General features: G+C 37.7%; 5 protein-coding genes across 8 annotated transcripts; 3 read left to right on the top strand and 2 right to left on the bottom strand.

Moving 5' to 3' along the window:
* Window positions 1–3,778: 3,778 nt before the first annotated feature.
* Window positions 3,779–5,793, top strand: LOC131316813 (uncharacterized). Of its 2 annotated transcripts, none has more exons than XM_058346263.1 (2): window positions 3,779–4,024; window positions 5,367–5,793. In XM_058346263.1, exons 1-2 carry the CDS (start codon window positions 3,896–3,898, stop codon window positions 5,466–5,468), a joined length of 231 nt encoding a protein of 76 aa, XP_058202246.1. In that variant the 5' UTR covers window positions 3,779–3,895; the 3' UTR covers window positions 5,469–5,793. The 2 variants fall into 2 exon arrangements, with proteins under 2 accessions (XP_058202246.1, XP_058202245.1); XM_058346262.1 differs by having other exon boundaries at window positions 3,797–4,024; window positions 4,890–5,448.
* A 2,112-nt stretch (window positions 5,794–7,905) lies between these two features.
* Window positions 7,906–14,961, top strand: LOC131316812 (U-box domain-containing protein 44-like). 2 transcript variants are annotated; one of them, XM_058346261.1, is made up of 5 exons: window positions 7,950–8,149; window positions 8,771–8,942; window positions 9,726–11,052; window positions 11,699–12,017; window positions 12,925–14,961. In XM_058346261.1, exons 3-5 carry the CDS (start codon window positions 9,826–9,828, stop codon window positions 14,418–14,420), a joined length of 3,042 nt encoding a protein of 1,013 aa, XP_058202244.1. In that variant the 5' UTR covers window positions 7,950–8,149; window positions 8,771–8,942; window positions 9,726–9,825; the 3' UTR covers window positions 14,421–14,961. The 2 variants fall into 2 exon arrangements, with proteins under 2 accessions (XP_058202243.1, XP_058202244.1); XM_058346260.1 differs by lacking the exon at window positions 8,771–8,942 and having other exon boundaries at window positions 7,906–8,149.
* Window positions 14,962–19,380: 4,419 nt separating this feature from the next.
* LOC131316811 (armadillo repeat-containing protein LFR-like) lies at window positions 19,381–24,245 on the bottom strand. The gene is made up of 8 exons (XM_058346259.1): window positions 24,029–24,245; window positions 22,273–22,442; window positions 22,033–22,172; window positions 21,666–21,922; window positions 20,960–21,065; window positions 20,681–20,819; window positions 20,461–20,588; window positions 19,381–19,799 (listed from the first exon to the last, which is right to left on the bottom strand). The coding sequence occupies exons 1-8, from the start codon at window positions 24,195–24,197 to the stop codon at window positions 19,544–19,546; spliced, it is 1,365 nt and encodes a 454-aa protein (XP_058202242.1). The 5' UTR covers window positions 24,198–24,245; the 3' UTR covers window positions 19,381–19,543.
* A 4,834-nt stretch (window positions 24,246–29,079) lies between these two features.
* LOC131316810 (GDP-mannose 3,5-epimerase 2-like) lies at window positions 29,080–33,723 on the top strand. Of its 2 annotated transcripts, none has more exons than XM_058346258.1 (7): window positions 29,080–29,348; window positions 30,627–31,037; window positions 31,674–31,770; window positions 31,871–32,000; window positions 32,096–32,228; window positions 32,871–33,078; window positions 33,312–33,723. In XM_058346258.1, the coding sequence occupies exons 2-7, from the start codon at window positions 30,628–30,630 to the stop codon at window positions 33,465–33,467; spliced, it is 1,134 nt and encodes a 377-aa protein (XP_058202241.1). In that variant the 5' UTR covers window positions 29,080–29,348; window position 30,627; the 3' UTR covers window positions 33,468–33,723. The 2 variants fall into 2 exon arrangements, with proteins under 2 accessions (XP_058202241.1, XP_058202240.1); XM_058346257.1 differs by having other exon boundaries at window positions 29,195–29,348; window positions 30,619–31,037.
* Window positions 33,724–46,454: 12,731 nt separating this feature from the next.
* LOC131316808 (uncharacterized) lies at window positions 46,455–48,209 on the bottom strand. Its single transcript, XM_058346256.1, has 3 exons — window positions 47,768–48,209; window positions 47,461–47,653; window positions 46,455–47,252 (listed from the first exon to the last, which is right to left on the bottom strand). Exons 1-3 carry the CDS (start codon window positions 48,146–48,148, stop codon window positions 46,687–46,689), a joined length of 1,140 nt encoding a protein of 379 aa, XP_058202239.1. The 5' UTR covers window positions 48,149–48,209; the 3' UTR covers window positions 46,455–46,686.
* Window positions 48,210–60,948: the final 12,739 nt, after the last annotated feature.

The raw sequence follows: 60,948 nt of genomic DNA, 5'->3' as shown, positions 1-60,948 counted from the left end.
ACCTCGAAGACTTCGAGGTCAACCTCCCAGGTCAACCCTATTAATTGAAAATGCAGCCAGCTTGTTTTGTTTTTTTTCTTTTTTGTTTAGTGGTAGAGACAGATGTGAATGCAAGAAACATGCGTGGTCCGAACCGATGGAAAGTGAACCAATGGGTTTGTAATCCAGCGGTTGTCTCATTGTTTTCTCGCAAGAGAGATTAGGATTCGAGCCTCGACAAAGATGTTTGAGTTCAGGATAATGAACAGCTTTTATGCCTTCTATAAACTAATTTACTAACTCTCCCGCTAATTTCCCTAATGTATACAAAGAAAAAAAAGGAAAAAACTGATGGAAAGCGAGATCAGAGCCCGAAAGGTACGTTCTTGACCTCCGATGTTTTGTTTGTTTCTTTACTCACACAAAACAACCAGACTAACGGCACAACAATTGTGCACGGTAATCGTACATAGATTACGGTATGAGGCTCACTCTGTATTTCACACAAATAATTTGAACCGTTCAATAAATATAGAAAAAAAAAATTGACGGTCATCACGAAAAATGAACTTAATCTAATACCTATACGTTCTCAATTCAATCATCCAACTTTTCATTTAAATGATATCAAGCATCTATAGGTATCGGATTGAGTTGATTTTTCTCTCAAATGACATCGAAAAATTGTTTTACATTTAATGAATGGTTCGGATCATTTGTGTAGGATCCGAAACAGGCTCCACACCGTGATCTGTGTACAATTCTGTGTAGTTAGACTTGCTGAACAAAAAAGTAAGCTCCTGTAATTAAGTTTTAAAATTTTCGATTAAAAAACTAATATTACAACTTTTAATTGGTGCAAAAAAATTTAAAACATTTACGAAGATCAGTATTTATTTTTGCTAAAAAGTACGGGGTAAAACTCATTCCAGAAAATGAGTAATGTGTGGGAGGGCATAGAAAAGTCTCCACTGGAATATATATATTTTTTACCAATATTGTATATGCATTAAAGGGGGTTAGCGGGGTATTAGAGTGTTCATAAGTTATCCATAGCCCTGGCCTCCAAAACCTGTCCCTCGCGGGGCTCGAACCCAAGCCTCCACTTGGGGGAAAAAAGAGACAACCAACTGCACTAGCAATGGTTTCTGAGAATTTTCCAACCCAGTAGAGAAGTCTGGTTAAATATCTGGTTGTGAGTCTTGTGACCTTTTTTTTTTTTTTTGGCGGAAGCGATAGAAATGCATTAATATGAGTCTTGTGACTTGTGAGTTGGATCTAGAATTTTTTTTTTTTTTTTTTTTTTGGGATCTAGAAACCAAAGACTATGGCAAAGACTTTTTTGGCACTGATAAGGTTGAATTGGAGTCCACTGAGGCCCAGTCGCAATAGAAATGTCATCACTCATCAGCGAGGGCGACGATTTTGGGGACCATAACGTTCAGTAGCATTCATCCTTATCGTCTTGAAGATTTTTTTTTTTAAATATGAATTATTAGTTGCCGAAATTGATGGTGAAATTGGACACTGTTGAATGCTTTTTGTCCCGACAACAGCCCCCAAGTCCCAAGGACGAGAGTTGTCACCTCTCTTTTTTGAAAAATAGGAACGGAACTAAGGATGTGTTCGGTTAAATGGGAGGAAATGTGAATTGGAATGGAATGAAATTGAGATTGGAATAATCATTCTCATTCTCATATTTGGTTGTGGCTAGGAATCAATTGTAAACTTTTGAGTGACAATAATGAATTTTGGATGGCGATAGTAAATTTTGGAATGGTAATGGCAAATTTTAGAATGGTATAATAATAAAATTTGGAGTGCCAATAGTAATTTTGGGAGTGGCATTTTGTAAAATTTGAAGCGGCAATGGCAAATTTTGGAATGGCGATAGCAAATTTTGGAGTGGCATTAGTAATTATATGAGTGACATTTGTAATTTTGAGAGTGAAATTAACAATCTAAATAAGGGATGGTGGAATGAAATTGTAATTCTTTACTTTTCAAATGGAAATAGCTATTTTTTTATTTGGTTGAATAATAATTCCATGTGGAATGATTATTTCTTCAAATTTTGGTGAACCAAATACCGTTTCGTTCTCTAGGTCACACACGTTTTTTGAGAAGTTAGAGGGTTGTGAGAGAGAAAAAATAATCACATAGGGTTTCCACGAAAAGGGAACACGGCAGAAAATTGTAGGGTACGGTCGAACAGCATTCGTGGCTTATAGCAAGACAAGCTATAACAAGTTCAACCAGCGTTCGTGTCGCAGGAGTTGAGGTGAAACCTTAGTTCTGCCTTGTAGGGTTTTTGCAATTTTTTTGTTGTCTAATCTGTATGGATCATTACTGGGTTTTGTGTTGCACTTTCCCAACACAAAAAAGCGGATCGATGTTAAAAAAAAAGTTCATATAAGACAACATTTTAGTAGACAAAAAAGACAGTTGTTTGGTATTTTTTTTTTTTTGTCTTTAGTGAGTTCTTTTCTTCTTTTTTTTGGGCTTTTGCTCATAATTTCGTACTCCATTTTTTAGACTCATTTGATCGAGATGGATAATTAATCCAAAAATATGACGCAAATAAAAAATAATAATCGGTAAAAGACGAACAAAACACACAAAATGAAATGGACAAAAAAAGTTCAACAAAATGGAGCCATAGTAATCAGAAGATTTGATTTTTAGGCAAAACAAACACGAGATCTTGAATATGCATTGATATCAAGTGAACATTATTTGCAAAAGCTTCTAACGACTTTTGATCTGTTAAAAGATTGTAGAACTATTTGGAACAATTGTTTAATATACACGAATGAATTAGTAACATTATTGGATCCTTCGTTCAATTATTGAAAACGTTTTTTCACAATCTTCATTTTAGATAGAACGCTTGAGGTAATTTTAACTTTAAGACCTATGCGTAGTTTTTGGGGCAATAATGCAAATTTAGTGGGGTCAAATTTGACAATTGTGGAGATATTTAGAAAATTGAGTGGGGTCACTTATATTTACTCCCCTCCGCATGAACCTAGGGTTCTCAACTTGTCATCCTCTTATAAACTAAGCCACATGATTCGTGTGTGAGTATGAAAACGAGAGTGCGAGTGTGAAAGCGTGTTTGAAAAACATCATAAACTGCTGAAATCCGTGAGAAATGAGGATTAAGAGCGCGAGCACAATTTGAAGATTGAAAACGAGAACATAAGCATTTGAAGGATCACATGACTAAGCTCAGGACAGATGCAACAACTTCTTTCTCCTTTTCTTACTGTTTCTTCAACAAAAATATAGTTCAATTTTGAAAATGAATCATAAGCCAGGCGAATTATAAGCAAAAATCAAAAAAGACCTTCATCTTCTCAAGAAGAAAAAAACAAGGAAATAGCGTTGTTACCAATTGAAAACCAATAATGATCAAGATCAAAGCTCACGGTGTAGTTTCTGGATCAACCCTATAAAAGTTAGAATCATTCGATGCTCTTGAACGATGTAAAATGCATTTATAATGAAACTTAGACGGGCACGTGATAGGTTTAAAAAGAAAACATTAGACGGGTGATTCTTTATAGATTTAAAACTCTTACGAAAAAATTACTACTACACTTATGTAGCAGAAATGAATTTTAAAACTTGGGTAAGGTGATTGTCTGGGCTCATTCGTCCCTCGGTCCGGGCTTGTGAAAATATCCTGCATATTACCTACTTAAATTCTGTACTTCTGGGCTGGGCCCAATGAAAAACCCAAGCTTCATGAGTTATCGTTTCTTCTACGGCCCAACCAATGTCAAGCTCCATTCCACAAGTCCCACCCACCCGCCCCGCATCCTTTATCCAGATTCTCTCTCTCTCTCTCTCTCTCTCTCTCTAGGGTTATCTCTTCAACAGTTGGGTGTTCGTTCATTTTTCCAAGAAAAAGATGTCTTCACTGGGAACTTCAAAGGGTGTTTTGGAGATTGCGAAATTCGCAGTGTACGTGACAGTTCCGATCGGTATGATGTATTTCTTCGCCAACAACACCGACAATCTCAAGAAGTTCATGGGCAATGTAATTCTCTCTCTCTCTCTCTCTCAGCTTCTTTTTCCACCCAATGCGTAGATTATGTTTCATACCCACATGTATGAAACTATATGCCTTTGTTATATGGGCATGATAGATGTGATTTCCTGCTAAATTTTTCCTTCAGAATAACGTCAAATGGTTATTTTGGTATTTTTGGCTCTTCCACTTAGACAATTTGGACAAGATGTCGTCTTCACAGTGTAGACAAGAAGTTAAAAATACCATTTAGACAATTTAGGCAATACAGTGGATTCACTAAAGTATATGGGGTGTTGCGCTTGCGGAAAGACTGGAAGATGTTTTGTAGAATCATTTCCCGGTACTCTTATTGCTACCGGACTAATTTATCAACGGCAAGACACCGTGAAGTTCTAATGATTAATTGGGCTCGTTCGACTTGTGATTTTTAAAAATTTAAGCTACTTGACTCAATTAAAGCTCATTTAATATTGTTCCGTTTCATAAACAAACCAAGCTTGAACATACTTTTAAGGTTCGCTAAGTTTCAAACCAAGCTCGAATAATCAACTGTTCAGCTCGTTTGGTTTATTTATCAGCCCTAATAACTACTTACAAAAAGGTCGAGCGTTACTAATACCAACTGAACAACACCTTTAGGATTCTTCAGGAAATCACTGATCATTGATCTGAATGGGAAATAGTATTATGTTCTATCTTAAGTAGCTTGTTATGTCTTTTTGAAGTTTTGCTAAAGATCCATATAGACAGAAAAAATATCCTCTCTTGCTAAGTAGGTACTGGAAATTTTGTTTCTTTCATTAAATTGTTTTTCTTCATTCTTTTTACGGTTTGCTTTCACTAAACCAAAGCAAAGCTTACAACATCGTAGGGACGAGAAGCTAACATCCAACAAGCACATGGGTTAACACTAGCAAATAAACTAAGCTACAACAACCGCCTCCAAATATTAGAACTGGGAGAAATATCTGACCAAAATGCTCTCAAAATACCAAAGGAATACCATTCTTTATCTCTTAATATCATTTTGTTTGATCACCCCTCAAGAGCTACCAGGAGCTCTAATACCACTTTCAGTTTCAAAGTCACACTGTTCAGGTCCAATGGTCTGGGTTGAACTAGCAAAGCAACTTGTGTTTCTTCTTTACGCACATGGGATCTTACATACAGGAGGGAGCACTTTAAGTTCTTCTTATATCCATTACCATTTGACTAGCCTGCTCTTTGGATAAGGGATATGAATCTTTAATTCTGAAGTCATGGAATTATTGATTTTGAGTGATGAGGACGATGCTTGATCCTGGATCTCATACTTTTCTGAAACGTATATGCCGTTTTGTTTGTGAAGCATTCTTACGTTGTCTACCCACCGGAGGGACCGAGACCTCCATCGCCAGAGGAAATGAGGGAGATGGCCCGAGAAATAGCTCGCAAGAACAACATGCGTTGATGGCTCCCTCATGTTGCAGCTATGCATTTTGGTTTCTGTATCAGTTTAAGATGGTAATGTTAATGTTGTTACCTCAACCTAGTGAATAACGTGTCTGATATCAGTATGTTTTGTATCTAACTATTGTGTCTGAGAGGCTGAAATAAATGTAATGGTAAATTCTTTTTGTTCTTTTGCTGAAAACGTGAGTTTATATCTTTAGTCGGTGTAACATTTGGAAATATGTAGTTGCACCCTGGTGGAAAGTCTCTTATGTGGCAATTTATGTTGTAAAAGTCACTTTGTTGTTGAACTTTGCAGTATAAAAAGTGCATTTTGTGCTGTATTAGCCTTCTTCCTTTATCGGTTCTCGACCATTGATATCTTGTTATGTGGTTTTGACCTGAAAATTGATATACTGTAAATATGGAGAATTTGGACATGTTCTGAAAATTTGGCAAAATGATATGCCATACTTTCTTATTGCTCCATGTCCATGGTGAAGAGGTGAAGAAGTGAAGAAGAGTAGTAAAAGGGGCTTTGCCTGGGCAACCCCTGTGAGGATTTTTTGTTTGCCTAGGGCTCAAAAGGTAAGGTTCTTATCCAGAAAATAATGTCAATTTGGATCTGGGTATTTGTTGATTGTGGAAGAAAAGAGAGTGAATAATACTTGTTATCTCTTTGTTTTTTCTTTCCTTTTTTCTGGTCTTATTGATGAAAAGACGAATATGTGGGAGTAATTTCATGTCCTATCAATTCTATTTTCCTTGAAAATCCAAGTTTCGAACACACGGGTTTGCTGTTTCAATATTACCTCGGTCCGGTCCCGGTTCAAAACATCCTTTTGGTCCGGTCCCCAGTTCAAGACATCCTTCCAATATTTCACTAGAAGTAGACTGCATTTCCGACTGATTTGCTTACTTCAATGGAAGTTGTTTCAAATTCTAACTGGCAAACCTGAGATAGTGCTTGGCTCTTGAATTAGTAATAGAGAAAAACTAGTGAGAGGAAAATAAAACACAAGGGGAAGATACATCCACAGGAAAAGAAGCCTTAATTCTCTCTGTCGAACAAAAACTGGCCTTAGTCATTTTTATACATGCAAGTCAGAGAGTCTATTTTATCGTACGAGGAGAAGGGACCGAGCCGGAAGCCGAATTATCGATCTCATGAGCTAGAGTGCAAGAGGCGAACTACCATCTTTGCTTTAAGTCAGGGCTTGAATGAGTTGCTAGTTTTGCTGGACATCCGATTTTGCTCACCATTTTTCTAGTAGTATATTTGAAGTAGTAGTCCCCAACGCTACAACTATGAACAGTCACAGACAAGAATAAAGTGAGTGAGCAAATTTTAGGGGGGGGGTGTTGTGGTTTCCTCGTTCAACTAGTGCAGATATTTCGCTTGTGTGGTCTCCTCTCGTGTATTTTCTTGGTTACCGTGGATTTTCCACGGCCGCCAATAGTGGAAGCAAGTTAAATGTTTCTATAAATTCCGTTTGATAACAGTGATAAATTCCGTTTGATAACAGTGATAGATGGATGAGATTTGTAAGGAGATGGGATTAGGATTGGAATTGGTAATGAAAAGGGATTGGTAATGAGAAGGGACTGATAATGAGTATGTTTGTTTGGGATGAGATTAGATGATGGAATTATTAATATCATGTTTGTTTGAGATGGAATTTGATGATAGGATTGGATTGATAGAAGAAATTGGTAATGAGAAGGGATTGGTATTGAGAAGGGGTTGGGATTGGGCTATGAATACCAAGTCCCACAGGATATTGCTAATACCCATAAAGTCCGGCTTCCTCATCCCATGGGATTCACAATCTGGAGCCAATTGTGTTACCAAAAAAGAAATTAATAGTCCGACGGGACTATTTGTCCAATCCCATGGCCGAATCATGTTATCAAACGGGGTTTAACACTTGACGGAGTGACTTGTAAACGGGTAATATCCTTGGGGTTTTAATGTAATTTCTCCATAACTAGAGGTGCTGACTAGCTCAACTAGCGAGTAGGTAGTTGTTCAAATTTGGTTTCAAAACTTAACAAGTTTTAATTGATTTGGACATGAACCGATCTCAAGTATCTTGAATTTTTTATATATCGAAAGCCGAACAAAATCAACGAGCCGAGTAGTAGTTTGTTCGAACTTGATTTGAAAGCTAAATGAGCTTTACAAAAATATTCAACCGCGGTTTGTCTTTGTAAAAATAGATATTGAATGAGCTTTTGAAGAATGAAAACGTGTTCAAACTCGAGTTGCTTGGCTCGTTTAGGAGTTACAATATCAAAAGAAATATTTTTGAAAAAAAAGGAAGACAAATTCACCGAAGAGGAAAATTTTGCCCCGAAAGATATCCCCAAACCCTCCCAACACTCGTCAAAATTAACGGTCAATTTCAACTGTCAGAAAAAGAACCGACAAACCAATTTTCCCGGAAAAACACGGAAACATACCCAGAAACCCAGCCCTGAGTAGAAATATCAAGGAAATCTTGACCACTCCTTGTTTTTTCCCGAGGAAACCAAAAGGAAAATCAACCCATTGCATTTTCTTCCACATTTTCCCGGGAAAAAAAACGATATAAAGGCTCATTGACTTGAAGAAAAGCATGTCTTCTTCTTCCTCTGTGAACAACTGACAACCCTTTGTGGTTACCAGCCCTTTTTGATGGATTTTTGAGCTGTTTTGAGGTAATTTTCACAATCTAGCTTATTTGTTCGAAATGGGTTTGGAAAAAGTTACTACTATGCTCTTTGGGTGCATGATTCCCGGGAAATTTACAAGGGTTGGGATTCTCTCGGTCCAAGTTTTGGAATGGATGAGACGGTGCAAATCTGAACCATATATTAGTAAAATCAATGGTTCAGATTTGCTCACTATTACCGATAGTAGTCTTTGAGCGTATCCAGGTAAGAGTGAGCAAATCAAAATCATTAAAAATGAAGCAATGCACAGTACAGATTTCGACTGTTTCATCCTATCCAAAATAAGGACCGTCTAAATAAAGGGCCGGAAAGGGTCCACGTCCAATTCCATTTAATAAATACAAAAGGTCTTTTTCTTCTATCTTCCGTATTTTGTTTGTCAAGGTATGGGTTTTTCTCAGTGAGAATTAGAATTGAGCTGTTTCTTTTCTTTGTTCTCTTAAATGCTACAAACTAATACAATCAAAATTCCAAAGGGGCAGTATTCCCTAGCAAACTAGCAGAAATGCGCCAAAGATCACATAATCTTTGCATCTTTGGTTCTCTACAGTTTTAGGGATGTTTCTCCATGTACAAATTCTAAGTCTCATATTTCTTGCTATACAGGCTTACTGAGTCTGCTGTTTGGATTCTGAAATATCTCTGCTGTTGTTCTTTAGAAATTTTGATTTTGATTTTTGAGCCGCTGATCCAGAGACTTGCAAGAGAACCGAATGAGGGTTGAATGAGGGTTGCTTGTTCTCTCAGTTTTGTTTGAAGGTTGCTTGGCTGTTCATTGGTATGGTTTGTGTTGTGCCCTCTAGCTGCTTTTGCCTTAGGCTGTTATATTGCTAATGGTGTGTCAGCTAGGATACATAGAGCTCTTTAGATGAATCAACTCCAAGCCTAAGAGCTTAGAGCTCTTTTGAACTGTATAAAGAGCTAAACTCTTAGGCTTAGTAGTTTATTATTAATGTTCACCTTTTTTGCATGATTATTTTTTATTTGACTTTTGGGTATTTTTTTTACTATCTTTCGGTCTGGATTTTGAATAATAAAGCAGAAAAACACCACATTAAAGCTAGGAAGCAGACAACAAATTTTAAAACGAAAAAATGCGTAGAACTGGTAAAAGCCAATTGGAAAACTAAAAGATTATCTGTACAATGGCCGTATAAATGTTAATTTCAATTCCTCACTCTCCTCGAGGTTGCTACCCCTACCTGGCTTAGCTCCGGTAATTACCCGGTATATGTGAGACAGGGGATGACATGTACCAAAGGGATTAGTTGGCACGTAGCCTTAGACACCCTCGCACCTGTGGCTCGGGTTGCTTTTTCTTATTGTCTTCGTTATGCCTCTTGCAATTATGTTTTCCCCCTTTCTTTTCACAATTACCTAACCCAAATAACAAAAAAGCAAGGACAAGAACATGAGGTCTGAAGTTCCTTGAATGCTATCCAAGTTTAATCCTGTGGACGTTTTCTGATTCTTACTCAGTATAAGCTTCTGCATTTGATATTTTGTCATTGTTGGAAGTTTCTTTCATGTGTAAAGCATTCTAATGGTGTGCATCAATTAGGTGTCTGGAGAGTAGAGAAATTGAGTCAAAGGATAAAGAGCTACACGAACCTCCCTCTTTGGTTTGAATAAGAAGATTTGGCATAGGAATAGCTATAACAATGGAGTTCATACCAATAGGAACCATCTTAACCGTGCTCCTGAGCCAGGTCAACAAAACAGCTCAAGCTGCAAAGGATATTGTTTTCGAAAAGGAGAGTTTCAAGGCTCTCTCAGAGCACCTTTCTGACATCAAGCCAGTCTTAGAGGAATTACAACACCAAAAACTCAACGATTCACAAGCAGCAAGGCAGGCTTTGGAATTCCTCGAAGCCGATGTGAGAAAAGCCAACAACTTGGTTGAAAACTACAAAAACCGTGCCCGTTTCTACTTACTTGTCAAATGCCGGAACATAGTCAAAGAAGTGCAAGATGTCACAAGGGATATCGGAAGGTCTTTGGCTGCTTTATCTCTTGTAAACATTGAAGTCCTTTCGGGGATATCTGAACAAGTGAATAGGTTACAAAATGAAATGCAAAGGGCGGAATTTGAAGCTTCTCATTCTCGTCTTGAAATTGTCGACAAGTTGAATCAGGGTCTTACTGATAATAAACTTGACCAGGATTTTGCAAACGACATGCTGAAAGAAATAGCAAAGGCAGTTGGGGTGGCGGTGGAGCCCTCAGAGATAAGCAAAGAGCTGGAAAGCTTTAGAAGGGAAAAGGAAGAAGCTGCCAATAGGAAAGAAAGAGCTGAAGTCTTCTTTTTGAATCAGGTTATTGAGTTGCTCTCGCGCGCTGATGCTGCAAGAGATTTCGAGCAAATCAGGAAACAATACTTTCAACGACTTAAGGTGATAGAGAGTTATGATCCAAAAGATGAATGTATTCGGCCATTTAAAGCGTTCTTATGTTGCATCAACAGAACAGTGATGGATGATCCTGTTAGCCTTTGTACTGGAACTGCTTGTGAGAGGACAGCACTTGAAGCTTGGTTTAAGCGCGGAGAGAAAACTGATCCAGAAACTGGTGATCCACTTGAGGATTTTTCTTATAGGTCTAACATTCAACTCAGACAGTCGATTCAAGAGTGGAAAGAACTTAATTACTGTGTTAAAATCAGATCATGCAAGGTAAAACTGCTGTCAGAAATTGACTCGTCTGTGGAGGCGGCCCTGGACCAGATGCAGGAGCTTATGAAGGAGAATTCAGTTAACAGAGACTGGATTTCAATTGGGGGTCTTACTGATACTGTTGTCGCTATGATCGGAAGCTCACGCAACAGAGATGTGAAAGAAAAGATATTGGTTACCTTGAAAGATCTTGTAGAAGGGAATCTGAGAAATAAGGTAAGAAGTTCCTTAAACCAATGATGGAAAATAAGTTGCATGTAGTCTCTTCCTTTCTAGCTTTGCTTGCATTCATAAATGTGGTTAAGGTTTAGGTGTTTATAGCAGTTCAAAGCCTATATCGTTGGAATTTGCATCAGAAATTTCGTGCATTAGCTACAGGTAGACTCCACAAAAAAGTTCATGGTTATTAACTGACAATGTTAATGACATTTCTTGCGTTTGAAGTGGTACTTCATATCAATTTTAAAAAACCAAACTGAGCCTTGTGTCCCAATCAATTGGGGTCGGCTACATGAATCCTGTTTTTCCACACGTGCCGTGGCTAATCTTTTTTTACAGCCGGTCCTAAGCCCAGAAATAAAGGAGGAGGGTTGTGTGTTAGGTAGTTGACAGCCGTAAAAGCCCCGTTAAATCTCTATGAATGTATCAATTTAAAAAACAAAAAAACAAAAGAGTGGTACTTCATATATGACTATTGGCATTCTGATACATTTCATTATGATTGATTTTGACATGTGATTTACTGTTGCAGTCAAATTCCATAATCACATATCTGGGTTTTCGATTTTGTTTCATGAGAAAAGAAAAAGAAAATATGCTTCACAATTTTCTAAAATCCTATGTTTGAAACCAAATTCTACAGAATAAAGTGGTTGAGTCCGAGGGGTTTGATCACATCATTCCATGCTTAGGGATTGACTCAAGCCTATCAGATGCTGCAGTTGAGTTGCTATATGTGTTACTGCAAGATAGATCCAGATGGGATGCATCTGTTTCCCGGAAACTTTCTTACCACCGATGTGCAATCCATTTCCTTGTTACCTTCCTCAACAGTCCAGACAGAAGGTCAACAGAAAAAGCTGAAGAAATCTTGATGAAGCTCTGTGATGAAGATGAGGAGAACATTGTCCGTGCCGCTGAGGCAGACTGGTTCCAACCACTTATTGGCTGTATAATTCGAGGTTATAGAATCTTTCCCTATGTGTTTCTCAGATAATCTATTGTATGCATGTATAGACAGCTGATTGACCAATGACCATGTTCAAGGTTTGGAACCCTTTACCTCTAAATCTTGTGAGAAGACAAATCTATGTAACTATAGTTGTCTACACGTTGCTTGTGATGGATTATTGTATACCCCCTAGACCTAGTGTACCTGTGCAGTGGTGTCCAGCGGAATACCTGTGTGATGGTGTCCACCGGATATGGCCACTGTAAAAGTGTGGCTTGTCTCTGAACCTCATACCCAGATTGGACACTTGGATGCTCTCTATCCAATAAAGTTAGATAGTAAATAAAAATTTGTAGCCTCCGTGTCTGAAAGATAAAAAATTATTTTTCCCACTCTAGCCGATTAATGAAAGGATTGGAGCATATTGTTTGCTATGTAACCAGTTAAACATTTAGGACATGTGTATCCAACTTTTTGATACATTTTTCTATCTCTCAAAAAGGGGTTAGCTAGGTTAGAAGCCTAAATAATCACCACACCGAATAGCAATTCTCATACCAATGGAGTCCATGTAACATAACTTGTGATAAAGAATATTCTGAAACTTTTCTTCCCAATTTGCCTTCACCATAGAGATAGAGCTACCAAATGTTAAGAGGGGAAAAAATCTGAAAAGATAAGAAACGTTGAAAAAGAATCTTACTAAAAGAAGGCATCATGGCATATTGTTTTCTAGAGGACTTTTAAAAGCAATGGCATGTCTGTTGAGGAAATTCAAATTCGTATAAAAAGAACTGTGGAATGCTTAATAATTATTGGTTGTGGACTCAACTTGATGCTTAGCCCTAACTATGTCGAGTCTGATTCTCACCTTTGTTTGAATTGCATTACATTAACATCATTCTTGTTCTCTTCAGGGTCAGAATCCTCAAGGATATCAATTGTGAGAGCACTTGTTAGCATGGAACTTGATGAACAAAACATAATGCTACTCGGTGAGGCGGGAGTGATCCCTCCTTTGCTTGAAATGGCATCTGGAAATATTGAGTCGAAAGAGCTGTCTTTATCTGCATTGGTTAAGCTATCAGGTTGTCATGAAAACAAGAAGCGTGTTGCTGCTGCTGGTGGGGTTCCTCTTCTTCTCGAGCTAACCTTCTCTTTCCATTTACGCACGATTATAATAGCAAAATGCTCTGAGGTCCTTGAAAAACTTGCTTCCAATGGTGATGGGACTAAATTCTTTGTCGATGAAAGAGGGAACCAACTTGAGGTGGAGCCAATCATCACCAATTTGTTAGCTTTTCAGCAGAATCCCAACACATCATATATGGTGAGGCGACCTGCCCTTCGCACGCTTCTTAAAATTTGTCAATCTGAATCTGGACTTGTTAAGATGGCTATTCTCTCTTCAAGTGGTGTTTCATTAATCCTTCTTCTTCTTGATGACTCTGATCTTGAAATCCGTGCAACTGCGATACATCTTCTCTTCCTCTTCTCACAGCATGAGCCAGAAGGAGTGGTGGAATACCTTCTCAAGCCAAGAAGGCTTGAGGCTTTAGTGGGTTTTCTAGAAAATAACAAAAATAGTGACGTACAAATGGCTGCAGCTGGTTTACTGGCCAATCTTCCAAAGTCAGAAGAATCACTCACCAAGAAACTGATAGAATTGGATGGTCTGAGTTCAATTATAAGCATATTAAGATCGGGGTCAATGGAAGCACAAGAAAACGCTTTGAGCGCTCTTTTCAGGTTTACAGACCCCACAAATATGGAGTCACAGCGGATTGTGGTCGAACTAGGTGTATACCCTTTGCTTGTGAAATTTCTGGAGTCAAGTTCAGTGACAGCAAAGGCAAGAGCAGCTGCTTTAATTGGAAACCTTTCTTTAAGCAGTCCCAAACTAACTGTTCTGACCAAAACAGTTGGTTTCTGGTGTTTTCGTCCACCACGCGGCCCTTTATGCCCGGCCCATGGGGGTACTTGTAGTGTCAATACCACATTTTGCATGTTGGAAGCAAATGTGGTTCTTAAAATGGTCAATATGTTGCACGAAAGGGTTCACGCGACGACCTATGAAGTAATTCAGGCGCTTTCAACTCTCGTTCGCGCAGAGTCTCCTCAAAAAGGGGCCAATGTTTTGCATCAATTTGAAGCAATTCAGCCGATATTGGAGGTTTTGAGCTGGGGAAGTGAGTCATTAAAGGAAGAGGCATTGAGGCTATTGGAAAAGGTTTTTACATCGAGGGAAGTGGTGGAGGTTTATAGAGCGGCAGCTAGGCTAATGCTTGTTAGATTGACTGGTTCCAGCATAAACGAAGGGGGGAAGCTTCAAAGGAAGGCGGCTACAGTTTTGGCGATGGTTGAACGTTATTCGAGGTCGTCGAGACCTCTGGTTTCTGGGTTAAGCAGATGAAAAAATCCTGGTGATTTCAATGGAATAGAGAACTCAACCGTTTTAGGTGTAGTTGGCTTTCCAAATGGATCAGGTACAATTTTTTTGATACTAGCAGTGGAGCAGGGGGCTCTCGGGGTTCGAACCCAGGTACATGACCGGGTCCGGGATAGCACTTAAGTGCTCAGTTTGCACCACTGCCTTATCACCCCATTGCTCAAATTGATTAGTTACATTCAGAACAATTAGAATGAGATCCAAGTGTTTGGGAATTTTTAGCCATTATATATACCTGTAAGTATATGAGAAAATTTTCAATGTAATGGTTATTTGTAGCGCATCTCTCATATTGGGGTGGGACCCACACATACATGGGGCCCACATCATGTGAGAGGGCGTTACATATAACCGTTGCATTGAAACATTTTTCTTAATCTAGGCATATATAAAAGAGTGCCAGGTAGTTTCGAAAAGAGGGGAACACCTGACTGTTGCCTTTCCTGTGTACATGAGTACTAATATCCTTCCCTCCAGTTGCACTCTATAGATTTAGTTTACCTAATTATCGTCTTCTCTTTTCCTTTACCCCTCTGCATTTTGTTTCATTTTTTTATCAGCAAATGAAATATTCCATCGATAAGAAAGAGTTGTACGCAGCAAAATGGCTTCGTCACAAAGAAAAGAGGAACACATCTGCTATCCAACTATGTTGGCACCCATTCACATTCCTTATAGAATGACCAAGACCGAAAGAAACAAAGTTGGCAAGGAGCCAACCTAGCTCAGTAGAATAAAGACAATACAACATCACAGGATCAAGCCGATGCTACTATAAATAAGCAGACAATCAGCATAACACCCATTGATTTCCATGTAAAATTGCAGCAACAAATAGGATCAGGAAGCAGCATCAAACAGCAGCAGAAATCATCAAACTTGATAATAATAAAAAAATACTATAAAAAAGAAGAAGAAACAGCAGCAACACACACATGCAGCATGCATCAAATCGGCAACCAAGGACGTGCACTTATCACCTCAGACCAGCCAAACCTCCACAACACATCCTATGACCCTTGAATTTGATTATTCCTTGGAAATAACTTCTGAACTTTACTTCTGAGCATTGTTGTTAGCAGGGCCGACTTTGAAATTCTTGGGGCCTAAGTCGACCTGTAAAACAGGGCCCTATGTTTTCTTTTTAAAAAAAAAAAAACCTAATGAAAAAAGGTAACAAGCTGTTTGGGCTGAGAATCGAACCGTGCTTCTGTTGTGTAGCAGAACTTAGACTTACCACTTTGCCAACTACCTCCTTTAGTAGCTAAAAGCACTAATTAAATATATATTACATACATAGGTATACCTATTTGGGGCCCTAATTTTTGACCAAATTTCGGGGGCTTAAGTCCGCCGCCTTGTCCGCCTTAGCTCAGGGCCGGCCCTGGTTGTTAGAAACCTACGATACATGATACGTATCCTACAATTTGTATTGTCTCTTCGGAGAACGATACGTATCCCACCCTGTATCCTTTTTGTATTAAAATCTTACAATATGATCATCGATCGCGTATCCTACAATTTATACGCGTATCCTAATTCGGTACGTATCGTATGATTACTTATTGAGAAAAAGTCGGACCTTATTTCAAGAAGCGGAACCCCAAATGCATTAATCTTAGCCGTTTGATCTAATTATGACATCTTTCAAACCATTTGATAGAAATTCAACCTCAATGTAGGGCTTGTATAGAAGAAAGAACCATACTTTGATTGTGTTTTGCTTGACTTTTCTTTCCCTAACAAAGGTAACAGATAGCCTTAATGTAATAGGCCCCAGTTGAGGGACTTGAAATTTTGTATCTTAAAAACTTATTTTTCAAAATGTAAGTATAGTTTGTTGGTGTTATTAGATGAATCTACCTTTTAACTGTATATTAATTTGATTTGGGCTCTTACGCTTTGCATGTGCTGAATCTGTTACGATCTAGTTTTAGACCAACAAAGGGTGTTTGGACTTCGGCCCTTGTAGATGGGCTTGTCCCATATGGATGCCCTTCGATTGGTTTCTTTCCAATCATAGGTTTTGGGTTTCGGATTGGACTGACGTGTTGTTTGAACATGGATGTTGTTTCCTTGCTTCTATTAGTCTTGTAACAAATTCAAGATTAATGAAATTTTTCTGCATTTCAAAAAAAAAATTTATGATTAACATTGTTGAAGTATAAACTAAAATTAGTATTTTGGCACAAGAAAATTAAGTCCAAATAAGTTCAATTGAGAAAACTCAAAGATGAAAGATATTATTGTAGAAGATATAAATATCTAGTTTTAAGAAACTCTAATGTAGCTCTAGAAGCTCTAAAATATGCTTAGTCACATGTGTAATTCTAGAATTACCTCAAAGTTTATCTTGTATGAAAATATGTTCATACTAGAGTCTTTCATGGAGTAGTATAGATAGGGATGGGTTCTATCCATTATGCTTGAGTTCAAGTGTAATCCAAATACTCTCATTCCCCACTCGTCTAATTAGTATTCTCCCCCTTCCAAAAGTCGTCTTGTCTAACATCCGTAGAGGCTGCATCAAACCAAATACACATGTAGGGAGCAAAAATGGGTAAAAAAAAAAATGGTCAATATACTTCACAAAAAAGTTCATGTATTGGGTTTGGTTCGACTCCTCCCCAGTGTTGGTACTGCGATTTACATGGCGGTTCGGGCAGTGGTTTGCTTAAGGTCATTCGGAGGTTTACGCTCTATGTGTGGGTCCAATTGGTGGCCTTTCCTATGGGGTCATAGAAAGAATAAAACTCATGCAATGGCATATGAGGTAATTCAAGTGCTTTCAACTTTTGATTGTAAGGTTTTGGTGTCTTTTGTGAACGAGAATGAGAGTGCAGCACTAAAGGAGAGAAAGAAATGGAGAACAAAGAACCTCCTCAAGCAGATAGAGGATCTACAAAGAGGAAATGAAACTGCAATTTCCAAAATTGCAGAACTTGGAAAGCACATTGACAGCTTGAAATCTGAGGTGGAGTGCAACATTGAAATGGCAAAGTGATGAACAAAGAGCTGCCAAAGAGAAAGAAGTTGAGGAATTGAAAGCCGAGATTGAAAAGGAAAAATAAGAGATGAAAAAATCAAAAGAACACAGAGATGTGATGGAGAACGAGAATGCAACCCTGCTCAAGCAAAGAGAGGACTTTGAAACAGAAAGAAATCAAGGAATTGAAATCAATGATCGAAATGAAAAAAAAGAGGTAGCAGATTGTAGATATGAGATCCATACAAATGATACAACAGAGCAAAAATAGCTGTTAAATTGTTAACTAATAAACCAAGATCATGGAGTCTAGAAGACAATAAAGAACTGGGATCATGATGTAGAAACACTTCCCCAAGGACAGCTTTGAAAGCTCACTCTCTTGATTTAAAGCATTCATGATGTATATTTTTAGGTTGTTTTGGTGGTTAAGATTTTGATATTTGAGTTGTTTTGGTTATGGTTGGAGTACCACGTTGGTATTTAGGTCTAGTCTTGTTAGTTGCTTCAATGTTGAGAATCTCCTCTCTTGGATATTTCTTCTGCTACTTAAATTGTTGGGAATCCTATGTGGTCTTGAATCTTGAGCAGAATACAACTGATATAGGTAATTATTTTGAGGTCTTCTTACTCTGAAGTTATGTGTTACGTGTTACCATAGTTTTTTGGAGGGGTTGTGCCAATGTGCATCTGATTTAAAAGATGCACCTTCTTCTTTTTGTCAAACAAAAACCAGATAGGTGATGCAGGTTGCCTTTATCTGGTTAGGTGAATTTGCCCTGCCAATTAATTTTGTGTATGATCAATGAGGCGATAGAACAGTTTTATTTATTTTTAACTGCATGGACTCATCCATTGCCGATCAAGCACCCAACAAATTGAAGTCCAAGTACTTGGAGTCATGTGCATGAGTTCTTTTGGGTCATTAGCTCTATGTTGGGACATTTGCTTCGTCGATAAACAGGCTTTGTGTTTTTTCACACTACCTAGGCCTGTAATTTTTTTGGCCCATGTCTTGCAGTTTATTCATATCCCAACCAGCCCTCCTTTGTGGTATTTTAATTAACAATGACTGAAGCATCTTAGATAATATGCTTAAAGTCCGTAAATTTCTCATTTGATCTGTATTTCCTTTTCTTTCTTTCTTTTGATAAGTACGAGTCCATTTCCCAAGCCCCAACCAAAACAAACCATGTCAAGGAGACTCTCCAACTATACGGCTATACTCCTTTCATAGGAGAATTACGAAGTATGAGAAGAAGAAAGGAAAGTAGAAAATCTGTACAGTAGTAAACCTATCAGTAGCACTCAACATAGAAAAGCTACAATCAAAGAGCAGCAAAGAGTACCCAACAACACACCATCACAACCTACTGCTTAGGGATGAAATGTTCAGCAAGCCCCCAGGTAAAACGTAATCCTTTATTCTCCGGAGATGCCTTAACCCTTCTCATGGAGCTAAGGAGGTCCCTTATGGAGTTCTAGGATAATCAGAACTTGATACACAATTGAAACCTTGATATCAGAAGAGATCTTGTAAATAGTTCTGTAAGGGCATATTTCGGTCCAATGATATAACTGGAGGTACATTTCTTATCGTTCAGAGAAACATTATTTGATTGGACGTTTTTCTTTCAACGAAAGGTAGGAAGAAAATGGGGAAAGAAAAATTTGGAGCCCACAGCAAAGAGATTTTGAACCCAAATGCTACGTTATTTGGCACACCTCGTCTAGTTGTCTATTTGGAAGTTCTGCTTCAGGTGTTGAAGATTACATATACACCCTCTGAATTCTCATAATTGGCTATTGATTGACACGGTCATATATGAGTACTAGCCGTGTAAGCAATGTTGTTCAAATCTCATGATACTGTATAGCCACTTGAAAAGTTTGCCTGTCTTTCCTCTCACAGGTTAAGAACAAAACTCCAAACATTCATGACCGGAAATAAAACCACCATGTATATATACATCCTTAAATAGTCGATTACTTCAGAAGAATACATGCTAGTTAACCTTTGCAGTGCAATGTCAATTGAATCCCGTGACTCAAAGTTCCACTAAGCTAGAAAGAGAAAGATGCAGATGAGACAGGGTTTCAATTACATTCCCCATACACCACGGGCAGTCACCACTTTGTTGCCCTGTCGAGAGGTCAATTCATACAATATCCTGCCAAATGTGTCGGAATACCTTCCATCGGAGAAGAGTATCTCTGCAAATGCATTCTCATAAGCTAGAAGCAGGGCCTTGTTCTGTGGTTCCGAGACGAGGCTCTCCAATATTATTGCTGCTTTCCTGCACACTTCTGGCACTGGATGTGGTGCCTTGATCACTTTCAGCAGTCGATCAACTGCCCTGTAGTTAATTCATCGTAGTGTAACTGGTTCAGCTAATGGGGGTGCAACTTATAGCAAGCTAAAAGCATGATTTCAAAAGCATCTCCAGCCCGGGTTCCCAATACCCTCTTTTCTTTTCTTTTTCAGTTTATATATTAAGCTCATAGGTTGCAAGTAGTAAAAAGCCATAAGACCATCTATTGTGGTATAGTAAATTTTGTGCTATTTGGCACAACGAAAGTGCATTTTATACAGATTTGGTACAACCTGTTCCAGCAATGTAGTATTTGGTAATTGGTATAAAACATGTGAAACCAAACTAAGCAGTGTGTTCAATAAATGGGAGTCGGCTACATCACCAAATTTTCTCATTCTCATCCTTCAAGCAGTATATGATCGATGAAACTAACACTGTGCAGTATAAAATAGCATTCTGTGCTAATTACCATTTCTAGGTTTACTGGTGCTATTTCATATGCCAAATTCGGCACATAAAGCAGAATTGGGCTTTTTTAGCACAACAAACACTGCGCTGCTGGACTTAGTTCTCTTGCTTCATTGTGCTATTTTAGCACGGCTACACCTAAATATTACAACAGTAGAGATGCTCTAATCCTATATTTCCCAATAAGCCATTCGATTAACAATCCTACTCTAACAACATTAAAAGAAAATCTCACCACCGCTCACTAGCAAGCTTCAGACGACAGTCCATGTTCACTTCTGCAAGGTTATAAAGTGCGCCAACAGCCGCAGCTTGTGCATCTATAGCTGGAAAGCTCAAAAGCTCAACTAAACGCTTATAAATCTGTATGGTCCATCAAAAAGTATCAGCGCATCAGTGATCATATATTATACACTATAGTTCATTATCAAGATTATAAGCAAAGGAAACCAAACCTGTGGGCCAAAAGGAAGGACGAAAGGTTCATTATCAGGATTTATTATCAAACGCCCAAGTAACTCTGCAGCTGCACAATGCCAGGCTTTGCCGGAAGATCCCAGCATCCCCATGATGGCTTGGACGGCTCGTTTTCCCCTAGTTTGGTGAAAGCCAATGGAGTAAATTCTCAAATCCTGGAGAAATCTCCTCTCTTTTTTTGCTTTTCATAAATTCTCCATTTTTAGAAGTTGGAAATAGTAGGGAAGCACAATCAAATAGGATGGAGACATTCTTACGTTATTTTGATGAATGAGGGCTTCAACGAACTAAAGATTCGAAGATCCAGAAGAGGAGCCAAATTTACAACTGTCTCGAGGGCATTAGTAACAAGTTCCTCATCTTCTGAAAATACCGGAAATTGGTATCAAAACCACATACTCGGTACTCCCATGACTAGATCTAAACACCTGTACATTTTTGTAGAAAATACAGTACTTCTTTCTAGGATGTGTTGAAATAAAAGTAAATTACACAGCGCAAGTAATGATCAGTCCAGCGAGCTGGAGTGGTAGGATAAACGATATTTGAAAATATTTAAATAAGAAGCACTTCACAGTTCACATCCCTCCGACGATTTGGGAAGGAGAGTTTCTGAAAATATACGAACCATATTACAATTTTATCAGATGAATGTGGAGGGATAATTCTTTTCAAATGTGGGCAAAAATACAAACCCATTTTCCACATACTTTTGGCAATCTGTGGTGTGTGGCAAAGAGAAAAGATGTACTACCCAATTCACTGAATCAGCTATATTATTCTAATGCATCCAAAATCCACATCATATAAACAAAATTGAAAGAAAACATAACACACAATATATTGAATACTCTATGTGCAGACCTATTAAAACAAAAAAAGAAAAAGAAAAAAACAAAAAAAGAAAAAGAAAAAAAGAAAAAAGAAACACAAAGTATTCTAACAAAAAATTAAGCTTGTCACCTGTAATGTGATCCTCAGCGCACTGAAAGACCATCTCCAACAAATGACGATGCTGTGCCATTATGACTTCATTTTCTGGCATGAAAGAGAAGTTGCGGATAATATTTGAAGCAGCAACAGCACATTGTTGATTCTCTGAACGTCCTTCATCATTCAAATTAAACAAGCCATCCTCATCTAACCACCATAGCGGTGGACGAGTTCTCTTCCTATTCTTCTGCACAGATACCTCTGTAACAGGAGAACTAGGTACCACTCTGCCATCAGAAGACCATTCTGAATTCACGATCTACTCCACATTGCACAAGTAATGTATACAAGACTCAAAATTTACTTTAAAGGAGCCAATAATGTACATGGAGCTCACCTAGGATTAGAAACAGCATCATTTGAGTTCAAAGCCTCGTATTCATTCCCAAACCCTGTCACAACAGTGTTTGCTAACAATCTCACCCGTTGGGTCTTTAGAAAGTCCCTCGGTTGGGCTATGTCTCGCCAATCATCTATCTGGTCCATCAATAAAAATTATACTGACATAAACTGTAAGGAACACAATGCAGCAAACAACAAATAAGCTTCAAAAGTAAGAGACAAAACTGCCACGTACAACTTGAAGAAGAGCATCAAGCAACCCGGGTATTTTGGCAAGAGGGGTTGCATCTTTGCGCACTTCCTCCTTCTCTTTGAACGAAAGCAATGTCAAAGCATTCAATGCCCATGTCAGCTCACTCTTTAATCCACTTTGCAGAGCGAGAACTATCCTCTTGTTATTTTGATCTGGTAATAGAAAGAAGAAATTTCACACCCAAAAAAATGAAGAAGAAAGAAACAACGAAGGAAGTTAAAAACTTCCCACAACCATCTCGTGACCAGTGTCAATACAATGCCAATGTTATCAAAACATTAAGCAGTCATCAACTTGTCAAGCATGATCAACTATGACAAGCATTAAGCATAAAAGCATGTGCTGATTGCCATGCAGGGACAGTAAAACAGATGACAAAGCACTTAAATGCCCACACAGACAGCTCATAAATTTTGCTATTACATATGTTAGATCTACTATATTTCCACATCATTTAAAAAAAGGTTCATTTACAACAGTGTGTTTAGTTACTACCTCAACTAAATATCAAAGGAAATGCACGAGGCTGCAGTGCTACCAAGCAGCTGATAGCTAACTAAAACTTTTTGGCTACATTTGATGGGTTTTCACAAAGTCTTCGTGAAACGGTGTTTACCCAACCGATAATCGTAGATGCAATACATGTGATACACATGCACAGAGAATGTATTGATCCTAAGAGGTTCAAAACTAACGCAAGTATCTAATATCTATGAATACAAACATAACGCACACATAAATGCAGCGCCGGGGAGGATTAATGTAGGGCCTTGTGGGGCATGGACCCTGTTTAATTTCCGTAATCACCATGGTAACCTTAGGTAATTGTATTAGCACATACAATTACTCTAACTCCTGTATGTGGATATTTATTGGGTATCTTCTTAGAGTGATATGCATCCCTTTTTATTGATCACAGTAACCTATCACTATTACCATAACGAAAGTAAATCTGGGTTTTCTTATGCGTTTACCTAAAAATGAAAAAAATAAAACATGACCTATAAAAAGTAATGATTGAAACTTACTACCTTATGAGAAAACATTCCAATATTATAAATAGGGCTGCAAACAAAACAAACCGATCCGAGCTTTAGGATATTCAGGTTTCTAAAGTTTTTAGGGAACTCAAGCTCGAGCCCAATGAAAATTTGAAAACTGGAGCTCAAGTTGAGCTGGCCTAAGCTTGAGTCAAGCTTGTTCATGAGCCTTAACGACCCAAAGCGATAATATATTTATGATTGCACACAGGCCTAGAGCTGCAAATAAATTTTTTTATTATGTACATAAATAAGTTCATACATAATATAACATTATTATAACTATTAGAAATATAGATAGATAAGTTCATAGTTCATAGAAAGGTTATACATATACGAAGTTGTAAAATTTTCAGTATGTACATATATCAATTTAAGCTTATATATATATACATATTCCAGTTTATACATGGAAATTTTCCATATACTCTGAATTTGCAAGCCTAATCAAACCAAATACCGTAAGGCTCAAGCTCGATCATCTATTAAATGTCAGGTTCAGTTCCGTTCGTGTAAACACATGAATCAAACTCGAACGAGCCTTCACCGAGCTCGAGTCATGAGCACTTCGTGAACGGCTCGGTGAATCATTTGCAGCCCTGATCATAGATACGTGCCAACAAATATACATTTCTGAATCCGCACCTATGTCAGTAACACAACTATTTAAAAAGCTAGGGGTTTTGTAGTGGCCTGACCGGCGAAGGTGGAGTGAACTTGAAGAGACGGGCCAAGGAGGGATGAAGGCGCCGCCGCGGTATCGGCTGATGCTGCGGCGGCGGAGTTACCGGAGACGGTGGCGCGTCCCCTCTTCGCCGCCGGAGTGGCGGAAGCTCCCCCGCCGTGCTTGCCCTGCTGCTTCTGCATCTCTCCCCCAAAATTCTTGTTGTGGCGGTTTCGTAATTACCTGCATCTATGAGTTCAATCAATAGTAGTATTGTCGGAAGGCCCAAAGGGCAGAAAGTCGGCCCAATTGTATAGTATTGTTGAAAGGCCCAAAGGGTAGAAAGCTGGCCCAATTGTAGTAGTATTGTTGGAAGGCCCAAAGGGTAGGTCGGCCCAAAATGGTACCGGCCCGGAAGAACAAAACAAATCTCGGGGTCATTTGAAACTGGAGCGAGCCCATGTTCACTGCAGAGTTTTGATTGGGCTTGAAGAATTTAACAGATTGGCCCGAGATGTTACTTTTAGAGATAATGCCCGGCCGACCCGGAAGAACCCCTTTTCTTGGCCTAAGAATTGCAATCCACTCGCATAGGACTGGCCCGGAAGAACCTTTTACTTTTATGCCATGACCATGAGGGCATGAATGAATACTGACTTCTTTCTTGTTCGCAAATTTGAGAATCAGATTGTGTAACAAATTGGCCCCCTGTGCAGTTTTCGGCGCCTAAACCACTAGGTCTTAAATGGTATACCTCACACGTAGCGTTGACGGATTTAGTTAATCAATGCGAGACTAAAGTTCACAACGGGTCACGCATTGAGCTAGATAGCCAAGGGCACCACTTATTTAACATTTGGTTGAAATTGGTGCGATTAGGTTAAATATTCATTATATATTAAATCTTACAATATACTCCCTCCATTCCAATTTGTGAATCCCGTTCTGGGATTCCAACTTTTTAAGAGAGTGTAATTATTACATGTATAGATTTTTAACTTTTCAATTTTGTCCCTCAATTTTGGAATTGTTTTTGTACACTTTAAATGGAAACCAGTTGTTTCCTTAGAAATAAGTAACAAATCCCGAGATGTTTTGGGCGGCAAAGTTGGCTGGCATTTCAAGAGTTAGTTCAAGAATTCAAAATTGAATGCAACTCTCTTTCTATCTCTCTCACACACACATTTTTGTTCTTTTTGAAGAAGGGTAAAAGGGGAAAGTTGAACTCTTTTTTGTGTTGACTTGCCAAATGGGAGATTCATTTTGGAACACCCCAAAAAATGAAAGATGGACTATCAAATTGGAACGGAAGGAGTATAAATTTAAGGCAGTGTCACATAATGTGACATGATGCCTCAATGGCCTAGCACCGTAAATCTCTCCAGAGCTCATATTTGTAAATCATGAATTTCACGTGATTGTTTGTAGCAATGGGCCTTGGCGCGCACATTTATCATGGGCTGATAAGTGGACAAAACTTCCATGAGGAAAACTCTTTATGGCGCTCAATCGTGTCTGTCCAAAAATGCTTCGGACGGTTCAGATTTTAAAAAAATTATTTGTTGGGAGAGTTTTTTTTTTAAATCCAGACCATTAATTGTCTAAACGGACAACTGCAATTGCGCGGAGCTGTGAATAAATTTCTATCAACTTCCATATTGCAACCAATGGAAGGAAATACACCACCACCCACCCCACAACCAAAGGACAATTATTGGAAGGACAAACATGTACGGTGCTTATATAGGACCACCACCACAACCAAAGGACAATTATCGGAAGGACAAACATGTACAGTGCTTATATACATGAGAGGCAAGATCTTCTGTGTCGAAAACTCATGTCTGTGCAGAGAAATTTTTCAGCCGTTGAATTTTGAATCATAAATAAAAAAATCACATAATTCAACGACCGAAATCCTTCAAGGTACAGAGATTTTCGGAATAAAAGAGATCGGATCCTGATATATAGCAACTTCTTTCTCTATTGGTGGCCCCTACCACGAGGATTTACAAGATCCAAGGCCAAAATCTTTCTCGTCATATGGGTCCCAGAACATTTGAAAGGGAGTTTTCCTCCACCCTAATAATCAACGCTGCAACTTGGAAAAGTGGGTGGGAGTGTCCACACAGCAGTCGCAAATGTGCAAGAGAACAAGATGAATCCATGTGGTCTATACGAGTACCACACAGATTGGAGGGAGTGAGAAATTGCTGAAATTTATTTTACTCCGTAGTAAGTACAACACGAGGAATAAATAGATCAAGATAAGTTGGTTAGGGTTTGGTGGGTGGTCGAAATGAGGTTTGCGGTGGTCGTCGGCTGTGTCGGTGGTGCTTCTTGGGGGTTTCCAGCGAGGGTAGCTGTGGCGCTGCTGTTGGGGGTGTTCCGATAGCAGCTCGAATCCAGTCTATTAGGCTGCGTTTGTCCTGGTTCTGGGCTTGGTTTGTTCGGCTTCAACGACTCGATCCGACAGAGGAGGCGTGTAGCTCTTCGAGAGCCATGGGTGAATCAACCAGTTGGTGTTTATTCCGAAAGGAGAGAGCTGTTCTCTTATTCAGTTGTTTCGTAGTTGTTGTTGTTGTTTTTTTTTTTTTTCCAGAGCTGTGCTTATTGTTTATTGCGGGTTTGAGTTAGGGGTCCATTAAGATTCTCTATTGCCTGGACCTAGATTGGTCTTAATCTAGCCGTTTCGTCGGTCCTACTTCTGCAGGGAGCGCCTGTGTCGACGTCTTGTTGTATGAAGCAACCTTTGTCATGTCGATTACAACTAAGTGTAGGGATCCATACAAAGCAAGAAGGTTCCTCTGCTAGTATTTTAGTAGCATGTCCGGGCAGCCTACTAGCAAATCTCACACACATATACGTCTGTATTTGTATATGCAATATCTATATATAAGGAGAAAAGCCTTGCGTGTACGTAGCACTAGATGATCACAAAGGGAACAAAAAACAATTTAAAACTTCCAAATAAATTAATATTTGGACGATTTAGTCAAAAAATGTAGCATGAATTCTTTAGCTATGGCTTGAATATTCGAAGTCGAAGACTATGGTATTTGGTAGGATTCATGGATTGTCATGCACATATTGGAAAACCACATATAGATATAGTTAATTACTACCTCCGTCCCAGAATGTTTGTCCGGTCCGCAAAACAAGAACTTAAAAATAATGCATTTCTTTCAAGAAAAAATTCAATCTTTTTTTTCATAAATTTAAAGAACTCATTGATATCTAGTGAATTTTTGAAAAAAAATTTGGAGTTTTTCTTGCAAAGATTGTATTATTTTTACGTTACCGTTTTACAGACCGGACAAACATTATGGTACGGAGATGGTATATAATTCTCTTTGACCATAAAAGTGACTGTTTAGTCATTTTACAACTTGAAATTTGAATACGACCTCAGGGCCCCCTATACCCCCATAATCAAGGAAAACCTTATTTAGAGACTTAGAGTTCATGTGATTGGTTTTTTGTAGTAGTTTTTTTAAAAAAAAAGAAAAAGAAAAAGAAAAGATATGTGGTCCAATTTTCATGTACCTTAGACTGATTTCGAGGCTTTAAAGTTAACGATCAGACAAATACACCAGCGATCGCAAGGTTTGGAATGTTTAACCTCTGTGTGTTTCGAACATATAATCTCATAGAGGATAAGCACTTGTCTATTTACGAAAAATCATCAGATATGAAAACAAATTTGAACCATTATAAATACCATTCAACGGTTGCGATCACTTGAACCCTACCTTTGCAATTCAGTTTTTAAAATTGGACTGCAGGCAAGCCAGATTCTTAATTGAAGTAGCAACAATTGATGCAGTTACAGAGTGAATAAATTATGCATGAAACAAGGGTGGCGGGGGAGAAAAGATTTAAATCTATAATATACTTTTGATAGACTTGGGGTTCCTGCTGTGGGACCATTATGGCCTATTCCTGGGACCATTAGTTTGAACAAAACTTGCAAAAATCTTGCTAATTGCATATAATAGTAACCACATGGACGAAACTCGTTTTTATTCCCAAAATCCTATTCGTCAAAAGAAGTTCGATATCAACATCTTTCATTAAAGTAGCTACGTATGTTTAATTGATGTGATTTTATGCATGTTTTATCAAATTGACGATCTAAACAAAACGAGTTGGATTAGGTTAATGGGCCCGAATGGGTCTCACAGTTTTTAGCACAACAAAGCACCCACGTTCACTTTTGATAATTCAAAAGGATAGATTAGTCCGTCCGACTTTGTGGGCAGACTCATCACAAGACGTACCTCAAAATCCTTTGTTTTTTTGATTAAAGTATCTCAATATCCTTCGGTTCATTCTTTAGCATGACCTTGTCGTAGACCATTTCAATTTGATAACCGCAGCTCTTTTATTTAATCTCATTAGACATTAGTACTACTTTTAAATCTCAATGTGGATCATATGGCTTCCATTTTATAAAAGCTATTATTTTACTAGCAATAGTTTACCCAAAAATCTAAACAGAGATCTTCAATTTGGCCTCGTCGACCAACAAGGCCCAAAGATTTCCATTTTCCTGGTCACATAAATGTGAAAAGGACAAAAATAAAAATAATAATAATAAGAGAACCAATGAAAATGAAATGAAAAAAGAAGAGGAGAGAAATGATAAATTTCATTTACACGCCCAAGGTTTACCTTAATAACATGTATGAGAAATATCAACATACCTCCTATGATTTCTATGTGCATTTCACCGACACTCGCAATCAACAATTGTATGCCCCGGAAGTAATGAGCTAGAAGGTGACTTGTATCTAAAAACTCATCATTTTTTATAAAAACAAGTTATATAAAAAATTATCTACTCTCACTTATTTTGAATAAAAATAATTTTCTTCTACCTATTGAACGAGTTGTTTTCACAGAAAGGAAAAAATAATAATAACTATTTATTTTTTACTACTCAAAAGCATCGTTTTTGTCATAAATGTCAAATTTATTAGTTTTGGATCAAATAATTAGAAATTAAATGATTTTTATTATTTATTTTATTATAAAAATAGGGGAATTTCTCTATATAAGACACTTCTAGCTTATTGACATCGCATGGGATTTATAATTATTTTTCATGCATGAAGATCATATCAATCATTAAAACAATCCTTACGGAATGTGAGTGAAAATTACCCAAAAAGAAATGATAAAAAAGACGAAAAGGATAAAGCGATGCACTCGCTCAGTAGCTCTATATATAGCACTTTCCCCTCCAAAGTCTTTCGAGCAAAGATCTGTGGAGGCAAGGCAATTCTCTCGACGAGCGAGAGAAATACTACAGAAAAGCGGTATATATAGCTCGCGAAATTAACCTTTATAAGGTAATTGAATTCCTAACTCCTTGCTTCCGAGCTCTGATTTTTGTTCCTGTTCTTTTTATCATTAATCATTCTCAATAATTATTACAAAGTTCATTCATGGTTCTGATTCGGGGTTTGCATATGTTTAAATTTTGGTTATTATCTCTGCTGGGTTTCGTTTAGATTAATGTTTTTGTGGAGTTTAAGGTGTCACATTCATGTCTGCTCTGTTTCTTGATAATTGGATAAATCTACGTGGTATATATCTGTATATAATAATTTTAGTGCATATTTTGGTGGATCTTAAATTAAAGTGGTGACTCATTCTTTATGTGATTTCCATGTAATTTGTGTAGGCAGAAGTAATTGGTCTGTACATCCAATTTTCCTTCCCCTGTTTTTACCCCTTTTTATTTTTCTTAGGTTTCTGTTCTCTAATTTTACTACAACCTCGGTCTGAATTCATAGAGTTTGTTTTAGCTTCTTACACAAATACTGGATTGTTTTAAAAGCATTGTGCTTTTCTAGCTTTGAGGATTTTGTGTATGCTTTAATTCTCCCCTTTTGTTTTGCTTCTATACCGTTCCTGTGCTTTATGGACTATGGAAAGAGTATGTGTGGATTTTGTTTTTTTCATCCAAATTATCCTTCAGACATTTCTCCTCATGTACTCCCAAAAATTTGGAAACTTATATACCCAAAAAAAAAAAAAATTGAAACTTTTGATTGTGGTTGTTATGGGTCTCTAAAATTAACCCTTCCCTCTGCGCACGGTTCCCTATAAGTTTTCTCTCAAATTATTACTCTCATTTCCTTCCCTCTCTCTCTCCAATCATTGCTCCATTTGGCTAAACTTATGTTTTACTGAAGTATAATATAATCAGGAAATTATTAGGGTGATCCACCCCAAAGTTAAAATCCTAGATCCGTCCTTGGATGAATTAGAGGTAGAGACATGGGAGAACATAAGTTTTAGTAGTTTCATTGCGCAACTACAATGGATTTCAAATCGCTCCTAGTAATAGTCATTTCAAATCGATCAGGATAAAGCTTCCAAACTCGACGTAATCCATATGCATACTAGAGAACGACTTAAGCTGTTTATGTCAAACCCCTTCAATAGAAATCCACGTGTAGCCAAACGGAACCTCCATGTGGAAAAGTCGGAATTACTTATGTAACTTTGACAGCATTCTAGTTGTGCCCCTCTAACCACCTCATGCATCTAATACCGGACTAGTTTCACATTTTGTTGTATGTTATACAACACTTAGTTATTCTCTATGATGAGGTTTGCAGAATGGGAAGCACTGGTGAAACTAACTATGGGGAATTCACCTATGAAAACCTCGAAAGGGAACCCTACTGGCCTTCAGAGAAGCTCCGCATTTCCATAACCGGAGCCGGTGGATTCATTGCCTCACACATTGCGAGGCGATTAAAGAGTGAGGGGCATTATATCATTGCTTCAGACTGGAAGAAAAACGAGCACATGACTGAGGAAATGTTTTGTCATGAATTTCATCTTGTTGATCTAAGGGTGATGGATAACTGCTTGAAAGTCACTACTAGAGTTGATCATGTATTCAATCTTGCTGCTGATATGGGAGGTATGGGATTCATTCAGTCCAACCACTCGGTCATTATGTATAACAACACAATGATCAGCTTTAACATGCTTGAAGCAGCTAGGGTGAATGCAGTTAAGAGGTTTGTTCCTTCAACTTGCTGAATTCATTGCGTATTCTTGTTTGTTCATATCTTATTTTCTGATTAATGTGCTTCATTGGACATTTACCAATCCTTTCTGTGCTATTGTTTTTTTGTGTGGTAAGTAATGGTATTGGATTGTTGTTCTCAACTTCTCATCATTGTAATACATCTTTTTCTTTTATCATGAGTCATATTTGAATTGAGGTGATTGTATACAAGAACATCTCTAGTTCAGATAAAACTATAGCACTAGGGAGGGAAAACACATTAATGCGTTCATGCACCTCGTCGGCTTCAACTCCACACATGCTATTCCTCACTGTCATCTCAAAAGAATGGCCACTGTTATTTCCTGGTGTAAAGTGATACAGTTCCTTGATTGCCGATAAACAATAGAAAAGAGTCGAACAAAACCACCTCTCAAGTAGAAACATTTAACTTTGTCATGGGAATTCATTGGACATTCTGACTCGAAATATTGAGGAAACAATGCTCAAAGTTGGTGCTTCTGTAGAAATTTTGCAGAATCTATTCTTGCTTACAAATTTACAATTGTTTTTGGGTACTGTTGTCGGATTAATTTATACATAAATAGAGTTGTCTGAATATTGATCTGTTTATTTATGTGTGCAGGTTCTTTTATGCTTCTAGTGCTTGTATTTACCCTGAATTTAAACAATTGGAAACTACAAATGTGAGCCTGAAGGAGTCTGATGCTTGGCCTGCAGAGGTTTTTCCTCATACCTAGTGAACCATTTCTGCACTGAATATGTGAATTTAGTTTTTCTAATACATAGAAATTGATGATATTGTTCTTTGCTTGTATTTAGCCGCAAGATGCTTATGGCTTAGAGAAGCTGGCTACTGAGGAATTATGCAAGCACTACACCAAGGACTTTGGGATCGAGTGTCGGATTGGACGATTTCATAACATCTATGGACCCTTTGGAACCTGGAAAGGTAATCTTAGATCGTAACTTTATTCTTATTTTTTAAAATGGGCTTTGCTGTTAATATATGTTTTGCTTATGATTTGAATCATTTGGTGGATGCAGGTGGGAGGGAGAAAGCCCCTGCTGCTTTCTGTAGGAAGGCCCTTACCTCAAGTGAAAGGTTTGAGATGTGGGGAGATGGGCTTCAAACTCGATCTTTCACCTTCATTGATGAATGTGTCGAAGGTGTACTGAGGTAAAATCATCTATTAGACAAAACAATTCCGAGTTGAAGTTCAACCAATATGGTCTTTTGTTAGAATTGAAATCATGTAGAGGGATGGACAAATTTGGTGTTACTTGGTCTTGTTAAATTGTGAAACTCTCAACTCTTTTTCAAACTGAAATGATAACACTTGCTGTTGGAAAACTGGCTGAAGCATGTACGTTGATGTGCTTTTATCCCACAAGATGCATGATATAGGTAGCCTGTATTCCAATCAAATAAGACTTCCCCTTCAACTGAGGAAGTTCGCTTAACTCACCTTGAAGGTTCAGATATCTTTTTTGAGGGTTGTCTTGCATGTATATTACTTTCTAGTAATAATGTCAAGTTCCATGTTTCTTTAGGGAAGGATACTCCGAGTCATTGAACCAATATTTTATCGGCATTTCGTTCTCCTATCTCATGCATGAAAGAATTTCTTCATACGCCACTTGGGCTATAGGTCCATGGTAGTCATATGAGAATTGAGCACAGATCCTTAGTTTTCTTTATATGTGTTTCATTATGACATGATTTTGGATCTAAAATTGGCTTCAGCCAACTTCGTTCCGGTGTTACATTAGGCCCTGCATTCTTGTTGATTCGTGTTTTTGACACGGGCTCTGTGGTCAGATTGACAAAGTCAGACTTCAGAGAGCCAGTGAATATCGGAAGTGACGAAATGGTTAGCATGAATGAGATGGCTGAGATTGTTCTAAGCTTCGAAGACAAGAAGCTGCCAATCCACCACATTCCCGGTCCAGAGGGTGTGCGTGGTCGAAACTCAGACAACACTCTGATAAAAGAGAAGCTTGGTTGGGCCCCTACTATGAGATTAAAGGTAAATCTTTGCAGTAATTCAGAAGAATAAATATAGGAACACAGAAAAGTGCAAAAAAAAAAAAAATCAGAGACATGGGAATCGAAGCCACATATTGATTTTTTCCCTGCGAGTTACTGGGAAGTTTCCTTTGTTCGATGAATTACTCAACTTGGAAGTTCTGTATTTCAGTCTAACTTACATTACCAAATAACTGACTCACTATAATATCCACATACATCTGATGTTCACAGGATGGCCTAAGGATCACATACTTTTGGATCAAGGAACAGATTGAGAAAGAGAAGGCTAAGGGCATTGATTTGTCAGTTTATGGGTCATCAAAAGTCGTGGGAACACAAGCTCCCGTTCAGCTGGGCTCTCTTCGTGCTGCTGATGGCAAAGAATGAAGTGGGCAACGCCAGGCAGTTCATTTAGTGCAGAAGGAGCCAGGTTTTATAGTCATTCGCCACCGTGTTTTTCTAGAGTGGTATTTATGCATTTGGTTATGGTTTAGATTGCAATATGCTATTGCTTTATTCTGCAAAACTAGTGGCATTTGTGCTACGATGCCCTTGTTATGTGTAGCTTCTAGTTTCTTGGAGAGTGGGCTTCTGTTGTATGGTGATTTGCTGTTCGAATAATATATCTTGTCCACTTCATCTATTTGTTATGCATCATTGTCTCTTCTCAGTTTTTGCTCTTGCCTCGATCCTTTTATCACATTTTGATGAAAGCCTTTTTGTAAGTCATTCCAGAGAAGCATTGTAGCAGTTAAATTCAGTCTCAAATCAATAGTATTTTCATAGGCATAATAAGTTCCTGTTCCTCATAATAGTTAAATTAAAACTCAAATCAATTATTGTACATGAGCTCGGATTAGGGGTATGGATATGTGTCCAAGTGTGGTATTCATCTTATTAGCATTTTCAACAACAAAACTTCTATTGGGCTGAATTGTTGGGCTTGACAAAAGCTCACCACCTTTGAAGGAGGGCTAGGCATGAAAATTGTTATATTGTGGAACATAAGCAAGTCTACCTTAATTATTGGGCTGTGTTTGATGGATCATCCCTATTAATTTCTAGCAATATTTTTTAGGAGGGCTTGAATTGCTGGCCCACAGAGAAACAGGTCTTAAAAAATTCACTGGCCTGGCTTAACTGCCTTAAGAGGTGGAACTTATGGTAGAGGCTGCTTAATTCAAAAGCAGAAAGTAGAAAAAATCAACATATAGTCTTTTAAGAATCTCTATTTTCTGTTATTTAGAGTTTTTTTTACCCGTAAACAGAGGGCATAAGTCGTGCCCAAAAAATTAGAAGTTGCAGTGGAAAAGCCGCAGCAAACACAATCTACGGCGACAGTGATGAGGTTTGTTGGAAGGAAGATATGCAAAAGTTTCAAGCTTCATTTTGTCACTTAGATTGGTGATTCAGAGAAAAACGAAAAAAGTTTGTGTCCTATAAAAAAAATCTCAGACGAAAAGTTTCATCTACTTTTAACCATGGTAGAGTGTTAGACAAAAATTGCCTTGGAACTTCCACATAGAATTTTGATTTAGCATCCTTTATAGACGACAGAAGTTAGCTAAACGTTGTATTGTTGAACTTCTGCCCGTACAATCTTATTGTTTGGATCAACCGCCGTGAGTTATGCTTATACCCCTTTTATTGAAGAATGACTTGGTGTGATTTGTTCACCAACATCAGGTGTTTCATTACTGCGGCCGTATCCTCTTTCTTTTTCACTGTTTATGTCTTCCTACCATTTTGCACTAGTGACATATAACATAACATGAAATTTTGGGGCTAAGATCTGATCACAATAAGACAAAGGAAACCATCTTCTGTTTGGTTGCCTAGAAAGTGGTTGTAAGTTGTATGACTGAGATTTCTGTGCTCAGTGACTTTCACTTTGGATTTCCGATTGCCTTTTTTATTTTGTAGTTAGAAGGTCTATTGAAATCACTTAGCAGTGAATTATCTGACATCATGAAAGGTGGAACTAGTTACTGTTATGAGAGAATAAAACCCTCCCTCCCTGTTTGGTTGCCTAGAAAGTGGTTGTGACTCGTATGACTACAAGGTTTCTTCTTTTTTTGAACATTTTCTCACCAACCCAACTAAACCCATGAGGAGCTCAGCTGACTAACTTAATCATAGGATATCAAAATTAATGGTAAAAAGTCCAACATAAGTAATGCCATAGTATTGACATGATTAGGACTAATAAATTCTCTTCTGTACTTGCTCAGAGATTAGATAATTATTTCAGAGAGTAGATAATAATTCAGTAGATACCTCCCTTGTAATCCACCCTATAATAACGTAGCTTAATCTCGGGATATAATAATGTATTAACTGAATTAAGTTGATTTATTCTGAGGTTAGGAATTGACTTATAGATTAGGATTATATCATCAACCAACTTGTTCTTAACCAGTCCTTGTTTTTTTCCTGGGAAGGGGTGAGTCAGTAGGTAATAGCTTAAGAGTTTGTCAATCGAGGGCTATCTAATTTGGATCTTAATCAAACCAATCAAGCAGGAAAGAGCCCAAAAAAACAATTTGAAGCATACGCGTTGGTTTCCTTCTCAATGTGGTCCCTCAAGTCATCTTCACATATTATTCTGATGCAAAAACTACAGTGTGACTCATGCGAATACCAACGCAAAAACTACATTGCGACTCATGCGGCCAATTCTTTTTGAGAGACATCAGCGAAAGATGTCCGCCTGACTACATTTAAACTGCAAGGAAAGTACAAGATTCAAGTTGATCAAATTGAAACTACAGGGATCAAAGTGGAATCTCGTTGTTGCAACTTGCAACTATAGATATATTGTATATAATTTACCCAAACATTTTATGGGTTACTTGTTCTGTATCCTTTCTTGTTAGCTGGATATAAGGCCCTGCCCACTTGCCGATGGTTTCGGATGACCTATGGGAATTAGGATTAGGGGAATCTCTATTGCTTAGCTACCAATCCCAATGCCAAGTGAAAAGCTTCAATCTTGAGGTTTTTAAAAAACATGAATTGACTTTTCCTACTAGTACAATTTGTTGTGTTTGATGGTTTTGCTGGCTTTTAAATTTGTGATGCTATCTCATCTGACCAATTAGGGGTTGGTTTGCTATGCAAACTCGGATTAGACAGGACCCAGATTGGAGTCCCCGTAGCCTCTTGTTGAGGTTAAACTCACTCTTAACACCATTCTTACGCATGAGTCTTCAGTTTCAGCCCCGATGTAGGTGCAATAGAATCCCCTGTAGATAATGATGTGGTATGACGGGCAATACTCTGTGGGAGGCTTCTGGGTACCTTAACTAGACTTCCATTTTTTGGACCCAAAAAAGAAAAGAGGTTATCTCATCTGAATTTCTCTATGAGCTGTAAAAAAAAACATCTTAAATGGTTGCTTGTCTGTAAAAATGATCCCTATTTCCTCATTCAGCCACCCCTATAAGCCCTCTTTGGTTGCCCTAGGATATTTGCACATTGAATTCATGTAAGGTTCTTTTCTTTGTGAAAGTAATAGCCTATGCCTAATATGGTACCTTTGCTCTGAGGCCATCTCTGACTCTCAGGCTTCAGATGGCCATTTTCTGAGGCAGAAGAAAATTACATTTTCATAATGCAGGATTGAACACATGGGTACAGTTTCCTTTTTTCTTGCAATATCATCACTGTCATTGAAGGTTGTAATCACAAGGTTTTCTGTACGAGGGTATAAATTGTACTGGATCACTGCTACAACAAAACCTACGGATATGGTGCCTGATAACCTGAATAATCATAGTCTGTGGTGCTTGATTAGCCTGTCCTTCTGGGTTTTTTCACCTGCACTTTTGGCTCCTGCTGCTCTCTGGTAAGGTACATGATTTGTTTGGTAAAAGAGTTGTTTGTGTTTGAACGGAGTTCAAATCTCATTAACTACAATAACATTGCTGACTTTCGCCGAGCGAAAAAGGGGTTGGAGATTGGAGATGCTCTAAAGATGAAAAGGGCATCCTTGGAGGCATTTAAGGCCATGTTTGTCGCCCGTTACAGAGGGGCAGATTGGACTTTCAATCCTATCATGTTGACGTGGAACAAATTTACACACTCCTTTGAAGCTTGATGACCAAATTGTTAATCTTCTCCTATAGGTGCAAAACAAACGCGTTATTATCAATCTCGTCATCCAATCCGGCGGAGAATCAAACAAAGACGCGGTCACTACTAATACCTGTTCTTACCAATCTCAACCTCAATCCCATCTCGTTACCGATCCCGTTAAAAACTATAACCAACATCAAGCACGGCCTGCAGGATCAAGTTGCCCGTGTAAGCCGTGATCATTTTTGGACGCCATTGGGTGTTGTGCCAATGTAAATGACCTCTTAATTAAGCAACATTTGACCAGGTTATGTCATTTAATCCGTGACCAGGTTTTCTGCACAAACTTTGTTTGCTTCGGTAATACAATACGTAGCATCTAATCAAGCCCCCCCTTATGTTTTGAGCATTTTCTAATTCGTTCGAATAAATAAAAACCTGGCTTAGAGGAACGTGTCATATTGCAAATTGATTTTCATGTTCGAACTCTCGTTCGAACCTTACAGAAACAAATGTCCGGACTGTGTCCTGAGCTGTTCGATGCATATCGGTCTTACACGATGCACTCTGAAGCTCACTCGCATTTCAACGCTCTACACGTATATCCCAAGTAATTCCTTAATACTAAAAGCAAAAGGAAAAAATGCGTAAGGCTAGACTATGCCTGGTGGGTTTCATCCTTGCAAAAAATCCATGCTTGGGCTCCATTATTTGTGCCAATAAATGTTCTTCTCGTTTGGATCTATTGAATTAAGTTGCTTTTAATGACTTTATCAAAAGTCTTAGGGATGCTAAATTTATTTGTGATTGTACAAGATTTTTTTGTTTCCAAATGACTGCTTTGCCCTTATTCGTTTATGTGTCTTCCACTCAGTTACTCATATTATATACGTAGTAACTTGACCAAGCTTGTCAAATTTGTTGTCTCATTTCTCTCTCCAATGCTGATCTGAGTTCGAGTCTAACGGAGAGCAAATTTGGGGTTCAGGACTATAAATAGCCTCTGAACCCCCCGGCGTTGACTAACATATTAACACCATCCCGCTGTTGTAAACTGTATGACCAAAAAAAACTTGACCAACTGTTTTTGTACGATTGAGTCTTATCTCTCTACTATAAAAAATTGGCTTGTAAGATTGGATTGCTTGGGCCCAAATAACGCAGTTCTTTTTGGGCTAATTTTTTTCCCCTGATCGAGGCTAATTACAAATTTACAACTCTTACGTGGCATTCAATTTAGACGACTAATTTTAATACTAACAATTTAAAATTAACCGTTGTACTTCCCGGTGAGTTCTTTTTTTATTTTTTCTGTTTTCGTTTGCATTTCAAGAAGAATAGAAAATGACAAAAATGAACCACGTATCACCTAACAACTGAGACAGTGTTGTATTTTGGATATATAAAGTTCCCGTTCCATCAACGTTCTTATTTTTTACGTATTTATTTTCTGCTTTACGAGATAAGTTATTCTTTAAGAGCATTTTTTTTACGTATTTATTTTCTGCTTTACGAGATAGGTTATTCTCTAAGAGCATTCGCAATGGTAATAATCAAAACCAATAACCAAAATGTGTCACGTCAGCATTTGATTATCCATTTAGTCCATAATCAAACTTAACAACATCTACCTCCACATTAGAGCATCAGCAGTGGAATAAGAAAATGTGAATAATCAAAACATGCCACATCAAATTTTGATTATCTATTTAGATGTTGCTAAAGTTAGCAATGTCAAATACCACATTGGTTATTTTTTGCCCATAATCAAAACCAATGGGCCCTCCAAACTTTTTTCCTTCATTCCACGCTTTTTTTTTTGTAAAAGCGATTTTTGAAGGGGGAAAAAAAACAGTTTATGTTAGAAACAGTTAAAAAAAAAAGTTTTTTCAAAAAACAAACTATGTTCACAAATAGTTTTGAAATTTTAAAGACTATAAATACAGTTTTTTAAAAACAGATTTTGTGTAAAAAATAATTTTCTATAAAAGAGTTTTGAAATTTGAAAAACAGATTTTTGAAAACAAACTTTATTTACTTATAGTTTTTAAAATTTTTGAAAAAATTGTTTTTTGTAAAAAAAAAAAAAAAAGTTTCTGAAAAAAATTGAAAATTACAGTTTTTTAAAATTATTTTTTGAAAACATTGTTGTGAGAGAGAGAGAGAGAGAGAATGGTAGAGAGAAGGTCTTTGTGTAATATTGGTATACTTGATTGAGAGATAAAATTTGTTTATTGACAAAATATTGCTAGCTTTGATTATTGAAGAGCCAAAATTTAATGAGTTGTTAAGAGGTTGCTAGGTTTGGTTATTCCAATGTGAGCATTTTTTTGATCCAACATTACTAACTTTAACAATTTTTTGTTTTGCTTATTCCACTGTGAATGCTCTTAGTTATTTTTGCATCTCTAACAAAAAAACTCCCACAATACACAATGCACATTTGTCCAATCGCAAACGAATTTCAATCACGCACCTGACTACACCAAATTATTCATCTCAATGAAACAATTCCAATGTGGGGTGTTTTTGAGTTATTGAGTTTTGAGTTCAGTTATTAAGTTTGATTATTGAGTTTTGATTATTAGTAAAAGTTGTTAAGTTTGGTTATGAAATGTGTGAAATTTGATTTTTTGCTAAAAGATTTGTAACTTTGTTTATTACAATGTGGGGTATTTTTTGAGTATTTTTATTAAATTTGTTTATCCACACTCATTTACTTATTACAATGAGGATACTTTAACAATACATCATTTGTAATTCAAAAAATAATTACTCCCACGCAAGTGGGCGGCGTGATTGACCCCTTACAATTTGCTGAGGTGCGTATAAGCTACTTATACACCTGAGTTATATATTATTAAAAATAAAAAAATACACATCGCGGGTTTTGTTATAGCAAAGCAAACATGTCATATTGTAAACATGAGCTCTAGGGTGTCATCGCCTACTCTCAATTTCTACAGAACCCTGCTACACACAGGTAATTTGTGCACAGATTTTATTGTGGGATCCATCATGGATTCCAAACAAATAATTTGAGCCGTTTATTAAATTTAAAACATTTTTTCGAGGGTCTACATAAAAAATCAACTCAACAATCCGATACCTATAGATGCTCAATCCAATCGTCTAACTTTTTATTATCCTGAAATCTGAATGAAAAGTTAGACGATTGAATCGAGCATATATAGATATCTGATTTAGCTGATTTTTTGCCTAAACCCTTAAAAAAATATTTTACATTTAATGAACGACTCGATTCATTTGTATGAAACCCATGATGGATCTCACAATAAAATATGTGCACTAATAGTCTGTGAATAGAGTTTTTGATTTCTACAACACGGTCCATCCGAGACCTGCTATTGGTACCGTGGGGTACATACAGTGTACAAATGTCATGTGGGTCCTACTAGGGGCATATGGGGCTCACTACGAGTCTCAAACAAATGATTGGATCCGTTGATAAATTTTAAAATACTTTTTTCAAGTGTTTCGTAAAATATCAGCTCAATTGAAAATTTGTAAATAATTGTTCAATCTTCTAACTTTTTCATTCAAAAGTTAAGGGGCACTTATAAAAATATTTTAGAATTTACCAACGGATCTAATCAGTTGTGTGCAATTCATAGTGGATTCCATATGGTGTATGTACATTACATATGTACCCCAATTCATCGGTGCCCTCAGCATTTCCTTTAAAAAAAGATGAAGCATATATGGAACGAGTACTGCTATGAGTACCGATCGGCGCCGTAGAGACGGCCACATTGGCCCGTCTTTGGCCACCGAACGGCCGATCCGAGCCGTCCAAAAATTTTAAAAAAAAATTTGAGGGGGCTGATGCGGGAATCAATGGCATCTGATGTGTGTAGGGTGCTACGTATATACACAAAAAATAGGGTGTTTAGATCAAGCACCCTACACACATCGGATGCCGTTGATTCCTGCGTTAGCCCCCTCGATTTTTTTTTAGAATTTTTGGACGGCTCGAATCGGTCGTCCGGTAGCCGAAGACGGCCCGGCGCGACCGTCCGTACGATTTCCTTACGTTTTGGTCGGTACGTATATCATTTTCGTTTTTTTTTAATTACCAACAGTATTTTTCAACACCACGTACGGTATCTTGTGGTCTTGACAATCTCTGTTGAATATTTACGAGTATTAACAAGCAATCTCCATACCATATCACGTCTCCGGAAAAGAGAGAGAGAGAGAGAGAGAGAGAGACGCGTGGGAGGGGGGGGGGGGGGGGGGGGTTGGTGTAGGTGGGAGGTTGCTTTCACAGTGGTATGATTATTGTCAAACTTTAGGCAAATTGCTTTTATTATTTGCTTCGTACTCAGAAAGAGACCCCACTAGCCCGGGTTGATGGGTTTGTTCTTTACACAGCTGATCAGGAATTATTTTTTTTGAGTCAGGCTATAAGAAAGTGAAATTATTTCTTGTAAATTTCATAATCCGGACATGGATTTTTTGCTTTCAACCGGACCAAAAAAGAATTAATTCAGTTAGACGTAAACTGGTTTGAACACTCTGAACATGGATAAAGAGAGAGAGAGAGAGAGAAGGGGGGGGGGGGCCTACTGTCACTAAATTTGAAGAGGAAAAAGTAAACTAGTACTATTTGAAAAATAGACCCCACAACCTCTGATTAGTTCTCAGAACTGACCCTACCCAACTTTGAGTAGGATAGTATACTAAATGGACTACATAAAAGGCCCACCACAATGATTATGAGATAAATTGAACTAACAAAAATATAAGAAAATGGTGGATTTAATAAAAATACAATGAAAAAGCAACCTTCTAATTGGAGTTTGAATATATACTGTAAATTGTTTGTGACAACAGGTATCATAGTAGTATTAAACAAAAGGCTGTATTTTCTCCTTCAATTTTTTTACCAAGATTTTGTATAATACAGTATATTACAAGAAAATGCTTAAGAAAAAAAACTAATTAAATTCATTCTAAACCTAAACCAAGCCCTAACTCGTTCACGATCAATTTCTTCCCAATAAAAAATTAAGCTTTAATATTTATTTTTTAAAACTGATAAGTTTTCAAATTAAGTTTCAACAAGCTACTACTATTCTACTTATTTATGTTATTAAAATTCAAACTAATTGAAATCGGCTCGATGAAAACCTCACTTAAATAGACTCATTTAATAAACAAGTCAAGTTTTAAACATATTTTCAAAACTCATTAAGTTATTTTGAAGTTAACTTAGAACGATTCACTAGCCAAATCATTCCCCTCATTTATCGACCCTCTTTTCCAAGTTCTTTATAAAAACTATTGGTTTGATAATTAACTGCCAATATAGGTTAAGTCCAATAGATCGAAGTTGAAGATCAAACACCAAACCAAATCTCAATCCTTCACACTACTTTTTTTTCCCCCTCATTTGCCAAAAATAAGAAGGGTGAACCCCCACATGTTTTTACTTATCCCAATAATATAACCTTGTTTTGTTCAAAATTAAGATGTAAGATCTCAGGATTAGCTCTTATCCTCAGTCATGGTTGGGATAAATGAATGTTAAACCCAATTCTAGATAATCTAATCAAGTCCACTCCTTTCAAGAAAGTCAATATTCTTCACTTGGGAGCTCTACTTTCTTGACCCAATCCATTTTCACCACGTATTATTACTACTATTATTAAAGCTCCTCCCCCCACTTATTTTTTTCTTTTTGAAAATGTCTCCCCACTTGTACAGTCAAATTGGTAAAAACGAGTTCTAGGAAGTTCTCCCCATGGATGCCCTAAATATGAGAAAATCATAAAAACAAAAGGGTTATAATTTTTACTTATGTCCATAATTTGCAACTGCACCTATTCGTGGATCGTTTGTCAACTTCAATTTGTGAGGTCACATGTTCAAATCTTACGGGGGTCAAACATTCGAAACTTTGGAATCACTAGAGGGTTTACTCAATCGTTAATTTCAAATCCTCGAATTAATCAAGTTATTCGCAAGCTGATTTAAACATTTGGTTATAAAAAGTTTGTGTTTTAGTGTAAAAGTGTTATGACAACAACAATGTAAATGTCATAGTACATGTAGTACTTGGTTAGATGAAAAAATGTCAGTTTCTCTTTAAATTTGGCAGTTCCATGGAAAAAGATGATTACAAAAAAGGAAGTTACATGGAAATACCGGGGGCCATTGTTTTTTTTCTACCGGCTCAAGTCCCATGGATATCACGTGGAGCAATTTTTAACTGTGAATTTGAACAGGTGTAGCCCTTGGAAGAAAAAATAGTTAAAATTTGATAGTCGAGGGATAAAGCAAGTAAATAAACAATTGAAAGTCAAAAAAGTTAAAGAAAAACTTAGCTTAGATAATTAAGGGGGTTAAAGTGAAACTCACCCACAAACAAAAGGCCTCTCTCTCTCTCTCTCTCTCTCTCTCTCTCTCTCTTAGTTAGGCGTGTTCGGGCCAAATTATGCGCATCTCAACTATTTTCTTTTACAGTCTAGTTAAATAGTTAAATGCAAGTCACTTACGTCAGGACTAGGAATTCACAAAATATTTCTCTCTTGCGTCTAACCCAAGAGATTGTCAAGTTTCAAACTTACATACCATATTCGGTTTGAATTTTGAGAGAGGGTTTTAAAGTGTAATGAGTGAAAAATTTATTAGGAACCGTGCACAGAAGTTTTGCGTACTCCAAACGAACAAGCTCACAATGTCTGAATTTATAGCTCATCGATGTTGCCACTTAAGCTATCCATCGGTGGGTAGGTCTTTCTCAAACAGCCAGGTCCAGCGGTCCAATGTCACAAAAAGGAGAGAACATCAAGGGGGTTAAAGTGGAACTAACTCGGAAACAATTGAAAGTCAAAAGTTAAAACAAAAATTGGTTAAGGGGGTTAAAGTGAAACCAACCCAAAAACAAAAGGGCCTTCGACAGCCCCCCCCCCCCCCCCCCCCCCCCCCGCTCTCTCCAGAACAGCCAGTTTCAGCACTCCAACGTCACAAAAAGGAGAGAGAATATCACGTTGTTCTGATGAACCTTTGCCTCCCCCTCACGGCGTCCGAGACGGCACGGGAGCCTGCCGTCATTAATCCCCCTCTCCTCCTCCCAAAAATAATCAATTTATCTAAATTTCTATATTTATTTACCCAATAACAATAAATATTTTTAAAACCCGTGAATATTCCGTGTGTTTCCTCTTCAGAAACCGTCGAGGCTTCGATATCTGAAAATATTTGGATAAAATCTGAATCCTGACACAGTTTGGATAATACCCCATTTTTCTACAAATTGTTTTGGATAATACCCCATTTTTCTACAAATTGTTTTGGATAACACCCCCATTTTTTAAAAACAGTTTAATAAGTTCAACTATATTTTAAACTAATTTATTACAAACACAATATAGATTGTTCGTATCGTTGTTGGTTAACAAAAAACGAAGCATGGGATTGAGCCATTTATCGATTATCCGAAACTCAGTATTTTCTTCTAAAAATTAGATAAATCTACAAAATTTAAACTAATTTATTACATACACGATATCGATTGTTCGTATTTGATGAACATATTACATATATAACCCTTGCCAACAAAAAAACGAAGCACGATCCCTTCTTCTTTTTTTGAATAGCGATCAATTATCCAACAGTCTTGCATTTTCTACTTAACCGCGATACGGATTCCCAAAAAACCTTCAGTTGCCCTTTTTCGGCGCTCGAATGGACCGTGAGCTCTCATCCAATGTCATTCGGCTACGTTCCTACTAGTTCCGAACTCGTATCGACGAGATGAATAGAACCTCGTGATCAAATCTTGTTTTCGATCACTTTTGATCTGAGTGACCTTTGAACCGACGCTGCTCCACTATTATCCACCGCCACTCTAACGGCTCCAGAGCCTTACTCTGGTGTCAAAGCCCGACGCCGACACCACCGACGAACTTGTTCGAGGAAGAAGCACCACCTTGGCTGGTTCGATCGAGTTTTGGACGGCTTCAATCCAAAAAACCCAGCCGAGGAAGTGTTCCTTCATGCTGTCTTGCTCTGTCCGTGGTGGCCTGTCCACGCCGCGGTGTATCCCGCACAACCTAGCCCTGATCCCACCAGGAGTCTCAGAAAATCAGCCGGAACTCCCCCAGCAACGACGCCAATTGTGGTGTGGTGGTTTTCGCCGGGCTCCTTCAGATCCTCGGGGAGGAGGAGAGTATTGTAGTAGGGTATAAGATTGTGTACATTTCTTAGGGTTTATCCTCTCTTATTTATAGACAAATATATTTGCTATCCAAGTCAGGTGTGCACGACACATGCTCAAACTAGCTCCAACTCTGGAATGCTCCAAAAGCTTCTAGAACCAATTGGAGGGACCTCCACCCAGGTCGAACCAACCCTCTAAGCCCTACCGTCCCATTCGCCCGACCCGACGGTTCAGTCCTTGGGCTTGCGAATTGGGCCTCTAAAACCGGTGGGCCGAACCCTTCGGTCCGGTCCACCTCCCTTCGCCTAAACCCACTACTCGCATATGGCCTAGGCCTAAACCGCATGCACGAGTCCAACCCATCACGCTCGTCTCCTAGCCTCGCCGTATCAACCTACGGGCCAACCCGTGGCCAAGTTGGATTCGGCCCACCACATCACATAGCCCCGTTCTGCTCTTTTTCAAAAAGAAGTTAATTTCAAATTCAAATATAATAAAAATGAAAAATAATTTTTTAATTTTTTTTGCACCGTTTAAAATATCTTAATGAGATATATCAAACAAGATCCATATTGATAGGAAAATTATTTACGTCAACACATGAATTTTAACCTTGAAATTACATTCTTTTCCCAAAATCTACTTTTTCTAAAAGTGGAACACTATTACATGATCCCCATGCCAACAAAAAACGAAACAAGGTTTGTCCGGGCAAAAATCGAAACAAGCTTTTGCTGTCCGGAGATGAAACCGCCAGAGGAAATTGATCATACAAGGCCATATTGTGGCAATTCCTTGTTTTTGCAAACGGAGAGTCATTGTGGCAATTCCGCCAGAAGGTAATACTCCTGCAGTCCACGGTTTTGGTCGACGAGATACATAGGTGACTATTCGCAACTCAGCATTTTCTATTCACAATTAGATAAGTCTACTAAATTCAAACTAATTCATTACTAAATTCAAACTAATTCATTACAATCACGATATACATTCATTCGTAGATTCACATATTACATGATTCCCTTGCCAACAAAAAACGAACGAAAACGAGGGATTAAACCATTTACCGATCATCCGAAGCTCAAGCATGTTCTACTAACAATTAGATAAGTCTGCTAAATTTAAACTAATTTATTACAAGCGCGATATCGCCATTGATTCACATATTACATGATATACCCTCTTGCCAAAAAAAAACGAAGCAGGGGATTTTAATAGATTTCTCGATTATCCGAAACTCTGGTTATAGGAGTATATAGTTTCTCCTCTCTCTATATATATTTTCATATGTTTCTCTGAATTATTAAAAAAAAAAAACTGAAACAAAAAATCCAAAATTTGTTAGGGTTTTTCCCGGAGGAGAGAAGCTAATCCGGTAACCACCTTGGCTCCTCCTCTCTCGCATCTCTTCGGTTTCACCGCCGGCGGCTTCCACGGGCACGCCATCGCCGGAAACAACCCTCCGTCCCCCGTCGCCTCCGCTTCTGTTTCGGCGGAATTCACTTCTGCTGCCGCCGTCTTCTCCCCGAAGATCAATTCCAACTCTCCGCCTTCGCTCTCAGCCCTAACTAATTCAATTTTTTCAGCCTCGTCCACGACGTCATTTTGTGGAGCCGCGGCGGCGGCGGTTCTGGTGTGAGAAGAGAGCCATTTGGCTCTCATGTACTCAACCTTCCTCCACGGCGGAACGTGCATCCCCTTCTTCTTCAGGCTCTGATTCGCCGCTTCCGACGCGATCGAAACAATCTGTTGGAGACGATCAGACCTGCCGACGAAAATCAACGGTAGCGATTGGAGAATCAGTTTGTATCCTCCGGTCGGTCGGGCTATCCCGAACTCTGATCTGAAATCGACGTCGATTATAACTCTCTCCGCTTCTGCAATCACGTCTATGTACTCATATTCCCCTGCATAATCACACACAAAAACATTAATACTTCATCCGACGAAGATCGAATTAAAATCTTCATATAATCACATACAAACACATTCTATGAACGAATATTAGAAGATCTAAATATTTTGACTCATCAGTTGAGTGTTTCATTAACCACTTTTACATTTATCATTTCAACAGGCAGGCGATTGAGAGAGAGAGAGAGAGTGTGTGTGTACCGGCAGGAAACGAGGGGCCGGGGGATTTTTCCCAACGCGATTTGCAAATGGAAGCATCGTAGCCAAGAAGCAACAGGCCGTCGGTTACGATTTTCCTCAGATCCTTTTTCTCGCAGATTTTGTTCTTTTCGACGATCTTCGACGTCTCCGCTAAGAGATGTCTCTCGTCAACACTCGCACACGGAATCAAACTCTGCACGCAGAGATACACTTCAGATTGAACCGAAATATACGTATAGGAGAAGGCACTGGATTTATGGAGACGGGCGTAAGCTGATCCAGATAACTGGTTATAAGGACACCTTACCTTGAGCATTTCCAAAGAATCAACAGCTGAAGGGGACGTGCCGGACTCGTTAAAACCACTGGAGACGTCAAATTCATCGTCGGAGCTGTCGTTGATGTTGCCGTTGAAGCAGTTGCAGCGGTTCCGGCCGCATTTCGCGGCCGATTTGCTATCCTGACTCTCCTCGATGAAATTCTGCACCATTTTGGCCAGGCACACGGAGCTCGGCTCGAACTCGGCCGCCGTCGCCGCCGAGGAATTATTACGCAGCACGCTCGGGAACTGCCGGTCGAAGAGCCTCTTGAGCCGCGATTTCAACACCGGTTTGGCCGCATCGGTGTTCCGGATCAAGGACTCGTTGTACGCTTGAGAATCGAGTGGTTGAATCTTCATCGGAGGCATCCTGTAAATTACACTTTAGGCTTCGTTTACCTGTCCAGAAAATAGTGCAAAAAAAAAATTATTCTCGAGAAAGCTATGGTCAAGCAAAGGGTCAAGCAAAGTAAAGGAGAATATTTATGTGTTCATTTGATAGAAATTATTTGATAAAAATTTTAGACCTTTCAATTTAATTGGGTTGAAACTAATGTATAATCAAGATTTCTTTAAAAAGAAAAAAATCTTGTGCTAAAAAATTGAAGCTAATCTTATGGCAAAAATACTTTATTTTTCCTTTCCTTGCAAAAGTTGCAGTGAGCAGTCAAAAATGTCAAATGGTAAGTCTAATCAAGGAGTCTCGTAACAATCTTGACTGAGAAAAAAAAGGCTCCGCAAAACACATTAATCCAATTGATACAGCCTCACCTCAAGGTATCAAACAGATCAACGATCACGGTTGGTCTCAGATTAATTTTAAATCTAAGTCCAAGGACCAAAATCGAAAAATCTAGAAATTAATGCAATACCTTTCCTCGGTGGTGTGTGGCGAAGAATGGAATCACTTGCTTTGGGGTTGTTCGTAGAAGACGTGACGGCGGTGGAAGGAGACAAGGAGGTTGCGTGTGGGGAGAAGGGAACCGGTCGCCGGAACAAGCATTTCCCGGGCACCGGCGGTGGGTGATTTTTTGGTGAGAAGGTACTGTAAAATGGGTCTAGCTAGAGGCTTGTTTGGCTGTTTTTGAGAAGTGAAATGATGAATGTGGGAGTTGAGAGGGTTTTATAGGGGTGGGAGAGGTGAAAGGGGGTGGGGGGAGGTGTTGAGTGAGCCTGGAACACCACATCAACGGTGTGTCTAAATTTCTTTTTTATTACTGTAATAGAAGGCAGGAAAATTATATTCTAGAAAATGTAATAACATGACACTACATCATTCATGTGAGCCGTTCAATAGTAAAATTAAACGCAATAGAGAACAATTCAAGAGCCTAGGCTCACGTGGAGAAAGAAATAAACTAACAACGAAAACGAAAAATTCGTTAGAGCGGATTATTTATTTTTGTCTGTAACAAGAAATCTTAACTCTACAAGATTATTTATTTAATATCGTAAAAATGGACTTGTCACCCAAAATGACTTGTTCAAGACGGGCTTGATACACAAATAAGTTCTTGAAATTAAATATTCCTTTTGTTCCACATTTGCTAGTACCATCTACAGATTTTTATTTATCAAAAAAAAAAAGTAAAAAAAAAAGCTACTTGAATAAAAAAAAAGGTGATATTTTCAAAATCTGAATCGCTAATCTTGTTCGAAAAACCAATACTAAAGCTACTTGATCTCGATTTAAAACTACTCATTATTTGAGCTTGATTTGAAACTACTCAAGCTCAGATTTAATTAAAGTTGATTCAAGATTCTTTGAATGATATACAAGTTAAAACCTAAGCCAATCTCCTTTTTCTTTTAAGAAAGTTCGTAAAAGACTATTGAATAACACAACATTTATGTTAAAAAAAAAAAAAAACACACACACACACACAACGTTTTAATCGATAAGCTTAGAGAAATATGTAAAAATTTGCAATAATTTCACAATGCGTGTTGGGTGAGAGAATATAATGAGGACAAAAAAGAAAAGAGAAGAAATGAAATATAGAGAGTGTGTTAATCTGAATGTCTGGGCATAATATGCTACTATGTTCTTTACTTAGGGGATAATGTCTCGGGGTGGTGTGCTGACTGGGACTGCTAGGCCACCTGGGCGCGTGACATGGCGAGGATAATCCTGTCTTTTGGTGCGGTTGGTCACGTGGCAGTGGTCGGGCCCTAGGTGGGTTGCACGGACGTGATGGTGAGACTACACACGTGTCCTGATCGAGGAGTCGTGGTTGTTACTGATTGGAGAGGTGGGGACGAAATTACTTGAATGCCCTTGTAATCCTGCTGGGTGCGGGGAATATGCCCCTCGTTTTGCGGAAGGGTACGGAAACCGTCAAAAGGACTGTGTCAGTGCCCCAAATTTGAAATTGAAAAATAAGTGACTTTTTTTTTCTTTTTTCCGAAATTGATTTTAGAAAGTTTTTTTATTTATTTAAATACTGTATACTTTAGTGTCGGAGGAGGATCCTCTCGATCATCGACCCACTCTTGGGCTCATTCTGAACCGAACCGATTTTGATGATCGAAATCATTCACTGATTAGGCATCATCGAAATTATCAACTATGTTAAAAATCACATGAATTGAATATCAATTGATATACATTTGGTTATAGGTACGGCCTCTTCTATATTCCTTTTCGTGTTTACACAAATTGTGGACAATGAGGGTGATCGAACCTAAGATCTTGAGGGAAAACAAACTTTAATGCTGTGTCTGAATGAATTTTTGAAATTTTTTTGAAGAGAGTAATGATTGAAAAGCAGAGGTAATGAATGAAGAGAGAAATAAGAATAATGATTGAAGATATGGGTAATGAGTGTTTTTTGAATTGGAATTTTTTTTCCAAATTTTGAAACAAACAAGGCATAAGAGCATCTCCAACCGGAGGATGCCAAATCTGAGGTGGATGTTCAATGTAAACTTTTGACAGCTTCTTCTGTTCCAATCAAGCTGCATTTCCTTAGGCCAAGTCCACGTGTAATTTAAGCTTGCTCCAAACATGCCAATTTGGCATCAAGCTAGTGGCATGCCAATTTTTGAAAAACATAACCGTTTGAAAATTTTGGCTGTTTGAATTTGAAAAATGTCATTTGACATAAGAGTTGAAGAGGAATAGATTGATGTCAAATAAAAAGAATTAGGTATAAGTGTTGAAAAGGAGGCTATGATGTTAAATTGGTAATGCCAAAATGCCACATAAGTCTTCAAAATTTTTTTGACATCTCTAATTTGAAATCAAGGATTGAAGATGCTCTAAGTCTTTTGCCAAAACCACCAGCCAATTCTTGGGGTTTTAGTTTTAAATTACAAAATTATTTTTCATATATATTTGTGTTTGTATCAGGGAAAAAAAGGTTCTTATATTTCCACATAAAAAAACATTTGAGCAAAAGGAAAATGTCAAAATCAATTCTTTTTTTTGTTTTTTGGATTAATTTTTTTACGAGTCTTGAATTTCTGACCTTTAATTAACTAACTTTTCTCTTATCTTTGTGGGTATGGTTCGCTTAGGTCTAGGTGTACATTGTACTAACATTTTGATTAAAAAATTTGATTAGTTTGGATAAGCATTGGCTGATATGATTTTAAATTGGATAAAACCATGTAAATAAGATATGGATCAAAGCAAATTATTATTATAAAACCTGGAACCAATTGGCATATTCTTGAGAGTGAGACTACGGTAGGTATTCTTGGTACTCTCGAGTTTATTGGTGGGAAGCAATTAGTTTAATAATTTAAGGCGTTATATAAGTTTTTAAAAAAAATATCACAATTTTTATTTTTATTTTTTGAAGAAGAAGATTAAGAGTTGTATGAAAGTAGAACACGCAAAGTTGAAATCTTACAGTTATTCAATTAAAAAACCTAGTAAAAATTATCAACAGTCAAATAAAAACTACGCCAATTCGCCAAAACATAAATTTTAAACTCGGTGAAACGGCTTGAGGGCTTGTGATTAATCATTGAGAGCAGATCTCGGGTTTAGTATTAGTGGCTTATCTGTTAAAAATAGTGTTTACAGGTGAGATTGTAAGTTCGAGCGGGGTAAAATTGCGTCGGTCATTTACAATATGCTCGTGTTAGAGAAAAACAATTAGACATTGGGCAAGCTCCTTTCAACCAGCCAAACCAAAGCAGGAAAAGGAAAAAGAAAACGGTCTTGCTATTGTCAGCTCAATGGGCTGACGATAAACACACTATAAGACAAGAAAAATATGTATTTCTGTGTACTTTTTATACCCTTTAATACACATTCACACACTCACTATTGTCAGCCACTAGGCTGATTTTAGAATTTTCCAAAAGAAAAAGCACATTGAGGGCAAACAAAACCGTCGGTGATTCAAATGGCATTATGATTTGTGTTTATTCATTTTCTATACTATTTTTTATTTTCACGCGTATTTGAAAAATGCATAGGGAAAAAAGCCAAATAAAAGTAACATTGGCACATTATCTTTCAACAAAACAGATAAGAGGGTTTCATTTGCGCTAGTACTTCCCCTAGTAATTAACTAGTAACTGTTATCAAATAACCAGTTATAAGAACTTTAGCGGAACGAGACTTAAATTAAATATACAGTAACTAATTATGAAACAAAATTTGTGTTATTATTTCACTGATTCCCCTTTTTGTTCACATTGGAATTTGCAAAATCAACCTTTAATCAATTGCTCTGTTATAATAGGGTTCATGTTAATGGATAAGAAATAAAAGTAATAACCAAAAGAACATAATTTTTGCACTCCACTTTCTTATAAATGCACTATAAATCTTGTCTTTTAATGCTTGTCTTATGTGTAATTGTAAGCACTAACGAACAAATTTTAGAGTGGATTGTAAAAGAAAGTGAGATGTAAAAACCATTATTAACTTTTTCACACTTTATCAAATTAAAGTCATTCAGAAATTTGTTATTTTTAATTTTTTTCTCGTGCTTCTCTAAAAAGAGCAAATGGGGCCTAACAAGTTTTATTAGTTTTGTTTTTTGTCTTTCTCTTCTCTTTCTTTTCATTGTCAAAGTACTAGTGAAGGATGCCTTTTTTTTTTTTTCCCCTGCTCTTGTTTTATCAATGATGGTAACCACAAACTAAAAAATTAGTGAACCCAAATCAAAACTTTATCACTAATCTATTTTTTTCTTATTTCTAATTTGAAGAGACAAGAGTCTTGATGATGACACTTTCATTGAGCTTCTTCTTTTCATGATGTTATTCAATGTCTTTTGGTATTTTTCTCTTCTTTTCATACTCAAATGCTTGCTTTTGGTGTTACTATTAGTAACTTTTAGTGATTACACACCCCCAAAAACAAAAGAATTGGGAAAGTTGCAAAGTTTAAGAATTGCATTTAGGGCCACAACTGATTACACACCCCCAAAAAACAAAAGACTTGAGAAAGTTGCAAAGTTTAAGAATTGCATTTAGGGCCATAACTTCAAAACTTTAGTTGGGGAATCCATTTTGTACATAGCACTAGTTTCCATGAACCTTTTCACATGGTTTAGATGAACATTTAAGACTTTTGGGTAGTGTAATCTGTAAACAAGGGTAAAGTACCAAGTTACCCATGATTGTGCATCTAGCTTTTGAAATATTCTCTCTAATCACATATATGGAGAATAACAGTAATCACAACATATACCAAACTAATTCGGGCAAAAGCCAAATAAAAGTAACATTGCATGTGTAGTGGGCCAGATAGCGGATCAGCCATTCAGGCTGTCCCGATGGCCCAACTTGGGGAAGGCTCAGGCAGACCGGATGATCAACGCCCATCAAATAGGTCGCCCGACTAAGAGCCTAGCGGGCATGCCGATATTGTCTAGTTGGTTCTTGGAGGATTACATGTGGCTAGGTCGGTGACCCATCCGTGTTGAACTATTTGGCCAACCACATGGCACCACTCTTGGCTCGGCCACGTGACTCAGTCATGTGCCGCTTAACAACGTGGCACACAACAATCGTTATGCATGACATCAATCCAAGAAGCGATTATTTATCACAACATGGAAGGCACAAGCTTGGCACGAGCTATCTTGGAAGCCAAGTCAAGTAACTCTCTATTTAAGGTACACTACCTAACCGTATAGAGAGGTACAACCCCAAGGATTGACATAGTGATCAAGGCATAAGACTTAGGAGTTTGCTCATTCCTAAGGTCTTAAGTTCGAAACCTCTCAAATGCTATCAACTCTTTTGGGGCCAGTTCATACGGAACATTTGTTCTAGTTTCAAGTGGGATCCCGCAAGATTCATCAAGATATGCGTAACCTAACCTAGACACCATATTATGAAATAAAAACCTAGAGAGATACGCCGTCCTTACTAGCTAATTCTAGCTCTGTACTTCCCTTCTTTTGACTGTGACTTACTTAGCCATCGAAGTGTCTACCTATTGTCTCCGCTCGGCCAGCCGCTAATGTGGTTCACTGTTTTGCATAACTAGGTTGGGAAAAGGAGTTCACCCTGCACCTAATCCAAAAGATCCATGAGAGATCCAACTTAAACACCATCTCACTACATATATAAATCAATCAGCGTGACAATGCCCGCTGAATGACTTCTCTATTTCATAGGTTTCATCCACATATAAAATTAAAGTTCTTTTTTTTTTTTCCCTTTCCAACTGGTGGGAAAAGAAGTGGATCACGCCAAAGTTAGGGTCACTTTCTATCATCAAGTTTATTTACAGTTGAAGGAGGTTTATAAATGAGAATTTGACAGAGTAGGTGAGTGGTCAAATCCCAGGTGGGACTCCCCCACAATAATGAAGGTGGTTAATGAACCACACTGTAAATAACTTTAATTTTTGCAATTGATTTTAATGCATTAAGATCATCAAGATATGTAGCTTAATATAAATAAAAGTTTAAAACTTTGATTTTCATTCTTAAAGTACTTTTTTTTTGCTATATTTGAATGGAAAAAGAAAAAAAAAGTACTAGTGAAGAAAGTTCTCTCTTTTTTTCTTTGGGTCTGAATTATAAGTAGGAGCAAATTTGGAAGTATTTGTCTCTGAGTTAGTCGGATTACTATAAGAAATATTGGTGTTCCGCTATCGGCTCGAATCCAAAACCGGACATCACAAATCGGCCCTTATAATTAGCTTGAGAACAAGAAGAAGAAATATATATAAGATTTCAGTATGATCTTCCCAATGGTAAATTGGAAAGAAAATTAGTACTTGTTACGTAGTTGTTAAGGATCAGTGATTTTTTTTTTGTGATGATAGTATATAATCATAATTACGATAATGTTAACAATATTTTTGGAAAACTGATGTTGGCACTTCAAAAAATAAAGAAAAGTGGTTTTGGAATTACATCAATTTTGGAGTGCCTGTATCAATTTTTGAGGTGCCAATATCATTTTCCTTTTTTTTTTTGCCATACCCACTCCCACATAAAAAACAAACAAGGGCAAATGTCGTACCTAGTGCCACTTCCCAATCTTCCTCCAGAAGACCCTTGTTAGTTAACCAATCCTAATAATCTCTCTCTCTCTCTCTCTCTCTCTCTCTCTCTCTCTCTAACTTGAAGACATTTGTTCCCCTGTAACTCAGGTGTATAAGTCAATTTACGTGCAGTTCGAATAAACTTGGGGCTCATCCCACCATTCACTTGCAGAGAGTCCAATAAAAGTCGGAGCAAAGACTTTGCATACACCGGTCTCAAAAGAGTTGATAACATCTAAAAGGTTTCGAAACTAAGACTTTAGAGAAAAAAAAAAAAACTCTTAAAGGTTTTGACCACCAGGTTAATCCGAGAGATTCTCCTACCTAAAGACATTAAACATGAAAGCAAATAATATCTAAACAATCTCTTGTTCGGTTTGGATTTTGAGAAAGATTTTTTAAAGTAATAAATAGAGAAAGATAGATAAAAAAAATTATTACAAATCATGCACAGATATTTTGAGAAAAAAACAAACAAGATATACTATACGGAGTATTTTTTCCTTCGCTGGTATCATCACAAGATAAAATAATCTGAACGTAGTACTAATCCATTGGTGATAGGTGCGGCCCACGTATTAAAAAATTGTTTATGTTTCAATTTGTTGTGCTTTCCTTGGCTTTGTTATTGCCTCTGCTCTTCGGATTTCTCAAAGATAATCTATTTAATCTGCTAATCTGTTATCTTAATGCCACACTTCACATTAATCTAGAAATTAAGGTCCTGTAAAGTAAATGTTAAAGTATGTTTTTTTATTTTATTTTATTGGCAAAGTAAATGTTTTTGCGGATTAGAAACAAGGTACTGAATACCACACCAGTTAGAGTATCGGTTTTCTTACTAGTATGGTATGTACAGGTACCAGTGAGATACCGGGTACCGTTTCGGATTGATCGCTAATTAGTGTTATTTTCTTACCTAAAAGAATTTATAGTATAATAAACACTTTTTAAAACAAAAAAAATAAAAAATATTCCGGTATTTGCCCAGTACCGTCCGGTATTGACCGGTATTGTCCTGTACTTGAAGAAAAAAATAAATTTAAAAGTAGTCCGGTATTGGCCGGTATTTAAGTCGAAACGGAATTAGAGGTGTAGGATATCGAATATGGTCCATATGGACAATACCGATCCATACCGGCCTGTACGGTACGGATTCATAATATTGATTAGAAATTCATCATTGTTGATGGGTATTACTCATCACATAGTTGATTCCATAATTATCTATTATTTTTAATTAAATATTCTTAAAATTAAATATATTATGTAAAAATGACCTACGACCTGTCTCATAAAAAAAAATTAAAAATTAATAATCTTAGCTGGACAAGATCATAAATGTTGAGGTCCTGGTCCATTGTACGAGTAGATTTTTCTGAAGCGAAGAATTATAGGGCCATTTGTTTGGACGGATAGCAACGAAATGGGTGTCACATTAATATCGAAAATGAAAAAAGGTCAAGACTTATGACATGATGAGGACATAAAGATGTTTTAAAACTGGAGATGCTTTTGTGAGGTGATTGCTCTTGCTGAGCACATACAAGTTAAAACTCCATCGGGCCCAATTTAATAACTTCATGAACAAAGTAGAGTGTCATCAGTAATTTTGAGAGCGTAAATATCAATTTTCATTTTTGTATTGTTTCATTTTTTAAATGCTTGTATTTTTTAGTTTATAATGTTTTTTTTTTTTATGATTTTAAAATTTTTGTATAATAGAAAAAATCGAAAACTATCAAGCTGCACAATCATCAAGTATCAAATGACTTTGTTCTTACATTGTTTGCTTTATTTATTCATTATCTCAATGAGGTTTAGGTCACTGGTAAAATATCCCGATAATTTGTAAGTGTTAATTTGAGGCAAACTTAATATGTGGACTGAAGAAGTCTTGTGATGAATAGATGGGCCATACTTGTGGGATTCATTGTGCAGGGCCCAGAGATGATATCGACACCCATCATCAAGTATCAAATCCACTCACTTTTTAAAATTTTATTTTTGAGCACAAACATATTGCATTTATAATAAAAACAAGTACAAATGACACCGGTCAGAAAATACAAAATAAACAAGCAAAAGAAGGAAATACAAAAGCCGCAGAAAAACAGTAACAGTAATAAAAAAACCCACAAGTCTATTCAAGACTGGATTTTGGAATAACCAGATTTGCATCAAGCGAAAAGCACCAAACCTCATTGCCGCTACTGGTACTGGTGGAACTCCGCCACCGTCGCCTCCATGAAGCCGTTGGACGCCAGACCTCCAGATTGGTGGAGATCAACCCAAAAATAGAGGGAGAGGGGAGATCTAACTCTCCCACAAAGGAGAGATAATCTTAACCCAAATCCACAAGATGAGAGAGGAGAGGAGAGATCAAGTCCAAAAACAATAGGACGAACTCACATTTATAGATTTCGAAAGGCAAATAATGAAGCTAGTAAGATCGGGAAGTGCTACAATACACACCTCTTATTTGGGTGTGTATTATATGCACCTTCATTGAAACACACCAAAATGTTATGATTTTCAAAATGTTGTGAATCTATTGCTTAAAAGTTACGAATCATATTGATGAAAAACTACGAATTTTTAGTATAAAAGTTACGATACGAAATAAAATGTTATGAATGACCAATTCAACAAGTATTTTTTTATAAAGTGACACAACATGAACCGCACAATAAGTGCATATGATACACACCTTAAAATGATGTGTATTGAAGACTTTCCCTTCTCATCAACAAATAAAAGAGACAGGTATGGCTTCTCCGACTTCATTTTCTTTTCTTATTCTTTCTCTTTTCCACTCCTTTACCTCGGCAAATCCAAGATCCAAAAACCGGCATATGAAATTTATGGGAAAATAAGTCTAATTTAAATCAAATCCCATAAAAAAAAGAAAAAGAAAAGAAAAAGCAATTTTAAAAACACAAAATGACATGCAAATGCGATGGCGACTTTCCCATTATTCCCTTCCCTTCCCCACCCCAAACCTATCATCTCTGTGAGAATTATTATTATTGTGTCTGGATTCTTTCATTTGGTTTCTTCTTTCATTTAGCAAAGCCAATTATCTTTTCTTTGAGAAACCCTTCTAGTGAAGTTGGTTGTCTCACCTCCCTTCACAGTAGAGGCGGAGGTTCGAGCCCTACGTGAGGCGATTTGGGTTTCGTGGCTATGAATAGCCTCTGGACCTCTTGTTGACTAACATACTAACACCCCCGCTAACCCTCGTTGATGTATACAATATTGGCCAAATAAAAAAAATTATCTTTCCTTTTGTTTTCTTATCAATTGATGGTCACTTGGACATATAGTTGGATGTACAACTACTCCTTCCCTGATGGAACTCAAATATGTATGAGAAGAACAAAGTCTAGATTGAGTGATGGACTGGTGGTGGGCCACTTATGGGCTTTGAAGGGCAGGGGCCCATTCTTGATGATGATGGCCAAGCTATTATTGGAGCCTGGAGGGACATATCTAATCCATCTCATTCTTTTGCTTTCATCTTACAGAGTATTTATCACCCAAGAGATTAAAATCACGGAGAAAGAGATTCGAATTGGATCCTCCCCGTCCTTAATTCGGCCGACAGGACAGTTCAAATCTGAATCGTTCATTGTTGCACTCGCTTGTGCTTCATTTAATGGTTTCGATTTGGTCAAATACTTACCGGTAAGAGTCTTGAACCATTGATTATGGGATTGTACCATCTGATCCAAAGCTTGAACCCACTAGCGGAGCAGCTACATTAGGATGGGTAGGTCCAGGCTCCCCCCTTTGGAATCTATTTATTTATTTTTGTATAGTTTTGCATGTGAAATTTTATTTTTTTGACAAGACAAATTATATTATACTAATCCAGGTTTAAGATGATGGAGCTAATGGGGTTTAAACACTAATCTGGTGTAAGGAATATAAGACGCCTACCCCCTTGGTTGCCATTCTATTTGCCACATGCGAAGTGGAATAACACTCTTACAATCACTTTAATACTGTCTTTTTTCCAAAACAAAACAAAAACACCATGTTTTATCATTTTAGTAGTAGGAACTCTATTTTTAAATTACACAATCAATATTTGAAAGTTTGTTTTTGTCGATTCTTTTTCTCCTCTTAATTCGGCCCCTCCCAAGTTGAGATCCTGGATCCGCTACAGCAAACAGTTGATCATCAGTCGTCACACTAACCTTCCACGCATGTCGATAATCTGACCGTTGGCTCATGGTTTCTTAGGTTTACAACCATATGTCACCCTTGATTAAAACCTTTCGGATGGGTGGGGGCTATCTCATGTTCTGCTAATTGCTATATGTGACTCCCAAATTACGGGTTTAGAAGGCGTTTTCCTTTAAAGTTTAAACCTGCGAACCCGCTTTGAATTCGTTTGACCCACCTGTGAATCCACCTGTAAGACTTAGAGTATTAGGCAGGACAAAACGGCGTTAGCGTGAACTTAACTGAACAACCAACGAGGGGTTGGTTCAGTGATTAGGAATTTGGACTTGGTTGGACAAGGCAATGTTCAAGTCTCCTCAGTCCCCCATTAGGACTTAAAACACGCTCCTAGCACCACCCCACGCGTGGTGGGACCTTAGTTTCGGCCCCGACGTAGGTGTGGTGGAATCTCTTATAGATAGTGATGTGATGTAACGAGGCAATACCGCCTGGCTGAGGTGATAGGATACCATACCTTCACTTAACCGAACGTTTTAAATCTTAACTAAACGTTTTAAATCTACTACCATCTATTCGCATGCGTTGCTGGACTACGGATTAGGGTAGCAGGTGTTAGTAGTACAATATTTTAGTTGGATTTCTACTTTCTTAGTAGCTTTTTGTCAAATCTTCTTTGTGCAGGAAGGGTCCCCAATGAAATGAAATAGGAGTATGAACTTTCATTATCGATATACTAATTTTGTTTTATTTTGGAGAGAGAATGGGCATGAGTCTTATCCTGTTTTGGACCCCATATCCATTATCCCCTCATGAAACGTACTTTCTAGACTTCATACTTCCCAAGTGTTTGTCCTTACATTGTGAACAATAGGTTGGGAACACAGTCTAAACAGGCAGTGTAAACCAACAACAACTTCACAATTGGCCACTTCATGAGAACTCCATAGCAATGTGACTCATCTGATTATACTGGACTAGTTCAAATGGCCTAGCATTCACCTGAAAGTAATGTTCGTTTTGAGACTCGACCAAACAACTGATGTTCACAGAGTTCTCATCACAAAAAGAGCCTCTAAAATGGAGTCTTTTATAGATCCACCCTTTAAGGAGTTTCAGTCTAGTAGTTGCAACTCCTAAACCTATCCTAAGAGGGAAAGGATGATCAGTGACACAACATTTGCATAGTTGTGCTATGTGACTCCCAAATTACTAGAGTTTAGAAGGCATTTTGTCCTTTAAACCTGTGAACCCGCAATCTCGAACAACAAATGTTTCACCTATGGCTGGGTGAACTGGAGTACAATTTTCGGGACTGAAAACCTGCTTTGTCCCGCAAAACATTTAACTCCATCTCCACCAGAGCTAGGTTACTCTGATATAGACAACGTTTAGAGAAACAGATGACTAGAACAGATCGGTGATCAGCTAAAACAACACCAAAACAGTAAATACTAGTTTCCCATTGTTTATGGAACAATGGGTGCTGCTCTTCCTTGCAATTTTCTTTCAG

This window comes from Rhododendron vialii, chromosome 2a (genome assembly GCF_030253575.1).
Source record: "Rhododendron vialii isolate Sample 1 chromosome 2a, ASM3025357v1".
NCBI lineage: Eukaryota > Viridiplantae > Streptophyta > Magnoliopsida > Ericales > Ericaceae > Rhododendron > Rhododendron vialii.
This window is presented reverse-complemented; position numbering and strand designations above follow the sequence as displayed.

Bases quoted from the DNA above. Each gene is read 5' to 3' on its own strand.
- LOC131316813 (XM_058346262.1), top strand. From the start codon at position 3,896: ATGTCTTCACTGGGAACTTCAAAGGGTGTTTTGGAGATTGCGAAATTC. The intron at 4,025-4,889 runs GTAATTCTCTCT...ACAACATCGTAG, and splicing joins TCAAGAAGTTCATGGGCAAT to GGACGAGAAGCTAACATCCA.
- LOC131316812 (XM_058346260.1), top strand. From the start codon at position 9,826: ATGGAGTTCATACCAATAGGAACCATCTTAACCGTGCTCCTGAGCCAG. The intron at 11,053-11,698 runs GTAAGAAGTTCC...CAAATTCTACAG, and splicing joins AAGGGAATCTGAGAAATAAG to AATAAAGTGGTTGAGTCCGA. The intron at 12,018-12,924 runs GTTATAGAATCT...TGTTCTCTTCAG, and splicing joins TATTGGCTGTATAATTCGAG to GGTCAGAATCCTCAAGGATA.
- LOC131316811 (XM_058346259.1), bottom strand. From the start codon at position 24,197: ATGCAGAAGCAGCAGGGCAAGCACGGCGGGGGAGCTTCCGCCACTCCG. The intron at 21,923-22,032 runs GTGAGCTCCATG...TTCTGATGGCAG, and splicing joins GATGCTGTTTCTAATCCTAG to AGTGGTACCTAGTTCTCCTG. The intron at 19,800-20,460 runs GTGAGATTTTCT...AATTAACTACAG, and splicing joins AAGCTTGCTAGTGAGCGGTG to GGCAGTTGATCGACTGCTGA.
- LOC131316810 (XM_058346258.1), top strand. From the start codon at position 30,628: ATGGGAAGCACTGGTGAAACTAACTATGGGGAATTCACCTATGAAAAC. The intron at 31,038-31,673 runs GTTTGTTCCTTC...TTATGTGTGCAG, and splicing joins AGGGTGAATGCAGTTAAGAG to GTTCTTTTATGCTTCTAGTG. The intron at 33,079-33,311 runs GTAAATCTTTGC...TGATGTTCACAG, and splicing joins CCCCTACTATGAGATTAAAG to GATGGCCTAAGGATCACATA.
- LOC131316808 (XM_058346256.1), bottom strand. From the start codon at position 48,148: ATGCCTCCGATGAAGATTCAACCACTCGATTCTCAAGCGTACAACGAG. The intron at 47,654-47,767 runs GTAAGGTGTCCT...CTCTGCGTGCAG, and splicing joins ATTCTTTGGAAATGCTCAAG to AGTTTGATTCCGTGTGCGAG. The intron at 47,253-47,460 runs GTACACACACAC...GTGATTATGCAG, and splicing joins CGGCCCCTCGTTTCCTGCCG to GGGAATATGAGTACATAGAC.